Genomic DNA, 72,089 nt, shown 5'->3' on the forward strand with positions numbered 1-72,089 from the left:
CATTCTATGCAAATTAGTCAACAGCCACAACAGTAAGGCTTCAAGGCTATGAACACTGCATGTGATTAAAAAATGAGTGAGCTGGGATATAACCAGGATGTTAAGTACCCAGGAAGACCAGCAGCTCCATTCATGTACCCAAGTACTTTATCTTACAGCAGGGTTGAGGAGACTTCCAGGAACGTGTAGAGGAAGTAGGCTGGAGTTTTGTGAAATAACAGCAATCTTTCCAGTCCAAGTGTCCATAAAGTCTCCAGGGTCGATTGGACCCAGGGCCTCCCACATGTGAAGGGAGTAGTCTACCACCTTAGGCTGTGGATACTATCTGCAAATGATTCGTTGGGACATGGGTGTTAGCTGGACCAATGTAGTGCCAGTGCCAAATCTGGCACACAAGCTAAATTGTCTCAGTTACAACACTGCCACACACCAGTCAGGAGACCTCTGGTGATTCCAGGAAAAGGGAGCCATTTATGCACAGCCATCTTTCTGGACCCCAGAGAAAGCAGTGTGGGGTGTTGCCAGGCAGTTTGGGGAAGATCAAAGTCCCAGGGTGTAGCATCTCTCCACTGGTAATCTGAGTCATGGGAACTTTGGGGGAATGTCTGATTGGGGCTGGATGAGACAGCCAGGCCCCCATTTGCCACCCCTCTGGCCTGTATTCCTTCACCAGATTTGGCAGGCCATGAGGGACTGCTGCAGAGCCGGCTGGGGCCTCACCCAGATTCCCACAGACTAAATGGACAGGCTGCCCCCCAGCCTTTTGAAGCATGTGTCTCGAGTGAAGCAGAAGGCATCTGTGACACCCTAGGAGATACCTCTTAGCATACAGGCCCATATCTTTCGCTCTTGTGGTACGAGCCAGCTATTGCTCCTCACAGAGGAGCTATTGCCTTCTTCAGACACCTAGGGCCATGCAACCTCCTGGCTTTGCCCTCGATACTGTTGTAATCTTTTCCAAGGAGATACAGTGCATGGACTCTACAGTGAGATCCTTTTCCTGCTGCTGGGGAATGAACCCTGGTGGGTGCTGTTGAGCCAGAAGGGATCACAGCCACGAGACCCTCTCACTATCCACATCCTGCTCAGACGCTTATCCTTGGCTGACACTGAACCCAGAGCCTCACACTCGGTGGACTTTAGTCTCTTGTAGCCTGGGCACTTCAGTCAGGTTTCCTGCATGCTAGAGCAGCTAAGCTGGCTCCGCCACTTCCGCTGCAAGGTGGCCCCGTGGATAAGGGTGCATGACAACCGCAGTGTGATCCCAGGACTCACACTGGGAGGAGAGAACCAGCTCTAGCAACTTGTCTTCTGACCTCAATACAAGACTGCAGAACATGCACATTAATACATGTACTAAAGGAGTAATTTAAAAAACAAAACTCTAGGAGCTTGCAACAGGCTTCAGTGGTTAAAGGCATGTACTGTTCTTACAGGGGACTGGAGTTCAGTTCCCAGCACCCACAGGGCAGCTAACAGCAATCTCCAACTGCAGTTCCTGGGAATCTGATGCCCCCTCCTGGCCTCCTCAAGTACTGCAGATGGTATCTAGACATACCCGGCAGGCTAACACTCATGCCCCTAACAAAGCAAAGTTGGTACAACAATCTAGGGAGCCAGGGCAGGGCTAAGTGAAGGAGACCTTTAGTTGGCTGCTTAGCCTTTTCAATTACCTAACTTGGCATTCAAATGAAAAACCCTTCAAGATAACTAGACCATAAAATGCTCATCAGCCTGGCAGCAGTGTTGCACTTGGGAGGCACAGGCAGGCGGATTTCTGAGTTCAAGGCCAGCCTGGTCTACAGAGTGAGTTCCAGGACAGCCATGGCTACACAGGGAAACCCTGTCTCAAAAAAAAAAAAAAATTAAAAACCTTATCAAACTATGTATGCACATGCCATTTATTAGACCAGTTGCATCAAGACTATTTTTTTACTTATGGATACTTGCTAAGCCAAGCTACAACCTGAGTTGTGACAAAAGTGCTTCAGTATCCCGGTATCCTGACTATCCAGAGTACCCAGGTACCACAGTGACAGTTCTATTAGCATCCTAGGTTGGTGGCTTCAGGTCATGTGCATCCAGTTGCATCTGGCACCTCCCCACCTCCATTCACAGCCAATCCTTCTGCGTGACAGTCATGCCACCAGCACCCTGCTGCCAGACTCCCTAGCCACAGATGGGGAGCTGCTTGTCCTCATGGGCACTCAGCACGGTGCAGACACTTCCTCAGCACACCACCACCTGAACACCACCTTACCCTGGAGGGAAGGCCAGGCTGTTCCGTTTGCTTCTTTTCAGCCAACACCGCAGTAAGCGGTGTGCCCCACTGGTACCAGAGCCTCCTTCCAGGAACAGAGCGCCACGCCCCTCCAGACATCATCACGTTCCCCTCCTCCAAGAGGCCAAGCACCCATCGAGAGCACTGAAGCACTCAGCATACCTCCTGACAGATCCTGAACCACGCTGACTATCCCTGGAGGCTGAGTGCAGTCCCAGGACATGCTAACCAGCAAGCCATCTGAATAATTCCAGTTTACTTTCAATTTCATTCTAAATTGTTTTAATGAAGTAAAGCAAATCATTTAGAGAAAGAAATGTTTAATTTTAAATTCTGATTTATGCATAAAACTTATCACAGTTAAATTTAGTACAAACTATGAAAACATTAACACCAAGGTTTCAACAGAAATCTATTAAGATTCCCTTAGAAAATTACTTAAAGGAAACAGCTAGTCAGTTACTGCTCTGAGGTTAATACATGAAAGAAAATTTCACACATTTTACTGAAATTTTCAGTAAATAAGTTTAGCCATAATACTTGAAAAATTAAAAACTTCAAAAGCTGTGCGTGGCTCTAAAGCAATGACAACCTGCAATGAAAATCCTAGACCAGAACTTCTTCATCTACAGAACAATCCTAGCTTTAAAAGGCTGGCTGAATTTGCAAACCTTCAGAATACCAACTGTGAACTGAGTAGCTGTATTGTAACTGAGCTTAAATTAACTCGGAGACAGCAAACACACTGCCAAGGCCCCACTGCAGAGAATGTGGAGGTAAAACATTGAGCCAGAACTATCACCTTAAAAAAATATCCGATCACTCTTATATTAAAACATGAAAGGAATCAAAGACAGACAGTACTCAAGTTCTACACAGGCCTCTGGGTAGTTCAATGCTGTTTATTGAGGAGTGAGGGAGACTACTGCCAGGACATGCCAACGACACTTCACATTCAAGGGCCTGGAGTGGGAGGGACAGCCGCCATCCACACCCAGTCACGGCATGAGCCTTCTTGGAGAGAACCAGAGTGACATCAGGTGACAGCCCTGTGCTTCTGGTTTGTCAGCAGCTGTGGGCAGCTGGCTGGCTGGTACAGGCTGCTCTCTACCGCCCCAGACTCTCTCCACTTCAAGAATAAACACTAAGTTGTCCCCAGTCTGTGTAACGCCTATCTATGTGGATGAACTGATCTGAAAGCTGATTTCTTACATTTCTGCAGGTCTACCGAGGAAAAGGAATCATTTCCCCTTCCTTTCCCTTCACATGGGTCAGACACAGCAATAGAAAAATACTCTGCAGTGCTACCATAGGGCTCACAGGGACCTCCTCTGTGGGTCTGGTGAGATCCACAGCGGCTTGCTGTGCACACAGGGCGGCTCTTCCTGTGCATGGCTCCAGAGGAACGGCCTACACACAACACTACTCTCTCTTTTGCTCAAAAACAAAACAAAGAAACCTAAACAAAAGGGTAAACGTTTATTTGGAGTTAGTCTTCTGACAGGTGGTATTAAGGCCCTTCAGGCAGAGTTCAGGAGCTCCTGTACGGCTGCCTGCTGCTCTGGACTGAGCTGTGCTATGCATTCAGTCCACAGTCCTCCAGAAGTCTAGGGGGAAAATGCAAACAATCAGTCATAGTGATCCCTTCAAGCACAAGTATGTAAACACTGTAGCAATGATCAAACAAACCCTCTATACTTTAATTTGATTACTATAAAACCAATAAATCTGATCATTTCTACAAAGTTCATTCCTCTACCTCAATAACTAGTGCAGCAGCTGGTACCTTAAAGCAGCCTAAATACCACCCTCGTGACAGAGAGTGAGTCACCTGCAACTGCTCTGTTCTGACATCATTAAACTGCATCTTTTTTCCTTCTGATATTCTGAAATTAACGATCATATGCTAGATACTCACTGAAAATTTTGTTAATCGCCCGTTTTGAAGCTTGCTAATATAAAGATGAAATTTCTGCAGCTCACTAAATGTTAATTCTTAATGTGGATCAAGGGCAATAGAACCCAAACCAAATACCTAGGCTATTTTATCTGTCCTCCTCCAGTTCAACCAAACCAGCTTACCTGTACTTGGCGAACTACATTGGCCAGGCGTTTGGCACAGGGGTCTTCGTGTTTAATGGCCTCATGCATTTCTCCTTCTGCAATTATACTGAATATTTTCGGAAGATTGGTATTGTTTGGGCCAAGAACAATTGGGTGATTACTGAAAAGAACAGAGAAAACCAAACACCTTTATAAATAAAATCTGTGATAACAATCACTCATTACCATACTTCCTTGTGTTCTTTAGTACACCCCTTTTATATGTTCATTAACAGCAATGTTAACCGGGCAGTGGTGGTGCACGCCTTTAATCCCAGCACTTGGGAGGCAGAGGCAGGTGGATTTCTGAGTTAGAGGTCAGCCTGGTCTACAGAGTGAGTTCCAGGACAGCCAGGGCTACACAGAGAAACCCTGTCTCAAAAAACCATTTTAAAAAAAAAGAAGAGCAAATGTCCTTTTGGCTCAGTTAAGAAGAAAGCCAGCTGGTTTTGCTTAGTAGGCCTGTAGTTTCTTCTTATGTTACTCAGGAAACACAGACTGGCTCATTTCTCAGAATTTTAAAGGCCCGAACAAAAGAAATAAGGGCTTTGTGTTAATCTGCACTGTGTCAAAAACAAAACAAACAACAATTCTCAAGACAGTGTTGTCTCAAGTCTGTAAACTCTTGCAAGTACGAGGCTGGAGGAGGGGGAGGGGCAGGGGCATGCGGAGTGCCAAGTTTGGCCAGCACGGGCAACTTACCGAGACCCTGCTGACAGGGAAAAGGGGGCCCCAACCACAGGAGACCCACCAGGACACAAGACAATAAGGTACAACAGTACCAAGAATAAGGTTTGATAGACTAGATGGTCTCAGAAGAGTAAACTAGGGGCTAAACTTTAGGCAGGCTTAATGGAAATACACTCACAAAGTGAATCTGAGTAGAAGTCAGGGACACAGGTCCCTTCCAAGGAGAGATCAAATAGCCTAGGACTGCTGCTTTAGATGTAGGCAAGGACAGTGTAGTCGGAGGCTGGCTATCATGTTCTCCAGAACTGTGGGTCACATACACAGTATTTATGAGCCTGAACCACACAGGCACGAAAGAATATGCTACCCTGAAACCAAAGCCCCAAATTCAGGAATTCTACTAGATATATGAATGAACAAACTAAACACAGTAACAGTGAAAGAGCCAAGGTTAAAGCCACAGATGGAGGGCTGTGGAGTAAGGACACCAAGGGAGCGCTTCCATCATAGTAGTAGTTTCGAAGGCAGCTTAAATCCCAAGGACTAAAAACTCAGTGATACACACACAAGGCCAGGTCACAATGGCTGCCTGGTTAGACAGGATCTTCCTGTGCTGGCAAAGATACTCTTAAACTTACCCTGAGTTTCAGTATGCCTTACCATACCTCACAAGACTGACCAGATCCACAGCAAAAGTAGTGGGCAACTGGATAGTTGAGGGAAACTACCATAAAACAATATTTGCTAACATAGTTCCACAGAGAACAACTTCAGGTTACATCTTTATCCAACGGTTAAAGCTCGAAAGGGCTTACAGGCTACAGGTCAGGGGGGCCACCCCCCCACACGTGCGTGGGCACGTGCAGACACCCACACCCACACGCAGGTTTCTACCTTTCAATCAGGTCACACAGGTAACTGAAGGTCTGGACAGCTTCCTCCTTATCTTCATGCAGGGGGAGCCAGGACAGCCAGTGTGGCAGCACCTCCTCCACATTGACGCAGTCGGGCTTGAACTTCATGATCTTTCCCACGGCTGAGATGCAGTTCTCTGTGGCGTTGACATTTTCTTTGGTCTTAGAATCTGCAGACTGAATGACTCTTACAAGCAGCGGGAGTGCTTCTAAAATAAACAAATAAACATGGGTCAGCTAAACTTCTCACTGAAGATGAACATGAACAGTTCCCTCTCTGGTCCGGTCACTGATTACTCAAGTGTCACTGTCCCAGGAGCTGCACCTGAGGGCGGCACACAGGGCACTCGCTGCAGCCTGCGCTTACTGCCTGCTTGGTCTCCTCCCTAGACAGGCTGGCGCAGGCCCAGATGCCACTCCACCTTCATCTCCATCTATGAGAACAAGCACAATACAGCTTGTGCTGTAGATGGGGAAGGGGGTGGGGGGATAAAATTAAAAAGGAAGTATAAAACACAAAATAGGGCTGGGTGAGAAGACTTGGGCAGAGATGGACCGGAACGTTTCCTGGTGTGGTGAGGCCTGGAAGAGGCCGCCTGGGACACAAGGCACAGGCAGAACGAGCACACGCACCTGTACAGAAAGGGCGGTAGTTGTCTCCACCATACTGCGCCATGACGCCGAGGCCATACGCTGCAGCTTGCCTGACTTCTGGGCTGTTGTCACACACATACTGGAGCATTGGCCGTAAGAAATATTCTGCATACTTAAATGAAGCTGGACTACAGTGTTCTATGATGTCATCGAAGATGCACAATCCCCACTGTCTGTCTGGCCATGGTCTATGTGGACACTATAAAATGAGATTCCCTTAAGTATTGAACACTGGTACATAAAAATGTAAACAATTCATTATGGACCATCTGCTTAAGGAATGCACCAAACACAGGCAATGAAAACATAATAACCACACATCTTAAAGCAACAACACTGGAAGGAATACATATTTATGTAACTTCATAGTAATGGACTTGTGATCTGTTTCTGTATCCCGCACACTGCACGAGGAACTGTCAGGGCAGCAATGTGCATACATTTACTTTGTGAGGAGCTGACCAAGTGCAGACCACGGGGCCTGCAGTCCCTACTACCCAGGAGGCAAGAAAACTGCCCCGAACTAAGACTGGTGGCAAAGGGCTGAAGTCCCAGCTACTTCTTAGGATGAAGAAAAAGGATTGAGTTCCACAGCAACCTAGGCAATTTAGCAAGGCTGCATCTCAGAATAGAAGAAAAAGAGGTGAGAGGGAGGGGCAGGAGAAAGCGGGGCTTCCTGACAGCCAGCCCCACAACAAACTGTTTGCCTAGAACATGCAACATCTTTGGTTCTCCACAACTGTAGCTGTTAATGTACAGGAAGCTGTGTATATGCGGGAGCAGAGGTGTGATAAACCTATGTGTGTTTACTTTGTTAACCTTAAACTGTCCCAAATATTTAAAAACCAACCAGAGGGGCTTATTTACCAAAGGCCGCACTACAGACTGCCCAGCAAGGGTCACTCTGTTCCAATGTACTGAGAGGATATAGACAATATACAAGGCCATGCATAATTAAAAGTGTACAGTGGGACTGGAGAGATGGCACCTGCCTCTGCCTCTCAAGTGCTGGGATGAAGAGAGATGGCTCAGTGGTTAAAAGCACTGACTGCTCTTCTAGAGGCCCTGAGTCGAATTCCCAGCAATCACATGGTGGCTCATGACCATCTGTAGTGGGACCTGGTGCTCTCTTCTGGTGTGTCTGAAGACAGCTACAGTGTACCCACATACATGAAATAAATCTTTGAAAACCCCAAGTCGTAGGGGAGCCCATTTAACCTAGCCCCAAGTGTGAGACATTCCATGATGTGATGTGAGGACGCCAGCCTAACTGTTCAAATAGCTTTGAGGAGATTAACACTTACAATCAGGTTGACAATTAATGGGAGCAGCTGTTCAAACCACGGCAACACCTTTTCTTTGTAGCTACTGAATATTGAGTGTAAAATATCTGACACTTTAGTCAGTATATAAACATCATTATCATCCTAAAAGAGAAACAACACAACCCCATGAGTTAAAAAGTATCTTGAGTCTTGAGTAGTAACATCTGTAACAGTCTATTGAGAACCCGGAAGTTGAAGTAAACCCACAGTAAATCACAGAGGTCCCACAGTAGAGCTGTGCTTATTGTAGCTGCCTCGGACAGTCCAGCACAGAGGCAGTACAGTGTAAATGCTGGCTCACCCATGGTCAAATGTTTGCACACTCGGGTGGATAGGATGACAGAGAATTGAGGCAGCTGCAGTTGAGTCTGGTGTTGTGGGTGGCTTGTGACCTCAACCACTTGGGAGGGGGGTGAAGAGTATCCCAAGTTCAGGTCCAGTCTGGGCAAACACACTGACAAACTGAGATAAAAATCTTACTTTCCAAATGAAGAGTGCTAGGGATATTAGCCCAGGGTAGGAAGAATGCGTGCCTACAACATACAAAGAAGCCTTAGGGTCAACTGCCAACAGTCACTCTGGACAACTAACTAAATTCATGTACCGCCACCATTGGGAGTGGGAACTACCACTCAACGCCAACGATGCTTATCAGACAACCTATGGCATCTGCTGGGTTCACGTACTACCAAAATAGAAATACTGAAACCCAAAGACCAGTCCATTTCAAAAGATGTATTCTATAAATGCCAGATTCTTCTCCAAGCTGACTGATTACATCCAACTAGGGAAGGTAAGCAAGGGCCACGGAAGTGGCCTGCTGAAGGGACCACTTACCTCATCTTGTAGTGACTCTTCGACCTGTTCGTCATAGTCTTCATCTTGTCTTTTAACTAAAACATACCCAAATTAATGTTTTTCAATGATCAGGCAGGCAAAAGACCAAAGACTTTGTTCAGAAGTAAAAGAACAGTGAAGCTCACCTTGCCGCAACTCTTGATTTTTGAAATGTTCCTCAAGCTTCGCCTTCAGAATACCCCCCAGTTCCTCGAAGTGTTCATTGTTGAGGCACCCGTCTCCCATTACTTCAATGCACTGAGTGAGAAGAAAACACCAAGGTTTGAGGAAAACAATCAACTCATTACTCCTGTGTACACAGGTAGCTTGTGTCTGAGGAGCAACTTTCCAGAGGTTTTAAACAAAACTGTTCTCTTGGGGTTATGTGTCAAGCTGCAGATTCAAAGCCAGGACATTAACCAACTTCTACCACACCCACCTAGCTTTGATAGCAAAGTAAGAGGAAAAGGGTGAGTAGGAAGATGTAGGAATTACCTGGAGGGTTTAGACATAAGCAGTACAATGTCTGCAGTTAGGATCATAGTTCTAAGACAGGCTATCACGGCAGAGGCAAGAGAGTGTCAGACTTTCTTCTGAGATCCTAGGCCTGCACACTGGCTTCATGCAATCGAAGCTAGAGCTTTTCAATAAATCTATTAACTATGTACCTAACTCCTTCTACCTGTAACAATCCTTACAGTGTAACCTTTTCTCAAAAGGTTATTTCTCAACCAACAAACATAATGATAAAACCAACATTTCAAAACAAAAATTGCAACATTTTCAGAAAGTGATTTGTTACAATACACTGAAAAGTCCTATAACTCCCTGCCCCAATTTATTCAGCAGAGAACTAAGCTTATCAAGTCTTATGAAGCGGTAGGGAAATATTCAGAGAAAACATTCACCTTTGCAAAGGAGTGCATTATTTCCGAGAGGACGTCTGAGTCAGGCTCTGTGCCAATAGCCTTGATGAGAGCGTCACACATGAAGTGCCACATCTGTGTAAGGTACTCGGGACCCCGGACTCTTGCACACTCCAGCAGAAGAGGCATGGACTCTGCTGCTGCCACTCGGACCCGTTTTACCATTAAGGAAATGCAACATCAAGGAAGCTCCTTAGCGCCCCAGCGTTCCACCCACCTGCTGAGCAACATGCCCTGCTTACTTAAGGTGAGAGCTGTATTAAATACAAAGCAGGTGTCAAACCAGGAAAGGCATCCTGCCCTGCCCTGCCCACATCGCAGGAGCACATCTGCAAGAATGAAGGACCTCACACTGCTTCTGTAGGGAGAATGGAAGCTGCAGCTCTAAGGAAGCTACTGAGAACCCTAGGTAGGACTTGCTGGCTTCCAATGAGGACTCAGTGGCTCCTCCATACCTATTACCATTTGTAACATAAAAACGCTTGGATAACTTCCTAAATAGTTATTAGAGGCTAAAGGTTAGAGAGATAGCTCAGCTGTTAAAAGTATTTGTTGCTTTTGCAGAGCACAGGGGTTCAGTTCCCCTGAATCCACATGATGATTTTTAACAATCCCTAACTCTTGTCCAAGGGGATCTGATGTCTTCATCTGATCTCCATGGTAACATGTCTATGTACACATGCAGTCATTCACATAGAACACTCAAAGTAAAAACTTAAAATCTAAAAAACTAAGGTAAAGTTCTAGGGCCTGGCTTGGTGGGTAAGAGCTTCCAGAGCACCCACATTTCATTCCCAGCGCCCACACGGTGAATCACAACCATCTCTAATTCTAGCACCAGGGGCTCTGAGGACTTCTGGCCTGCTCTGGATAGTGGACACAGATGCAGATTTATGTGCTGTGCCTGCATTCCTAATAAAAGGCAGTGCTACTTCCTCCTCCAGGAGTACCACGTGACAGAACCTGAGGAAACCATGAGGGTTGGGTTGGTTCATTAAAATGAATATGCATGCAGTATGGGTACAAAGGCACCAATAGTATAGCTGTGCCTATCAGGGACTTGATCAAACACTTTTGAGATTTACTGAGATGGTCCCTAGTGGTGTGTTACCCACATTCACACTATAGGAGCCTTATAGAAAGTAAGCCCTATCAGAGTAAATCCAGCAAGCACTGTGGACATTTGTTCATAAAATCTCAGGCTTCACAATTCTTAGTAAGGTCACAGAGAGCCAACTACAGCTCTCCTTACTACGGTTAACATTCTCCTTTTCACACCTCTGGTGTAAGGTGAAAGAAATGAAGGCCCACATAGACAAGCACACGAAGCACTGGTGATGTGTGCTCCAGGTAACTGCAGACTACAGTTTTATTACACCTAGACGGTGCTTATGTTCAGCTGTTGAAGGATATCATCATGGAAATAAAATTTCAGCAGCGGGACCATCAGTTTGACAACCTGTTCAGTGTATTCCACAAAACCTTCCTTTAATTCCTTAGCATAGCAAACCTGCATGAAAAGAAATTAAGGTCCAAGTTATAGCGTTCAACAGATCAACACTGATTCTCAGTCCATGTCTGTCTTACACAGACTAGTTAGCTTTTAATACAAGCATGTTTCTGTTCATTTCTTCAAAATGTCACTGTATAGACTTGCCTGGAATCCTTTACCCCCACAGCCTATCCCCAAACCCTCTGGTGGTGATGGCCTGAGAGCCAGCGTGGGTTGTGTGGATTGTGTGACAGTGGAAGAGTCAACCCATCACTAAAAGTTGTCCTTTGACTTGACTGTGTGCCACGGAGCTTTGTGTGCATCTGCAGTCCCACACATAGAAACATAAGCAAAGGAGAAAACCCAGCAGTACAAAGGTCTAACGTACTTTCATGGAGTTATTAAACAGTCTTATGAACCAACTAAATACCTATCATGGGAGGGTGTGAACAAAGGTTGGAAATCACAGAAACATACCAACATCTGGCAAGCCGTTGACTTTTCTTCCAGTCCAGCAGTTTTAATACCAAAACTCTGCTGATCTCCAAGGTTCACAAATTCCCAACCGTCATCATCACTCATGTTCTCCATGTCCTGGGCTATAGTAACCAGAGAAAGACAAACATGAAGGGAAGGGAAGGGAGGGGAGGGGAGGGGAGAGCAGAGCTGCCGCGTGCTAGGGAAGGCACTTACTGTCCAGAAGGGCCACTTCAGGCTTAATTGAAGCAGTCTTCATCAGCGGCCCCATAACCACGGGAAGGTACTGCTGGAATTCTTTCCCAAGGATCTTGCACATCCTGGCCCATGCTGAGATCATGTAGGAAATCTAAGGAACATTCCAAACAAGCCGTAAGGCAATGGGTAACAGAGACAGGTAAAGTCACTCTTGACATGTTCATGAATTTCACAATGTCATACATTCCAAATGTTCCCAACAGAGCTGGCAGGTGAGGCTGTCCTACTTTCCCCCCTATGATGCAATTACTATTTCTTCTGTCTCCGCACCTGTACCTCTTAACAAAAAGTGAAGGCCACCTTTTATGCATCAGTATTTTTGGAGGAAGAGCACATCCTGCCTGGCACAGCATCCACAAATATCACTAAACCCCCACTCAGTGTCCTATCAGCACACAGGGCGACAGGTTTACCGTGGCACCTTCATGCTGTCTTCTGGTTGCTACTTCCCTCCTGGGGTCTGCAATTCATTTGCTCAAAACCTTCTACCAATGAGTGTGTTTCCATTGCTTCTGCAATTTGCAGAACAACAATTCCATAGCTGAGGAAAATCCTGCTTAGCACACATACCCTATTTTCACTACCCACTTATATATTGACGGACAGCTAAGCTTATTTTTTTTGTGAATAGGGACCTGAATGCTTGAATTAACCATGGTAGGATATGGAGTCCTATGGGTATTTTCCCTGGAAGAGCATAGGTAGGCCATACAGCAGACTGAAGCACTAGTTTTAGTTTTAGTGGCTGTCTGTCTCCCTCTGCTTTTTTACAAGGTCTCACAGTACAGCCCTGGCTGACCTGGAACCCTTTATATAAACTAGCCTGGCCTCTGATTCCCAAATACTGGGGTTTAAAGGTGTTGATCACCTTTATAAAGGTGACCTTTATATAGACCAGCCTGCCCTGCCTCCCAAGTGCTGGGGTCAGTGTCAGACATGGGTGACCGTGCTGGACTTCAGTCTTTTAAGAAGCATCCAAACTGATTTGCATAGTTGTTGCAACATTTAACATTCCCCAAGGTGGTGAATTAAAGGCTCCTCATTTCCTATATCCTCAAAGTTAACATAGTCCAGCATGCTGCTGTTTTTTTTTTTCATAAGAGCCATTCTGCCTGGGGACAACATGATATATCAAAGTAGTTTTTAATTGTGAACAAAGTCCTTTCATTGCACAATGCTCTGTGTCTATTTTCTACATACCAAGCATTCTTCATTTGCCAATATAAAGAAAGCTGACACTGTGGTCCTTCCCACTTTCCTTACAGCTTATGGTCCCCAACCTTCCTGCTCTTAGCTATTTGCATTCTGGCCTTTTACCTGTCTACATAAGGATAAGTGGGTAATTATTGTAAAGAAAAAAAAAAAGAACCCAAGGAAGATATTCTGCCTCTGCACAATGGTACTTCCCTATTTAGCTCTGAGAAATAAGTCATAGAAAGCATATGAAGGGTGATGGGTTCATTCCTAACTATTCAGTGCCTTTGAGACCAGGATAAACACCAGCACTGCCACTGTGGTATTGTATATACCCACCAAGAAATACATCAGGAAGGCCTTACAAAGGAGAAGACTTAGGGAGTCAACCATTCATGTTCACTCACAGATGCTCTTTCTGCGGTAACAGAACTCACGGAAGCAGCTGTGGGTGAGTGGGCGCACACACACACACACACACACACACACACACACACACACACACACACACACACACACTGAGACTTCTTTTGACAAGGGGTACAAGTCAATGACAAAGTGCCAAGAAATACCCAACAAACATACTCTACACTTGAGAAAGAAACATCTGTAAGTAATTCAGCACAAGGAGCATAAATCTACAGCACAACTCTGAATACCTGTGCTTCAGAAAGCAAGCAGGACCAAGTACAGACAGCCCACAAAGGCAGCAAACCCAAGAGCAGAGAAGCAGAACAGCTAACAAACAGTTGAGACACCCAGTTCCAGAACAGCTCATGCAAATGTCTTTTTAACCAGAGGTTATATTAAGAGCATCTCAAGAAAGCTGTCACTCATTTTAAAATTAACATCTGGGTTGGAGATATGTCCCAGGGGTTAAGAGCACTTGCTGTTCTTGGAAGAAGACTTGGGTTCAACTCCTAGCACTCACATGGTTGCTCACAACCATTTATAGGCGCGCACACACACACACACTGCACACACATGCATGCAGGTGAAACAAGAATCAACCCACCAACCAACCAATCAGCCAGCCACCCCTGCAGCAAACTGCTTACCTGAGGGTCATCATCTTCCATATCATTGAAGTCTGTCTGTGTCTTCAACAATAGCTGCATCACATCTGAAGCATCCTGCATGAACTAGAGAACATGCAGAAAAATCCATCCATCTTATTAATGCATATACCATCAGAGATGTTCTTATGCTTGGTACCCCCACTGGCAAAACAAGAATACCAAAGCCAGCCTGCATCCAGGGCCAGCACCGAGGCTCAGCATGTAAAGGAACATGAGCATTTATTTAATCATCTGAGACACGTCCTCAGGGTTCACATGGAAGAGACCACTGACTCCTGAAGTTGTTACCTGACCCTTGCATGCATGCCATGACGCTCACATGCATGCCGTGACGCTCGCTGCAGCAGTACTTCCCACCCTCCCAATAAAGAAATGTTAAAACATTTTAAAATCTGCATATTGCCTTTGGATCAGTCATACAGATTAATTTTTTCTGTATTATATAACTAACACAATACTATAAAACATACTTGAAATTTAAGGCAAAAAAGAGGCACGGAATTTCTAATGGCATTAAAAACTAGTTTATATGTAATTTTAATTATAAATAAAGGAAGAAAATTTTAGATTGCTTCATGAAAGTTCAGTATATAAAAATTTTATTTGATTTCTATTTGACTGGAGATTTGACAATCTCCACTGCAATCAATGAAGCAGCGTTCCAAAGTTAGTTTAAAGCCATATATGAATATGAAACACACACAACCATATATGCATGTACTCACATACTAGATACACACAATTTTTGGTTAGGCTCAGTGCCCTTAGGAAGCAATCCACAAGAAAATAAGCAATTATATGGGTCAGACAGTGGTGGCCCTCGCCTTTAAGGCCAGTGCTTAAGGCCTGACTAAGTGTTGTCACTGACGTAGGCTGAGCCCACAAACAGGGAGCCAGGTGGTAGTGGCATGACACATTTTTAATCCCTCGACTTGGAGGCAGAGGCAGGAGGGTATTTCAATTCATGGTCAGCCTGGTCTACAAGAGGTCCAGAACAATCAGAGCTATACAGAAAAGCTGTCTTCAAAATCAAAGTGAGGGCTGGAGAGATGGCTCAGTGGATAAGAGCACTGACTGCTCTTCCAAAGATCCTGAGTTCAAATCCCAGCAACCACATGGTGGCTCACAACCATCTGAATAAGATCTGATGCCCTCTTCTGTGTGTCTGAAGACAGCAACAGTGTACTCATATACATAAAATCTTAAAAAACAAAACAACAACAAAAAAAAAAACCAGAAAAGAAACCAAGAAACCAGACCAAGAATCCTTAATATCAACAATGAAAAAATGTAGGGAATAATGTATTTCTATTTAAGTAGAGTATGTGAGGGGAAGGTTAAGAAAAACAAAAAACACAGGCAGTGGTGGCACACGCCTTTAATAAAGGCAGAATGATTTCTGAGGCCATCATGGGCTGTGTGTATATGGGCTGTGTGTGTGTGGGCAGAGAGACAGAGAAAGAGAGAGAGAAGGAAGGAAGGAAGGAAGGAAGGAAGGAAGGAAGGAAGAAGGAAGAAAACCACAAAAGGCCCTCAGCATTCAGAGAACCATTGTCTACACAAAACCACAACCTCCCCCAGTTGCCCTGAGGCCCTGGAGCCAAGCCCCGAGAGCTGGAGAGCTGCAGTGTCCCACTTACCTTCTCCTTCCCGACAGCCAGCCCGATGAGGCTGATGCACTCGATTGTCTTCCCTCTCAGCAGTCTCAGCTCCTTCTGGACTGCGTTCTCAACAATGTGCTTCAGGGACGGCATAAACAAGTCATAGTAGGGGACAAATTTTTCTTCTGCAGTATCTGCAACTGATGCAATGGATGTCACAACTTGTTCCAAAACTAACTTGGTGCCTTTCTGAATCAGCTGAAGGGAAGACATGAAAGCCATCATTTCAGTAACTGGACCCCTCCCAAATTCTTGGCTTTTTCTGAACAAATACTGACTGTGCCCACCCTCCAGGAATCAGAAGCAGAGTTCCACTCTATCTCAGAGCACAGTTAATAAAACACAATCTGGACTCAGTTTCTTTGTAAACATAAAAAAAAAAGCTCATCTTTAGCTCACTTTGTCACTGAGAAAAATCCCTTCTGGGACTCATTCCACCACTCCCCACTTGGAGACAGCAGCTCAGATTATACCCCGGGTGGCTGTGTGTCCAAGGCTGACTCCTGATCCTCATCTTACGGGTGAGGCGCCTCACCTGGCTCCTTGCCTTTCTGAACTCTCCCTGAACACCCAGCCATGTTGGATCCTTGCAAAGCCATGTTGGATCTATTTACTATGACTGTATAGACAGCCTGCTCACCTTCAATGACTTCATCTTATTTCCACCCCCATGTTGTCTCTGTATCGGACCCTCAATGCCTGGCCAGGCCTTTGCTATGGCTTCTGGGGAATCTTTTGCATCTCATGGCCCTGCTCTCTAACCAGACACCAGTGTCACTGTCTATACCAGGGACAGGAACGGAGTTCTAATGTGTGGAGGTGTGACACAGTTATGTTGGCTTAGTCCAATAGACACTTTTGTCTTTGAGATGGGGTCAAGGCTGGCTATGAACAAACGGGCTTTCCTTGCTTCAGTCCTCAAGGGCTGGCTAGACAAGCCAGCGTTTCCACAGCAGGCTCTTTAGCATGCACCTCATCGTCAGAGAGTGATCGGTTCTCAATCTCCACTGTCTCTCAGCTGCCTGTGTTCAGATGCTGCTGCAGTCACTCAGCCGCCCTGTGGTTGACACTGCATCTATCACCAGATATGGCCACTGTGGTGGCAAACTCCTATAATCCCAGAAATTAGGAGGTGGGCATACCAGGAATTGAAGGGCATTGTTGGCTACAAAAACAAACTTGAAGCCATCCTGAACTTAATGATTCACTGACTCAAAACTGAACAAAATCCTAAGTAAAGGAAAAGGCCATTGTTTTCACCGTTCCTGTCACTCTGGCTAGTCGCCCCCTCACTCCCTTTTTTGTACCCAATTCAATCCACAAATGGATTTTCACTTTGGGCTGTCTTTCCTAACTTTAGAACAGGCCAGAACTACACATGGAGGTGAGCCTGGAGTGTTCACCTCCTACCTTTAGTTTTCTGTCCCACAGACAGCGCGCATCAGGACTACTGTCGGCCCAACGAGTCCAGAGGCTCTGAGACCCGCACTTACCTCCTGGAGCTTGAGGACCATAATGGAATGCAGGTGGTTCACCAGGTTCTCCAGGTAGGGAACAAGCAGTGCCTTGGGACAGTCCTCAGTGAAGTTGATGAGCGCGGCCGCCGCGTGGGCCTGCACCCGCTGGTTGCCTTGGTCCTCCATGGTCTGCAGCAAGGAGGCAATCACCTGGAAAATTCAACCAAGTGCTTTGAGACCTGTATCTTCCCTCCTTTGAAGTGTGCAGGTAACTGAGGACTTGTTACATACCTTCTCATGAAATTTCTTTTGAAAACCAGGTGCAAAATCTGTAGCCATCTGACCCACGGCGTTGCAGGCTGCATACCGGACTCTTGGATGCTGCAACACGTTACTTTGTATTAATAATGGCAACAAACTGCATAAGAAACTTAATTATAAAATATTTATTGGTACTTACAGGATCCTGGAGGAAAAGCAAGACAAAATTTACAATCTCATTTAGAATTCCTTCCATCTGCTGGTGGCACCCTTCGCCAATGGCAGATAAGGCCATTAGTCCTGCATGCCGGTATTTCCAATCAGCTGTGAAAAAGAATCACACACAAAAGAATAGTAATCAGATGCTCAATCTCATATTAATTGTAGAAGAAACGTAACAACAACAACAAAAAACTTGGAAAACAACATGAAAATGTTTCCCTACAGTTGTATCATCCTGAATGAGCCCAGGCCTGTCCTACAGTGGAGACTACGCTGGGCTGGGGTCAGCAGCACCGATACAACACCACACTTCCCATGTGACTTTGATCTAACTCTGATCTTCCCTACTCTCAGACACAGTCTTGCAGGAGTCCGTCCAGCTGTGGTTGAGCCTGCCATCTCCCCTCATGCATTCCGTAATGCCGGATGACAGGCAGAACTATGCCCTGCCTCACTGCAGTCATGTCCTGGCCTACTCTTCCAAAGATGAAGTCTTTTCTGGATTGGGTCTCTAGCTTGCTCAATGGCTGAGTGCTTACTTACCCACCACACACAGGCCTTGGGTTCCATGTCAGGGGCCAATAAACAAAAATGTACAACAAAACAAATGTTCCCATAAGAGTCACTGTAAGCAACAAATGCCAGGACTTTTGGTGCCACAAACAGTTTCCTTGTTAGACTGACTCACTGCTGCCTTTGGGGAAAAGCCATTGAGAAAAATGTTCTTTTTCCAAACATTTTTATTTGGGTAAAACTCATCTGTATTCTCGCACTAATAATAGCTAGTTGCTTTTTGGTTAATAGAACATTACTTCAGCACTGTTTCTTTAGTGGTATCTATATATTTGTTTACTGGGTTCATTAAATAAGAATGCAGCTGTTTGTCCTGGCACACGGCATCAACCCCAAAATCCCAGGAGCAGAGGCAGGAAGATTAAGGATTTAACTAGCCAGTCTTAGCTCCCCAAAGCTACACATATCACTAAAACACAAATAAGGGCCAACAAGAGGGCTCACCAGGTAGTAAGTGGTCTGCTTCCAGCCCGACCTGAGTTTGGTCCCTGTGCCTATGTGTGCTGAGGTATGCATACATTCATCAACACATAATCACCCTAATTAACTAAGTAATGTAATTCAATTAAAAACAAACAAGCATGCTGTGTAGTGGTGGCGCACACCTGTAATCCCAGCACTCTGAGAGGCAGAGGCAAGTGGATTTCTGAGTTCGAGGCCAGCCGGGTCTACAGAGTGAGTTCCAGGACAGCCAGGGCTATACAGAGAAACCCCGTCTCAAAAAAAAAAAAACCAAATCCAAAACAACAACAACAACAACAACCCCCCCCCCAAAAAAAAACCCCACAAACAAGCAAACATCCAAGTATTTAGAAATGGAGGACAGGGAAAATGTATACCCAAGTAGCATGCAATCTATCTGTCCAGATCATTTCTTCCCAACCTTTTTCTGGTGTGTGTCTGGAGGACTTCCAGGGTTCTACATATGCTAAGCAAGTACTCTGCTCCTGAGCTACATCCGATCCCTTTTGAAACATTCCTGGTGTCCAAGAACCCCAAAGTCCTTTCTCAAAGGGTTTTGACTATGTCAAAATTATTTTTACAATATTCTTTCACTTTACCTTTGAACAACAGAATACAACATTCCAGATACTATGATGTGTGAAATTCTAAGACCAGAGAGATGTGCTGAAGAACATGAGAACTCACCTAACATATTTAAAAATATTACAAAATACAGTAATTCTTACAATTCTCCTTTTTGCTTTGAATAACAGTTATCCCTCACAATAATAGTATCTCTCTCCAGGCCTGGTGGTATATCCTCTAATCCCAGCACCCAGTAGGCAGAGGCATATGGATCACTCTAAATTCAAAGTCAGCTAACCTGGTCTACTTGCAAGTTCCAGGCTAGCCAAGGGTACACAATATGATCCAAATTCAGCTAGGCAATGGTAGCACACACCTTTAATCCCAGCACTTGGGAGACAGAGGCAGGTGGATTTCTGAGTTCCAGGCCAGCCTGACCTACACTGTGAGTTCCATTATAGCCAGGGCTACATAGAGAAAGCCTATCTCAAAAAAACCAAAAAGACCCAAATTCAAACAAATGCGGTTATTTCTGTGAATATATAATGAATGTGACTATTACACTCAGTTTCCATACTCTTGTAATATTCTCTGGGTTTCACGTTTTCAAAATAGAAACAAAATGTTGGAGGCAGTATCTAAGTCTAGGGTCGGGGTGGTGGCACACTCCTATCAACCTAGCTTATAGGAGGCAGAGCAAGTTAGATCTCTGAGATCCAGGCTAGCCAGGGTTACGCAATGAAACCTCAGAGGCCTGACTGGGTCAAAGATGCCTGATAACCTGAGTTTGAATGAATTCCTACAGGTGTCCACAGACCCATGTGTACGCTGTCTGCATGCACACACACATGCACACAAAGAGCTTAACAGGATGACACCACTAAGCAAGTTCTCCACACCTCACTTGTCTCTCTTTCCACCTTAAGACCCCCAGGTCACTCGCAAAGACTAGGGGCATATGTGTGCTTAGCATATGGAGACCTAAAATATAATTCTAAATCCTAAACAAAACCAATCAAGAATCCTGTACCAGCATCCCAGGCCTCCCTCCCCTGTGTGGTTCTTATGGTCTGCCTCTCAGGTGCACAGACTTCTACATAAGACAAGCCACGATTTCCAAAGCAGAGTGCTCTTCAGAACCCTGACAATGTTCGGTGGAGAATCATCAAATGCCATGCAGCTGTCAGAAGAGGGACAAGGTATCTTATGGTGATAAGACTAAAAACAAAAGCTATGTTGTGTGTAGTCACAAAACTGTGGGCCTGTGCAAGGTCTGAGAAAGCTCCAACCAACTTTTAACAGCAAACTCCTTTATATGAAAAACTTGGAATTTACACACATCTGTATTTTAAATTCTAAAAATGATCATCCTTATCAACCTTTTAAGTAGAAAACAAGCTAAAATCAAGCACGGGTAACAATAATAATGGGATTAATTTTTCCTCTTTTATCCCCATCTTTAAACTAACTGTTCATCCCTTCATTTATTAGGAGGCAGGGTCTCATGCAATCTGATCTTCGTCTCTATTCCCAAGTGACAGCCAGCCTGGCATTACAGCTGTGTTCCTCCAAGACTGGCTTCAGAGTTCCTGGCCTGCTACAGCAAAAAAAACTGTCCTTAGCCAAACCAACCAACAACAAAAAGTCTCCTTTTTGTATGGATACTAATTCTAGAGGGGGAAAAAGAATAATATCTTCAGCATTGAGGTAAAACTAACTCATTGAGATGGGGTCTTGCTATATATTTAATTTGGCCTTGAACTTACAAATCTCAGTGCTGGGACTACAGGGATGTGTAACCATGCCTGGCTCCTGAAAAGGCATTCTTTAGCTTTAGACTGAATAGAGTTTCGTCATAAGAATTAGGTTAAGCATTCTAGAAACAAGCAGATTAACTTTAAACAGGCTAAACATTTGTCAGAGCTTAAGCTTAAGAAGGGCACACCCACTGCTGGACCGTACAGGTAGCTTACCGTTTTGAAGCATTTGCATAATGTGTTCCTTAATCATGGGCAGAACGAGCTTCCCACCAAGTCCACAGGCCATCCGGTCTAATGCACTCTCACCAGCAACGGCATTGCTAAACACACAAGGAAATTAGGATAAGCAAAAAGGATATAGAGCAAATATTTGAGAAAAATTAAAGAAAATTTGAGAAAATATTGAGAAAAAAGAATTCAGTCTTTTATGTTAATTATGAGTTTAAAAACCAGGTAGAGAAGGTTGTTCTTGCACACCAGGCAAGCATTCCACTAGATCTACACTCTAACCTGGCACACAGAACCTCTAATCACAGTCTACCAGGTTGTTTTTGTCCTGCTATCTGCATCTTATTTTTCAAGAATTATCTCTCATCCTAGAAATCCATTCAATTCACAACTGAAACAGAAGCTCAGAGCCAGCAGGATCCCCACTACTGTGAGCTCATCTGTTCCTAAGATGTCATAGGATGTCTCCAGGCTGGGTATCAGTTAACAGACCAGATCAAGTACACACTGTCTTAATTCTTAAAGAAAATCCCAGACTAACAAACATTTTGCTGTCATGGGTATTTTTCCTGATGTACTTAATAAATGTTTTAAGAACATTAAGTGCAAATTTTCTTAACACTAATTATACATGAAAAATACAGTATTACCTATGTGATACAGAAATGCATCTAACAGAAAGCCAAACTTTAACTTGAGTTTAGAGATACAACTTGGTAAGGAGAGCCAGGTCTCAGAGCCTACAGTCTCAGCCCCCCTCTATCACTACTAGGCTTCTTAGCCTAACCAGGTTTGTAGGAGATTACCTATCGAAATCATCATCTTCTAGCTCGTCAGCATTGGCCCAGTCCTCGTCTTCTTCTAGGTCAACCATCATTGCCAACATCTGAGGAACTGAAGTCAAGAAGGAATTTATTTTATCAACATGTTTTGGTTTTGTTTGTTTTTTGTTTTTCCAAGACAGGGTTTCTCTGTGTAGCCCTGGCTGTCCTGGAACTCATTCCATAGACCAGGCAGGCCTTGAACTCAGAAATCGCCTTCCTCTGCCTCCCAAGTGCTGGGATTAAAGGCATGTACCACCAAGCTATGTTTTGTTTTTCATAAAAAACAAATAAACAACCCTCAAGAATTTTATGTGAGATTTTTTTGTCTTCAAAGGAATACATTTCCAGCCAGCCAGCCACAAAGGTTCTTATGTGCAAGCAAGCATGCTCACTTCAGAATGCTCATGATGGACTGGTAAGATAGGGCAGCAGCGACTTTTTTCTTAGAACCTCCATAATGTGGGAGGGGAGAAGTGCCTGCGAGCCTGTCGTCCAGGTAAGCCTTTCCTAGGAGGACTTGAAAAGGCAAGACAAAGCACCAGCAGCTCCATTGTGGGACCTGAGTGCCTGTGGATGCTGGGAGGTTTTGAGTTCTGTAAATTAGACCCCATAAAGAACATGGGAACAACTGCCTGCATGTCCTAAATCTGCTTCTTCCTCAGCACCTTCAAACCTCTTAGCCACACATACTTAACCATTGCTTGTCATTATTGAGAGTTGCCCATGCTGAGCCAGAATCCTGTCTTACAAATCTCTCTAGATAACAAAGCTTTGAGCTACATATAGGAATTATCCTTCTTTCTTTTTTTAAAATGTAATTTTATTTTTTTTATTTTCTATATTCTTTGTTTACATTCCAAATGCTTTCCCCTTCCGTCCTCCCCATATGTCTCTTAAGCCCTCTTCTCTCCACCTATTCCCCCAATCACCCCCTCCCATTTCTCTCTCCTGGTACTCCCCCCCTACAATGCTGGATCAAGCCATTCTAGGACCAGGGCTCTCTCCTTCCTACTTCATGGGAATCATTTGATATGCTAATTGTGTCTTGAGTATTCAGAGCTTCTGGGGTAATTAATATCTACTTATCAATGATTGCATTCCATGTATGTTCTTTTGTGATTGGGTTACCTCACTTAGGATATTTTCCAGTTCCAATCATTTGCCTAAAAATTTCATGAAATGTGGTTGCTGGGAATTGAACTCAGGACCTCTAGAAAAGCAGTCGGTGCTCTTAACCACTGAGCCATCTCTCCAGCCCATTATCCTTCTTTCTTAAGCTTATGGTTTAGTTGTTGCTGAGACAGGTCTAATGTAGCCCAGGTTGTCCTAAAATATACCTTGCCAGTTTGAACCTTCTCTTTTGGCAGATGGTTGATCAAAAAAAAAATTATTAGTAGTATTTGCAATTGTAGCAGTGTCTAGCTCTGGCTTGTAACCAAGTCTTAAAAATGCTTTCCTATTAAATTTCACTTATAAAACCTATATGTATTTACTTGGATCTTTAATCAACCCCAAATTATTATTTTTTAACATATCTGTGGTTGGAGTTTTTCTTCTGGTCAATACGTCAGGTCACTGACCTCACAGGTTGGCTTTGCTTTCCCTGAGAGCCATCTGCCCTGACTCCTTAACTCTGCCACCTTCCTCGTTCCTATCCCTACATGATACACCCTGCACCCTGGCCAGGGATTGGGGGTGGGCTCCATGGTCCTCATGTGACCCGCTCTGACCACGTAGGGCAGTGGTCACAGGAGCTGCAGGCCAGGTCTATGTGAGCTGCTCCCACAGTCTGACTGCCATGGTGCTAGGCTGTGTGCTGAGAACTATTCTTTACTTCTGTTGGTCTCTGAATGGTCTGACTGGGTCTTATCTGCTTACCTGATATTTCTAACTAATTTTAGTGTTCTTATCATTAATAACCTTATGAAACTCTTAGATCAAGTAAGTAACAAGCAGTTTTCTTTGCTTCCAATAGTCAGCACGTTACTGCATGCTTTGTCTGGAATCGACAGACATACTAACAGTGGAGACCCTTCCCTTGTTCCTGCCCTTAAAAGTTTTAAGTTCATCCCTCACTGTAGAAACTACAGAATGTCTGCTGTGCATTACTTTCTAAATACAGCTCAGACACCTATTAGCTCATGAAGGGACAGGTTGGTCCCTAAGCTAAAGTGTGTCCACAGCACACCAGTGACATGGGCCTCGTGAGCACACACAGCCCTCCTGTAGGGAGAGCAGGGTGGAGTACGCTGTGGGTTGGCCTGCACTGGGGAGCTGCAGTCATTCTGTTTACTGTCAGGTACCTATCCTGTCTGATACCAGCTTTAAGAGATCCGCAAAGTCCTAAAAGCACATATACAATACTGGGTTCAAACATTCACCTAACTCAACGCATACTCATATTCTGAATAAGCTGAGAAACCACACAAATTCTAGCAAATGTATTCAACAATTCTGCCCCATCACAAGTCTTTGCAGAGTTAACTTACTAGTCTGTGCGATGATATTGGTGTGCTTTCTTAACATAGCAGCTGCGGTCTCTGACAGTGTCACAATCACTTCAAGGGCAAGTTGGCGCTGCATATTATTGAGGTTAGTGTCTCCGCACAACTACAAAGACAAATTGGTATACATTCAGTAGTTCAGACTACCGAGCAGTGTTCAGATGAGCAGAACACTGACCGAGGGAGGGAGTTAACTTGCCTTTAGACTTAACTGTAGAGTTGCTTCTAAGTGAGGGCGCAAATACTTTGGAACAGTATCCGCAATCTCAACAAGGGATTTTAGGACTGAATCATCATTCTGGTAGCATGAGTCATTGACAGCCTACAAATGAAAAACAAAACACAATGTGCTCAAGACTCACCTTGTGGTGCAATGCCTCATTCCTCAGAAACACTAAACACTTGCCCAATGTTAAGAAAACACCTTTCCCTTTGAGGAACGCACGCACGCACGCACGCACGCACGCGCTAACTCTAACCCTCCTCCCCCCCAATACACTTAGGCCTAAGCACTGGGAAAGGCAAGCCTAAACCACAATGAAGCAGCATCCTAACTGTAAGAATGGCTTAATCACAACAAGCCACTCGTTAGGGCCTGTTGAGAATACATGTTAGTTTAGCCACTAAGTATTTCTAAAAATGGGAAATCACATGATCTGAGCCTAGAAAATGACGACTTATTTTTAGCTTTAGTTGTATCACAGGTTGAACCAATTAGAATAGAGTGGGAAACTGTGTATATAGTGACTATACCCACACATTTATGAATCAAGGTCCACTGTGTTAATTCTGGTTGGCTGGAGCTCACCATGTATACAAGGTTGGCTTTAAAACTAAGAGATCTAACTGCTTTTGCCTCCATGTGCTAATGACTTATATAGCATCTGTCTCCTGTTAGGTATCAGGAGCAGCACAATCAAGGACATCAAGTATACATGGTCATATACATATTTAACACCATTTTACCATAAAGGACTGTGGTATGAGCACAGTGTACTGCACTCTCTTCCACACGTGTGGACTTTGTATGTTTACAGCGTACTGCACATACACACATGTGGACTTTGGTATGAGCACAGTGTACTGTACAACTTGTACAATATACGGATTTCCTAACTATTATTTTTTTTAAAAGGATTTATTTATTTATTATATGTAAATACACTGTAGTTTATCTTCAGACACTCCAGAAGAGGGAGTCAGGTCTCATTACCTGATGGTTGCTGAAATTTGAACTCAGGACCTTTAGAAGAGCAGTCAGTGCTCTTAACCACTGAGCCATCTATCTCTCTAGCCCCCTAACTATTATTTTAAGGGCTAAGAAAGCCTACTAGGGTTGAGGAACAGCCCAGCTGGTGTTTGCCCAGTATGCAGGAAGCCCTTAGTCCATTCTCAACAGGCCATAAACCTGATGTAAAGTCCAGGACTTAGGAGGTAGACTCAGGATGCTCAGAAGTTCAAAGCTGGCCTTGGCTACTTAGCAGCTATAGGGATACACAGGCTACCTTTGATCTTCCCTCAAAAAGAAAAACCATAACAAATCCTAAAGAACAATCAACCAAAAAACTCAACCAAAAGCTGTCTTTTAATAGCACTCAGAAGGGCTGTGAGTTTGAGGTGAAGCTAGGCTATAAGACCCTATCTCAGCCAAGGAGTGGGGTTACGGTGGGTATAGGGGGATGGGAAGGCAGATCTTTTGAGTTCCAGGATAGCCTGGTCTACAGAGTGAACTCCAGGTCAATCCAAGAAATCCTTTCTCTGGAAAACAGAACACAACAACAACAAAGCAAAATAGACCATGTCTCAAAAAATAAAACAAAACAAAGCAAAAAAACAGAACAAAAAAGCAAAAACAAAAACAAAACTTTAAGGGGTCCAGAGAAATGGCTCAGGAGGTAAAGGCACGGGCAGCCAGGCTGCGGTCTGAGCTTGATCCCCGTGACTCAGAATGGATTTCCCATTTGTCTTCTGAGTTCACATTAGGAACCCTTGCAAGGACATGCTCAATGGGCACACATCTGTGCTCACTGACTAAATCTACAACTGATGAAAAGAAATGCAATCCCCTGGAAACCAGCATGAAGGAGTGCTATCTATCCAGAGGTGTGTCTTACCTGTAAGAATCCAGGCAGCAAGTCTGCGAAGTGTTTGAACAGAGCAACGTTATGCTCATTGGCAAGGATGAAGGCAGCTGTAGCCCTGGCCGACAGTGTCCTGATCTGCAAGGGAGGCAGGAGGGTCACACGTGAGAAGGTTTTGGCAGACTCAGTGAATCCAGCATTTATATTTTAGGGCATAAAAGTAAAAAGGGGGGCTATCAGGATGGTTAAGAGGGTAACAGTGCGCCGGGTATGGTAGCCCATGCCTGTAATCCCAGCACTTGGGAGGCAGAGGCAGGCAGATTTCTGAGTTCGAGGCCAGCCTGGTCTACAGAGTGAGTTCCAGGACAGCCAGGGCTACACAGAGAAACCCTGTCTCAAAAAACTAAAAACCAAAACCAAACAAACAAAAAAGAGGCTAACAGTGCTTGTAGCACACACTTGGTTCCCAGTACCCACACAAAGCAGGAGAGGATCAATGCCTGAACGATGCTCTCTACTTGTGTTCATGGACATGCCAACACTCACCTCCACAGAAACAAGTAAAACCCGGAAACAGAAAGCAAAAACTGCCCTTTACTCCAGGTAACTCAGGTCACAGGCTAGCCCTGAATGAGGTTGGTGGTAATAGGAGAAGTGAAAGGTTTTACCGAAGGATGTTCCTGATCTTGCATACACTGAACTAACATCCGTTTGATGACGTCCAAATAGTGCTGTTGTTGGTTCCCAAAAATTCCAGGAAAATTCCTAGGAAATGATTCAGAAGACCCGTCTTTAAAAGCTATACCATCTTTCCAAGTTCTGGACTTAAACCTGATTAAACAGTATTCATCAGTCCTTAAATCGCACCAACCACGAGTTCTAAGTGGGCGAATTAGAAGTAGGCAGTGGAACTGCACACTGAGGGCAGCAGGCCCCAGCTTCTCTTTCACTGCTCTCAACTAGAAGACAAACTAATGTCTTGACAAGAAAAGCAACACCTGAGGTCTGCTCTGACCACTTGTGTCTGGTCTTGGTGACCCAGGACATTCAAGTTGCTCTTCAGTGCATTTGGAAAACAACTAAATGAAACACTTTTACTGAACTACAGCAGTAATGTGTCTAACACCTATCACATACTGCTTACGAGAGGTAAAGTTCACAGAGAAGTTTGTTAAAATATTTAAAACCACAGAAGATCCAAAAACATCTTTTACAGGGCTCCTATTTTCAAAATATCACCAAAGTGGTTTTTCTAAAGTTACACTTGGTCCTGTGTGAAAACATTTCAGAACTGTCAAAGACGCCTAAGAAAATTGCCAAGTGAGAAAAGAACAGCTGTTTCTTCTTCCAGACTTCTTTCCAATACAAAGACAAAACTTAAATTATTATAACTCTCAGAGCTGCAAGGCTAAAACAATCAACTAAAATGTTTTAGATGTTAGTGACATTAAAGTTTTCAAAATATTAAAACAGATTATATACCAAAATATGTGAAGGGCAGCTTCCCGGAGTCCCATGTTTTGTGAGCTGACTGAATCAAAGAGGAACTTTAAACCTTCAGGCCACTGGTTGTTGCCGTCCTCATCTACAAATACAAAATCCAGACATGAAGCGTGCAGCTCAAACTTCATAAATTTATGTGACTCACAATGCACACCAGTGCAGACACCACCCATGCTATTAACATCCCATTAAAACAATCTAAGCATAAGCACAGCACTGTAAGGACAACTGCATTTACAGGGTAGTGAAGGCAGACAGTCCTGCTGCTCACCCTCAGACTGTAGAAATGGAAGGGAGTACTTCCATTTACTTAACTATTTGGTCACAAGACACCCACAACCCACACCTTCTCTCTCCCCCACATTAAGGCAGAACCAAAGTTGAAATCAAATTATTACTTTCAAACTGGAGAAAACATCAGGAATCCCTGGAACCAGAGATGTCATTATTGTTGTTATAATGATGATGATGATGATGATGATATCATAATAACAGCTACCTACCCTGGCCTGGCCATCTGTTAGAGCAGTCATGTGGCCAGTATACACTGTGCTATGTAAGTGTGATAAGGAGCCATCTGTGTTTATTTAACAAGACTGAAAAATACAAAATTTAAGGCAGATCTGTTGGTGCAGGACAGGAAAATGACGACTTCAAGGCCGCCTTAGGGACAGTAGTCAAGTGGTTTTGCCTGGCACGTGTGAGGCTTTACATTTAATTTTCAGTAGTACAAAAGGAAAAAAAGAAAAACTTAGCAAAGAAGCCCATGTATAGCCCTAGCCCTTGTGTGGCTGAAGGAGGACTGCCCTGAGCCTTAGGCAGAGGAGACTTACTGCTCAAGGTCACAGTAACTAAGAGTCTGTTTGTCTTCTTCCTTCCCCTTTCTCTTTCTTTTCCACCATTATCTTTCTTCTTAAAAAGCTGAACACACAGTAGCCAGGCAGTGGTGGCACATGCCTGTAATCCCAGCACTCTGGGAGGCAGAGGCAGGTGGATTTCTGAATTTGAGGCCAGTCTGGTCTACAGAGTGAGTTCCAGGACAGCCAGGGCTATACAGAGAAACCCTGTCTTGAAAAAAACCAAATCCAAAAATCTAACCCCCCCTCCCCTCCCCCCAACAAACCCAAAAAACAAACAAACAATTGAACACTAAAAGATAGAACCAAATTCCTACTTCTAACTTTATTTGTGGTTCAGGCACTGAATCCTAAGTCCTGGGCCTACTCATCAACTACTCCATCATTGATCCACACACCTACCAACAGGCCCTTATGCTGTCCAAACTTAAGGATAATCACAAGGGGTTAAGACAAAAACAACAAACAAAACAATGCAACTACCCACTAACCCAAAACAAACACACACCCTGACACACCATTTACAAATTTCCCAGGGGGCTTTAGATTGTAGCCCAATGCTAGGTACAAGATTGTGTCCCAAAGAGAAAGAGAAAAAAGATTCTTAAAATATCCCTGTAATAAGTAATACCTGCCTGCACCCCAGCACCGGGATGTGGAGGCAGTTAGCAAGTTCAGAGGGAGCTGTGCAGGAGACCCTGAATCAAGACAAAAATGTCTACAAGGGCACTTTGAATAGCAATGGCCAAAATTTTAGAATTGCATTCCATAATTTTGGCTCTACATTTTGATAGAATACACAGTTTGTCGATATCTATAAATATTATAAACCATTCTAATTTAAAAAACCAGGCGCATAAAAGCTGGGTATGCTGACTCTCTCATTTGCTGTCCCAGCACTCTAGCAGCTGCGGCGGGACTGAGGAGAGTTAGACACCAATGTGGCCTATAACAGAGTCACCACAAAACGTGAAAGGAGAGACAAGGACCAGGTGCATTAGTACACAGCACAAAGGAGGACAGGGCAGGCAACTAGGACTAATCAGGACCATGTCTCAAAGAATTCCCAAACTAACGAACAGCAACTATGGAGCCCTACTGTGCACACACCTATTAAATTCCTGGCCAATTCTGCAGCAATATCACAAATTTTTTTCCTCATGCTGGATTGTGTTTCCATCTGAATGATCATTAGCAATTCACTCTTGATGGCAGTCTGGACATCTGATGGGAGAGCTGGATAGACTTCATCAAATGCAGAGGACAAAAGACGTCTTAGGAGAACAGCCGCCATTTGTCTAGCCTATAAATAGATAACACTGTTATTAAGCTCATGTCTTACTAGAGAAAAGATTTCCAACTCTATGCCATTGATGGGTTTCACTGTCCTATTTTTATAACTCATTTCAAATCACCTTTCAGTTTTTAAAAATAATTAACTCTTTCTGGTCACAATAATCTATTTAGCAAGCACAGGCGAGAAACACCTGAAAATTCACATTGATACTTCTGGGGACTGTGGATCCCTTGCCTGTCTGGCTCTGCCTTCCCTACCTCCCCTTCTGTTCAGTTTGGATTGTTCTTGTCATTAACTGCCCTTCCTCATTAGGCTCTTTGGTAAAATGCTATTAAATCCCTTTATGATTCTTTATTGTGAACAAAGCCCGCAAGTTCCCAGTAGCTATAAAATATCGATGTATCTCAATGTGTACATTCTTTTTTTTTTTTTCTTCAAGACAGGGTTTTCTCTGTGTAGCCCTGGCTGTCCTGGAACTCACTCTGTAGACCAGGTTGGCTTCGAACTCAGAAATCCATATGCCTCTGCCTCCCAAGTGCTGGGATTAAAAGGCACATGCCACCACTGCCCAGCTAAAGTGCACATTCTTAGATCCACATATTAAAATCTGTGGAGCCTGGTGGTGCTGGTGGTGCACGCCTCTAATCCCAGCAGTCAGAAGGCAGAGGCAGGTTGATTTCTGAGTTCCAGGCCACCTTGATCTACAGAGTGAGTTCTAGGACAGCAAGAGCTACACAGCGAAATCCTGTCTCAAAAATAAAACCAACAAGCACCTGTGGAATATATTTATGATAACATCTATGTATCAGTCCTTGGGATAGTCAGGAAGTTGAAGGGAGTGCCAGTCAGGATGTAGAGGCTCCTTCACAGCTAATCCCTGAGCCAAATCAAGATTTACACAGAACTTAACATGGCTTCAATCTGTGACTGGCTTCACTGTATTAGGTAGCTTCCTTCTCTCAAGCAAAGCAGCCAGCTAGTTCTTATTGTTAATCACCCTGTGATCTTCACACCATTCTGAATTACAATGTGTGGAAGGACCAGCTAGTAGCCGTTGTAGATTGCTTTCTTCTTTCCCATCAAACATCACAAGCAAATGCTCGACTGTTGGCAGAGTACCTATGACCTTGCTCTGTATGCAAGGTGTGTAAGCAGGGTTTCTAGATCTCAGCATCAACACTTCCCAAGGTAAGAGATATTCAATACTGTAAGGACATTGCTTTACGGTATCAAACAATAAAATTAGGTAATAAACACACAAAAAAAGCAAACTATAAAAGCTATTTTTACCACAGAGGAATTACATTAACATTCCAGTAAATCTGAATCTTGTACAGTAGATAATTCACTAAAAATCCTAACTCCCTGGCTAGGCAGATCAGGAGACTCACAATTACAGGTGGCCTGGGCTATAATGTGAGAATGTGAGACCATCTTTTTAAAAATGAAGGTGGACTGGGGAGAAGGCTCAGTTAGCAAAGTGCTTGTATAAGCTATGTATAATAACATGCTTATAATCCGTTGTAGGATTATAACATGCTTATAGTAGCCATTGTACATTGCTTTCTTCTTTCCCATCAAACATCACAAGCAAATGCTGGAAAACCAGACCAGGAGAAATCCTGGGGCTTGCTGAGTAGCCAGTCTGGCCAATGCAGAGTTCCAGGTTCAGTGAGAGATCCTATCTCAAAAGATAAAGGGGGAGGAGGATTGTGGAGGTCTGCATCTCCCTCTGGCTTCCAAATACGTGTTCACACATACAGGAATATGTACATAGCTAAAAATCAAGACTCTGGGATACAGCTTCCTTTTGGGGCACCTTTCCTTTTGTGCTTAAATACTCACTATAATAGTCCTTCTAAAACTATATATAAAAATATGGGTGTGGATTAAACACATCTTTAATCCTAGGACTCTGGAGGCAGAGGCAGGTGGATCTCTGTGACTATGAGGCTAGCTTGATCTACAAAGTAAGTTCTAGGACATCTAGGGCCACACAGAGAAGTATTTTATAAATTTATTTTCAAAATATTTGGTTAACAATAAAATGCTATTGAGGGGCTGGAGATGGCTCAGCACCTGCCATTCTTTTATTTTTTTTTAAGACCTACGTATTTATTGTATGTAAGAACACTGTAGCTGTTTGTCTTCAGACACCCCAGAAGAGGGCGTCAGATCTTGTTATGGATGGTTGTAAGCCACCATGTAGTTGCTGGGATTTGAACTCAGGACCTTCAGAAGAGCAGTCAGTGCTCCTAACCACTGAGCCATTTCTCCAGCCCAAGCATCTGCCATTATTGAGGAAGACCTGGTTACATTACCAGGACCCACATGTTGGTTTAGAGCATTCACAGGCACTTATCTGGTAAATATACATATATACAAAACACTTATGCACATAAAATAAGTAAATCTAATTTTCTCCCCAAATGCTTTGTGAATTGAACAAATTCACAAAGAACCCAATTTTTATAGTTAGAAATTTATGTTATGTGTACAATGCCAAACACATCGAAACTGGCAGGAAAATTGTGAATTTCCAGGTCAGCCTGGGGTATACTAACCCCCATCTCTAAACTAACTAAATAAGATCTTTACAAAAAGTAAAGATATACAAAGTTACTAATTTTTAACTATCCTAAGAACATGTCATAATTCTGATATTTAGTAATGAATCATTAAAATTCTTATTAGCACTGAGCGTCACCCAGCTCCGCAGTTTACTCATGCCATGAGAGTTAGTGCAAGCGTTAAAGAATCACCTCCTCAGCAGCTGTTGTGTTTCTGATGGCTTGTAAGAGGAATGTGATCTTGGACCGGCCTGGGATATTCTCATAGGTTTCCTGCATGAGACAACGAAAAGTTGGGAGAAAATGTTAGAAAAATCCAATGAACAAATCAGTCACGACATAAGGACCAGAATGCAGTAAGTCAGCACTGATGTTAGCAGTTTCTTTTGGGATGTGAAGTGTTCTGCTCCAGACAGGTAAGGAAAGAGTTCTCGGGTTTGCATACTTTCAAAACTTATGTCCTCTGGCTAACAATAAATAATCTCAAATGCAGGGCTAGGAAGATGATTCAGTAGTTAAGAGCATTACTGCTCTTGCTCTAGGTTTGGTTATCACCATGGACACTGTGGCTCCCAGAAGAGGAGCTGCATGTGACCTACTATCTTCTAGTCTCCATGGACATCCATATTTTTTATGCTGCGTTTTTCTACCTCTCAAATGATTGGAGTCCTGAGAAAGCAACTGATCAAACAAAAAACAAAAACAAACCCCCAAAGTTGAATCTGGATCTATTAAGAAAGGTTTTGTGGGTCAAAAAGAATGCTTTCTCTTCTCTCCTTACTTAGTATCATAGCAAATGTGTTAGCAATAGGAAGGTAGATGACATCAGTCAAAAGCAAGCTGTGTGGTGTTCCCCTGTGGAAGACCACACCAACTGGTTGTTCAGTGCCAAACACTCAGCCCTAAAATCATACATATATGTAACATACAGACTGAGCAGGCTACATTTAGCAACATATATGCACATTCATAATGCATACAATAATAGTTTCTTTTAAAGCCCTAAATTTGAAGGAGAGTGGGGAGAGGTACATGGGAGGGTTTACAGGGAAGAAAGATAAGGGAGAAATGTAATTATATTAAAATCTCAAAAACAACAAAAAAGCAAATTGATAGAACAAATCCCAAACAAGGCAACTTATGCTGAAAAGAATTCCTGTGCAAGAAGCCCAGCAATGGACTTCATTCCCTCGACCGAGTTAGGCACATCTGTAGTATTTCACCTGGAAAAGCTCTTACTAAATTAAATCATCTCTTTCTACCTGTCTAGAGTAGATAATAGTTTCTTAGCAGTCTAAGTTTGAAGACCTTACTTGCTGTCACTGGATTTTCAAAAATGACAGAAAACAAAGGCTCCTTAGAACCTGTCCCGGTATCTCCTTTATGCCACTAAATGTGCATCACAGCATCTATCTGAGACACTGGCAGAGAACAAGGAGAGCAAGTTTATCTCTTGAATCAGTTAAAATGAAAGACAACAGTGACAATCTGGGCTTCCAAGGCAACCAAACTATTCTTCAAATGTCTCTGGTACCATGGGTGGCTAGCAAACTCATGAGTTCTATTTATATAAGGCCACACAGGTTTTAAACTCCTTAAACAGCTTAATCGGAGGAAAACCAGGGTTTTGGGAGGGAAGGTGAACCTCAGGCCCATAGTCCAACAGGAACATAAAACTCGTGCTAAAAACTGTGCCCAATGGTGTCAGAGCTGAGATGCGGAACTAACTTTATTAAAATAAAGACATAAATTTATATAAAAGATAGGCTGATTACAAAATGGATATGCAGTGGGCAGTAGTGGTGCACGCCTGTAATCCAGCACTTGGGAGGCAGAGGCAGGCGGATTTCTGAATTTGAGGCCAACTTGGTCTCCAGAGTGAGTTCCAGGACAGCCAGGGCTACAGAGAAACTCTGTCTCGGAAAAAAAAAATCAATCAACCAACCAACCAACCAAATAAAAAACAGCAAAGAAAGAATAATCCTGTTACAGAACTGTAACAATGTAATAACTCTCTCTTAATTCCCTGTACCCAGCAGGGTCAGACCCACTGGAGTTATGAACCTTTAACCTTTTCATTCTTGAAAAACTCAACATAATTTCTGATTGCTATCCTTGTCCAGGTGAGGCCATTGGTGTCACCAAGTGAGTTCTTTCAAAGTGAGAATAAATAATGTACGCCGAACATTCATCATGGTTCCAGGATGAATGGGAAATTCAGTCTGAATGGCATGGAGCTCCTGAAGAGGGACTCTCATCTGTATATTCAATGGTGGGAAACGTTGTACTTCATTCACTCCAGGGGAATAGGCAAGGATGAAGGCACACAGCAACACAGCTTCCAGTCCAGCCTATCTTTTTCTTAGCCTAGGCAGACTACATTCTACAAATGCAGACTGCATGATTCCACTGTACACAATCAATGCCTGCCAGGATATGCCTCCCTCTGCCTGCCCACAAAGGAGAAAGGTTCCCTTCTCACTCACTCGAGTTTTATGACAATTCCTTGCGTGATAAAATGCCAAAGAGGGAAGAAGGAACTTCTACTTTATAAATATCTTGGTTCCCTAATCAAGTATATTTTCCAATGTTATCCTTCTTCAATACAATTCCCATCAGTGAGGAATACTACATGCTGGGCAGTGGTGGCGCACGCCTTTAATCCCAGCACTTGGGAGGCAGAGACAGGATTTCTGAGTTTGAGGCCAGCCTGGCCTACAGAGTGAGTTCCAGGACAGCCAGGGCTACGCAGAGAAACCCTGTCTCAAAAAACAAAACAAGTCAGGCGGTGGTTTTGCACGCCTTTAATCCCAGCACTTGGGAGGCAAAGGCAGGCAGATTTCTGAGTTCAAGACCAGCCTGGTCTACAGAGTGAGTTCCAGGACACCCAGGGCTATACAGAGAAAGCCTGTCTCCAAAAACAAAACAAACAAACAAACAAAAAAACCAAACCAAACCAAAACAAAAACAAAAACAAAAAAAGAAAGAAAATTTAAAGTCTTTCAATCACTTCAACAAAATGTAACAATGTGAGTTCACTGTTTGATTCCTTACATGAGAGTAAAAGTAACCTTAGTCTAGAATCTGGTATTGATTTGTCAACTTGAGTATTTTTATTTTGGCTGAGTAAATTACAAATACATTCTCAGAGTACATGCCAATTTTGCAGCTTCAGTAAAGTATTTTCATATTTGTTTCATCAGACTTAGTATTTCATTTTGTTTAGATTATAAATTTCCCCAGGCAAAAGAGGGGCATTGAGAGTTTTTGAACAGTCTTTTTTTTTGTGCTTTTCTAGAAAGTTTTATTTACAACTTGCCATATGGTATCACGGACCACCCTCACCCTGAACTTACTCTCTCGTCAAACTAATAAAATTCTGTGTCACAGTACTTAATTTCTATGTAAGTATGTTCTCAGGATATATTAAGGAAAAATGTAGTATCTAAATATTTTCACTAGGAATAGAGACCAAGAGTACTAACAAGTACTTATTTCCGACTGTTCTTTATGAGAAAATGTGCTGAATGCTACTAACTATCCCTAAAGTGATGTAAGAGACAAAAGATTTACAACAGACACCAAACTGGAATTCAAGCTGAACCAGACACTGGTATTTAGTTCAATAGAAGAGAGATTCCCCACCAGGCTTGACAATAGACTTAAGCAAGTGGAGGGAAGGGGGAGAATTAAACTAGCTTACTAATTACAAAGCAGTTCTGCTCTGCAACACATGGAAATTTCTATTATAGGGGATTATGAACTTGCTTTGGTTTAAAAAAATTACCTCGAGTTTGCAGAAAGCTTCAAAATGTTTAGGCATCATCATATCCCAAGTGGAAACTGTTACAAGTACTACATGCATACTTTTAAATACATATACTATCTTTAAAATAAACCTTGCAACGCCTGCCCAGGGAAGTGTACACATACTTCAATGTTCAGTACTCCTTGAACACACTAGAAGCATCAATTACTCATTCATAGGGAGATGCTGGTATAAATAAAGCACCTTTACCTTTATCTATACAATGTAAGGTCTTCTGGGTTACAATGTGAAATGAACTGAGGGAAAATTCAATTTACAGAATTATATATACTATATATCCACTCGGGTAACATGATGTATACATGAATGCTTTTAAAGATACATTTTCAAGGAAGACTCATGAAATAAACGTGAAGAATGGGTTAAGGATTATACTGTTTGAATTTCATGTTATACATTGTATATTACTTGAATAAGGCAGGCCAGGGAGCTAGGCTAGGGGTCTGCCACAGGTTTGAGGGCCTGTGTAAACTAGAGCCAAAACTTGTTATCTTCCCTCCCCCCAAAATTAATTTTAACAGTACCATTTAAAAAAAAAAAGATAGTTTAAAAGCACCATTTCACACAGAAGTTAAGTTCCCAACTTACTTACTAAACTAAGTGTGGCCAGAATATCCTTCCTACTTAAAACGAAATTAGCATCTGTGTTTAAGACAGCTCTCAATTTAGGTCGGTAAGTACAAGACATGTCAACTTCACTAGCTATATGTAAAATGCAACTTTGCTATGTAAGTAAAGGTATCAACACATCTTCAGGGTCTCCTAAAAAACTTCAGACACATGGGTCGCAAGAAGCTCCATGGATCAACTTTCCTAGAAATTACCTCACAAAAATCTGAGCCTCAACACTAACAATGTATCATCCGTCTTCTATTGAGCTAATATAATAGCATTATTGCAAATGGGCTTACAAGTGCATTTGAAATGGAACTCTTGAACTAAGACAGGTTGAGAACGATCTGGGTTATATGAAAAAGATGGCACTGGCCCAGTTAGCCAGTCACAGTTCCCAGTATATCCCATTTATAAGCCCTAATCTCAAGAGACCAAACAGAATTTGAAGGAAGAGCAGAGCGAGGTGGTCAGCAGGAACCCCTCAAAGGCAACTTCACGCGATCTCGAAGGGGCCGGCATGTGCAGTTCCTTTTAGAAAGCAGAAAAGGGGCTCGAGGGGAGGACGCCGTAAGGCAGCGACAGGCAAGACACACGTTTCCCCAAGCTGGGATGGGGAAGGGAGCGGCAGGGGTGGGGGAAGCGGGACCGGTCAGGAGCTGCCGGGGTCTGGCCGCCCGGGAGGGCTGGTGGGCCACGCGGAACGAACGGGGCTGGGGTGTAGGGCCCGCGGGCGGGGCAGCGCGTCAGGCGCTGTGGCACGTGTGCGCGGGTCGGCGGCGAGGCAACCGGCGCTGCCGCTGCACGGGCCGGAAGGGCCGGGGCCGGGCGGGAGGCGCTCACGTGGGCTGCGGGGCCGCGGTCCGCCGGCCGGGCCGACCTGCGCCGCTCGGCCGGCCGACGAGCGCCCAGAGCCAGCGGGCCGGCTGGGGAGGGAAAGGATCGGTGCGCCGGGGCCGCGGGGCCGCCGATTCGCTTACCTCCGCCTGTTTCCGGACCACATTGTCGGGGCTGAGCAGGTTTCCCAAGAGCAGGTAGAACTGTTGCTGCTCCGCCGCGGCCGCCGCCATTGCGCTAGGCGTGAGAGAGAGAAGGAGGGAGCTATGAAGCGCGCTGGCGGGCCGGCGGGAGGATTGGGGGCGGGCCCAGCGCGGCGACCGGCACCAGCGGCGGCGCGGGGATAAGGGGCCGGGCGGGAAGGGCGGGGCCGAGGGGGGGCCAAGGGAGGACGGGGCGGGGCCTCGCGCCCTCTCACCCCGCCGCGGCCATCGGCGCCGGTGTCCTATTGGCTCGCGGCGCGAGGGGCGTGTCCGAGGCCGCCCCCTCGAGGGCCGCGGCGATTGGTCACGCACCCTGCGGTGTCGTCACTCCTGCGCGCGCCGGGAGGCGGGGCTGGCGGGTGTGTGGCGGCCAGAGGGCCGCTGTAGGAAGAGGTTGGAATTCGCTGGGCGCGGGTTGGGAGGAGCCGACCCGCCTGGGCAGCCTCGAGGGGCGTGAGGCCGAGTCTGGAGGAGGGGCCAGCTCCTAAGCGCGGGAGATTTCGGCGCCGCAGGCTGGCTGGAGTTCCCTGCCCGACTCGTGGTCGCGCCTTAGGGCTTTGGGGCTCCGGGACCCCCCATCCCAATCTCCCCAGCAGCGATCATACACACACCCGCCTCTGCAGACCCCTCCGTCTGTCTGGCCCTGTGGTGTCGTACCGTCCCCCTCAGCCTGTGACTCAGGCGGCCCCTACCCTCCGCGGTCCTATGACTCATGTCCCGGGACTGTCCCGGAAGAGGGGTTGCTCATCTGGGACTCTTCCCCGCTGATCGAAGCACACATGCTCCCACCCCGGGAACTTCTACCAGTCCTGGTGTTTGGAGTTTCTTTGCTCTCTAAGGATGGGAGAGGTTATGAGCCACTCCCTAACGTGGTTGATCTTAATGATAGTTGACGCTTGCCTGCAACCAGGGGTCCAGAGGCTGCTTCCCTCTCCCTCCCCCACCTCTGAACTCCAATGACTAAACACCAGCTTTGGTCTATTTTTCTATCTGCTGCCTAAGCAAGAGAGAGCAGAGCTCAAATCGAAACACTTTGAGAATCGTTTCCTATTCAGGATCATGTCTAAGGTCCACAGACACAAATGCTCATATCAAAAGGAAAATCGTATTTCTAATAAATTAAGAAATGAAAAAAATACTTCCAAACTAATGTATGAAATGGTCTGACATTGAAAAAACAAAATGTGGCCCGAGAGTGAATTTTCCTCAGCTGGAAATTAATTCTACAAAATAAATATGCTGGCCTCCCAAAAATGAAGAAGGCAATCAGGGTTGCAGCTACACCTATAGAGGGGAAACCTTTCTCCATAATTAAGATTCTGTTGTAAGCCGGGCATGGTGGCGCATGCCTGTAATCCCAGCACTTGGGAGGCAGAGGCAGGCGGATTTCTGAGTTCAAGGACAGCCTGGCCTACAGAGTGAGTTCCAGGACACCCAGGACTACACAGAGAAACCTTGTTTCAAAAAACAAAAAACAAACAAACAAACAAACAAAAAGATTCTGTTGTAAGAATCTTGGCTGGCTCTCAACTTCCAAGTTTATTCCAGCTCCTTAGCCCAGACTCTGTTGAAAACCTAAATTGACAATGACAGCAGGTGAAAGGGATATGTCCCGTGTCAAAAGAACTCTACTACTTCATAAGTAATAAGTTTCCACAGCCTGAGGCAGGTAGTTACAGCTCAGCAACTCATGGGATTTATCTTGAAGTCTTTCATTTCTTGTTGGCAATTGTGGGTTTTGAAAGTCTTAATTACTTTCTCTTGGATGATTTTAAAGGTTGGTTTTACATCATCCATAGTCAGGTCATGCAAAATCTGGCCAGAAGCCCTGGGATCACTTGCAATTGTGAGAACCAGCCAGGATTTCTACAGTGGCATTTAGTTGATTTTTGGAGAAAGTCACCCCCTCTAATTTTAGCTGCCACACTGGCAGGGTTCTTTCTCTACAGGAGGCCAACATAACTACTGTGTAGAACTGGGTTCCTACCTTGAATGCATTCTTTGGCCACGTTTGCTTTCTTTTCTTTGAGATCAGACCATTTCATACATTAATTTGGAGTCGATTTTTTTATTTTGATGTGTGTGTGTGTGAGAGAGAGAGAGAGAGAGACAGAGAGACAGAGAGAGAGAGAGAGAGAATAGGACATGAATTCTTTAGAGTTCTTAAAATTTGGGGAACTACATACTAATTTTTAATTAACTAGGAAACAGTGAAATAAGACAAATATATATATAATATATATATATAGGGTTATAGCTAAAACTAAAGATTTCTCCACAGATCAGATTCTGTTATAAAATTCTTGGATGGCTCTCAGCTCCGAGTTTATCCCAGTGCCTTTGCCCAGACTCTGTTGAGAACCAAATCTATACATTGCATATGTGCAGGATTTAGAGATGTAGATCAGTGGTAGGGTGTTTGCCTAGCATGCATGAGGTCCAGTGCTTAGCAGCACTGCCTAAAGGAAGCCTGAAGATTCGTGCAGTAAGCACAGCCCTCAGGATATAGAAGCAGGGTGATCAAGAGTTCAAGATCGCTGAGCGGTGGTGGCGCACGCCTTTAATCCCAGCATTTGGGAGGCAGAGGCAGGTGGATTTCTGAGTTCGAGGACAGCCTGGTCTACAGAGTGAGTTCCAGGATAGCCAGGGCTAAACAGAGAAACACTGTCTCGGAAAAACAAAACAAAACAAAAAGATGAGAGCATCCTGGGCTACATGAGCCTTTGACTAAAACAAACATTTACTTATCATAAGTTTGTGCATCAAGAGCTCTCTGGGAGTAGTAGTTGTTTCATTAGTTTCTGTTTACTTTGGTTGTTGAGTGGGTCTCACTGTCTACCTCTGACTGGGTTTGAAATCACAGAGCCTCTCCTGCTTCTGCTTCCCAAATGCTAGGATTAAAGGTGTATGCCTATTGATGACTCAATGTGTCTAGTTCAAAAGGAGATGTGCTTTTAGTCTAAAAATGTAAACTGCGCATAGAATTAATAATTAATAGAATTAATAATGGGACATTAACATTTTATATCGATAACATGTAGAAATAGTATATTAGGTTAAAGTCTATTAATGAAATTTACTAACTATATTATTATATATATCGATCATTTTTAGCTGTTTCTCTTATTTAAATATGGCTAGTTAGAAACTTAAAAAATAACATCTAAAAAGCATGTATTTTACTTGTATTGGATCGTGCTTTGCTAAAGAATAAAATAAGTGGCTAAACTAAACTATGTACTTGGTCATTTAAATTAGGTATTGACTTAAAGGGATAAATCAGTTACCGTACAGTGTTTTCTGTCGCTCCCAGTGTTTTGACTTGATTCTCAGGGATTTGGAGACATGGCACAGCACTTTCTGAGCGGTGTTCCTTGCTTAGGAATGTCCTTTCCCTGCTGGCTTGACATCAATAGAATTGAAGACCTTTAGAAAACAATCAAGTCAAATCTGATCTTGTAGACTAAATATGTACAGCCAAGCCTGGCAGCCAGTGGCTCTAACCCTTAGTCCCAGAACTCAGGGTCACCTGAGTGTGATCCCCAAGACTCACATTAGAAAAAGAACTGAGTCCCCCCAAGTTATCCTTTGACTTCTCTACACACTTGCTGTACACACACACACACACACACACACACACACACACTTTACGGTTTGTTTTTTTTTTTCAAATCAAGTATTGGTCAAGAGCTAAAGAAAAATATAATTTTCTGGAGGATGACTGTTTTTATTTAAATGTGGCAAATGGCTTTAAATACTGCTGTCCCCTTTGCTGAATTTTAAGCATGAAATAAAAATACACTTAGCAGAAGGATTTCATTTTTAAGATTAATGTTTTTACTTAGAACACAAATATGTTGAATATAAAAGAATGGAAAAAAACACATCATATAAACAGTTTCCAAAAGAAGGCTGATGGACTGTACTATTGTCACCCAAGCGGAGTCCAGAACCAAACGTGTCTTTAGAGTTTAGTGAGATGGCAGCTGAAGCTGGAGCAGTCTCAGGTCAACTGGAGTTGGTCTCAAATAAACTCAATTCTTGTGAAGGCAGAAGGAGACTACCTTCCCACAAAACTGTCCTCTGAGCTGTGTGTGTGTGTGTGTGTGTGTGTGTGCGCGCGCGCGCGCGCACACACGTGTGTCAGCACTTATACCCACAGTCATACATCACATACATTTTCTTTTAATCTTTTTTTGTTTTGTTTTTTGAGTTTTGTTTTTGTTTTTTTTTTTGAGACAGGATTTCTCTGTATAGCCGTGGCTGTCCTGGAACTCAGACCAGGCTGGCCTTGAACTTAGAAATCCGCCTGCCTCTGCCTCCCAAGTTCTGGGATTAAAGGCGTGTGCCACCACCGCCCAGCCACATACATTTTTTTTTTCCACAACAACATGTCATTAGAGATGGGATAGTTCTGTTACAGAAGGGTCAACCCAATCAGAGTTAAAGATTTTTAGTATGTTAATTTCCTTACGTGTAAAAGAAATTCAAGCTACACATATCTACATGGATTGGGTAAGAGAGTATGCGTGTGGCTGCGTATGTGCCGTATGGGGTGTGAAGTTAGAGGACAGGGAGTTGGCTCTCCCCTTCCTTCCACCATGTGGGTCTCAGGGATCAAACTCAGATTGTGTGACTGAGTTTACTGGCTGATCTTGCCGGCCCAGACATAGAAGTTTTAAACACGTGAATCTAAAAATGCCCCAAATAAGGCTTGCCCCACCTAAGGAATGAAACAGCTCAGTGAGAACAGTGTGAGAAGTTGGTTCCCACTTCCAGCAACTGATAGGATAGACAGAAGACAGAAGGGAGCTATGACATGCTATAAATCCAGTGTCCCTACTGGGTTTGCATAGGACACCACCCACTAACTGCTGTGAGTACACATTTTCCTCAGTGCATATACAGCATGATCCAGGATGGATCCTTTTTTTTTTTTTAAAGTTTGTAATCATAAAAAACTTGACCGTCATAGATTTGAGATTAGATTTAAGGACTACAAGAAAACTGAGAACTTGACATGTATGTAGAGATTAAACAGTACAACTTTCAGTGGCAGTCACTTTAAAGGATAACTCACAAGAGAAGTTAGAAAACACCAGAGAATGATAAAACTATCAGACAGCAACACTTACAGAGCGCCACGATAGTGGGCTCATAAGGGCGATCAGAGCTGTACTTACATAAGACGCAAGATGCCGGGTGGAAGGGTTTCCTCCAGTAATCCCAGCACATAGGAGGCCAGAGTGTCCTGCTGCCATCCCCAAGTGCTGAAATAACAGCCTTGGACCCTCATGTCTAGCTCCTGATTTTTTGACAAAGGTCCTGTGGTTTGTTTGTTTTCAATGTGGCTACTTTGTGGTACCCAGTTGTTTGGTCAAATACAAGGCTAGATACTGCTGAGAAGAGATTTGAAGAATGTGATCTAAGGTTTGTAATTAATCAACTTAGGAAAACAGACTACCCTCCATGAGATGTGTTCATTTTTCATAACTGAGACTCTAGTAAGAACCGCTCAGATATTTTGGAGCAAGAAACAATTCCATCCCAAGGAAATCCTGGTGCCCTTTCAGATTTCAAGCTCACACTGTGAGCTGGTAGCTAGCAGGACTTGCAAGAGTCCTCAGAGATCTTGACCCTGCTAGTACCTATGGTGCTAAGAGCTAATTCTTTTCTTTTATTAAAGATTTATTTATTTATTATGTGTAAGTACACTGTAGCTGTCTTCAGACACTCTAGAAGAGGGCATCGGATCTCATTACGGATGGTTGTGAGTCACTACGTGGTTGCTGAGATTTGGACTCAGGACCTTTGAAAAAGCAGTCAGTGCTCTTAACCGCTGAGCTATCTCCCCACCCCCAAGAGCTAATTCTTTACAGTAAATATTTTGCACTCTGCCTGGTGGCACTAGGCTGGAGGTAGGGAAGGGCATATCCGTGTGAGTTCAAGGCCAGTTTGGTCCTTCAGTCTGTTGTATATAACTATGTACAAGGCTAGCCTGCGAAACTGTGTAACTAGACTGGCCTTGGACTCACCTTGTAGTGGAGGATAATCTCAAACTGATCTAAATTCTGGGATTACAGACTTGTTTCAGCTGGATGGGTTGTATATGGTGCTGAGGGATTGAAGCTGGACTTCCTGATGCCTTCAGCCAGCAGAATGACAACCCTGGTCTCTCAGTGCTTACCACCACCAGGAGAGTGAAGAGAGAACCCATAGATTGGGAGGAAACTTGTGCAAGCCGCTTATCCTTTAGGAACTTGAATTCAAAACATATGTGTAAAGAAGTCTTACACTCAACAAGAAAACAGCCCAATCAAGATGAGAGCAAAGTATTCGAATAGAACAACACACACATGGGAAAAGTTCAACAGCGTGAACCGTTACAGATGTGCCCAGGAAGACCTCCAGGTACCATTTTGTCCAGAGTCCCTGCTTTAGTTAAAATGGCAGTCACAAGCATTGCTGAGGATGTGGAGGAATTGAAACCCTCATCCCAGAATCCCCCAGGCTCAGATTCCCCGTGCTTTGCTGATGGAGCACATGGGACAGAGCCTTAGGACAGTGGCAGAGGAAAGACTGTCAACTAGAGATGGAGGAATCCCAGTGTGGCACAAGTAGACAGCAAGGTAGTACTTGGGAAGAAATAGACTACAGATACATTCGACATTCCATGGATGAGCTTTAAGATCCTCTTACAAAGCACTTCAGACACAAATGCTCAAGAACAAAATGCCCAGAATGAAAAACAATCCGTTTAAATAAACGAGTGTTTGCCCCATGCCTGGGGGTGGGGCGGAGGGAGAAGAGGCGAGGGAGTATGTGACTGCTGATGCTTAGGTAGCTTTTGGGGGGGCGGAGAGGGTCCCATAGTTTTAATCATCTACTCATCAAACCCCATAGTCACCAGGGAAGACTGAACCTCAACCAAGGAGCTGCCGAGATCAGGTTAGCCTGTAGGCAAGTCTGGGGTGTTTTCTTGACTGTTGATTGGTGTGGGAGAGAGATCCCAGTCACTGCAGGAGGGTTGTATAAGAAAGCTAGTTGACAGCCAGGCAGTGGTGGCCCATGTCATAAGCGGCACAAACCTTGCACAGTGAAGATGAATTATCTATTGTAGATAGGAGGAAAGTGTGAGGCCAGACCGGAGTAAGCGAGGTGGGTGGGGGAGGCCTGGAGGGACAGAAGGCCATCGCCGGAGCATTGTCCCAGGTTAGTGAGACTCGCTGTAAGGAAAAGGGGAACCCCTGGGAGATTAATAGACTATATCTTAGAAGGAAAGTGTGAGGGACTAGGGAGGCACTACACTGGGAGAGTTCTCGCCTAGTGTGTGATAGTTGTAATTTCAGGCCTTGGGAGGTAGAAAACAAGAGGCTCTGAAGCTCTTTGTCATCTTCAGCTACACACCAAGTTAGGCCAGGGTGCCATACATGGGCTTCTCTCTCAAAAGGCCAAAACAAAACCAGAGGTAGTTCTAATGATGCCCCGTAGAAATAGGACGGAAAGTGAGAGTGTTGGGGGCTCTAGGGGTCATTGCCAGAAGGCAAGGAAAGTAATGGTTCACTCCATCAGGTGGCATCAACAGCAGTGTTCACAATGGTCACATTAGCCAAGCTTTGTTTGTGTTTTAGAATCTCAGTTGAGCATGGCAGCTCACATCTGTGATCTCAACACTCAAAGGCAGAGAGGCAGGGGGATCTCTGTGAGTTCCCCGGCTGCCTAGTGTGGTCAACAGAAAATTCTAGGAGTACAAAGAGACCACGTCTCAAGAAATAAAGATAATAAATCTGGACAAAAATCATTGTGTGTGTGTGTGTGTGAAATCTGAAATATAATTTAAGGATTCTCTATTAAAAAAAAAAATTAAATAAAAGCCAGGCAGTGGTGGCGCTTGTAATCCCAGCACTTGGAAGGCAGAGGCAGGTGGATTTCTGAGTTCAAGGCCAGCCAGGTCTACAGAGTGAGTTCCAGGACAGCTAGGACTACACAGAGAAACCCTGACTAGAAAAAAACTAAACAAAAAAACCAAACAAACAAAAAAGAAAAAAGCAAAAAACAACAAACAAAACACCAAAACAAGCAAATAAACAAATTAAAAAATAAATTTAAAAAATTCCACTAAATGCAAAATGTACTGGAGGGCCCAGAACCCCAGGTCCTGAGCAGGGAAGCAGCCCTGAACTTTAAGCCTCATAGGGCTGCAAGGCGAATCTTCCTCTAAGTCTGGGGTCTGGGGTCTGAGCTACTGGTGATGTCATTAACCAAGGAGGACATGACCCAAATTCAGCGTCTTTGTTGATTTCACCTCCCCGCTTCCCTTTTTGTTTTTGTTTTTGCTTTGTTTTTAGAGACTGGGACTTATGCAGTGTGATTTGACCTTGAATTCCCTCTTTAAACATTTTTATTGTGTGTGTGTTGTGTGCTTGCACATGAGTATGTGCATGTGGAGGCCAGAGGATGACATCCAGTGTCTGCCTCTCTGTTTGCCCAAGATAAGATCTCCTCCTGATCCAGAGCAGAAACTTGCTGGCTCACCTGACCAGCAAGCTCTCAGGTGGGGGTGGGGTGGGGGCGGGTGGGGTGGGGATGGGGGGGAAGGAGAACTGGCATCTCAGTCTCTGCCATTTGCATTAGACTCACAGTCACATCTAGTCTTTTACGTGTGTGTGCGTGGGGGTCTTTTATCATTTGCACATCCTGGCCTCCAGTTCTTTATGAACCTGAGGATGACCTTGAACTCTTGATTCTTCTGCCTCCACCTCCCAGGCACTGGGATTATTGGCCTGAGCCCCCAAGCCTGGATCTTTCTGCTGATTTCCCATTGCACTTTCACCACTCACGGGTCTCACCTGCCCTTATCTGTGTTTTGGGAGGCTTGGGCCAGTTCCCTGGGGTGTCAGTCTTCCTGCCTCCTGCCTGCGAGGATTACCAAGTCAACTACCTTTAATATTTAGGAATCCGCGAATATAAATGTAACTTTGATTCACCTGTAGTAATTGTCATCTTGGAGGCTTACTGCCTCCTTCTGCCAATCTAGGCCTAGTCCTGGAAGCTTCTAGCGTCCGTACAATCTAACCTTGGCCTAGAATGTGTTCAGCCTGTGAGACTTAAGGCTGAACACACCCACCCTTTCTGGTTCTTTCTGAACTCTGGCAGGCTTGTTCAACTCAGCTGTTCTGGCTCAAAAGTCCTCTCTTAGGTACTGATTCAATCTGGCTTCTCCCAGTTTCTCTTGAGTTGTTCTGCTTGGCCTCATACTAACTGTCAAATTGTTCTGGTCTTCTGGCTCCTTCTCATTCTCTGGCGCATTCTGTCTTCACAAGGTGGTCGAGCTTGGGCAGCAAGCACCCTCACCCACCGCCGAGCCGTCTCCCTGGCCCCAGTCTCCTTTAACTCTGTGCTCTCTCAACATCTAATCCGTGTCACCCCCTTCCTAGAGATCAAAGTAGGACTGAAAATACTCCAAACCCTGAGTTTTAATTCAAGTGTAGCCCTAGCTGTCCTGGAACTCACTCTGTAGACCAGGCTGGCCTTGAACTCAGAAATCGGCCTGCCTTGGCCTCCCCAGTGCTGGGATTACAGGCGTGTGCCACCATGCCCAGCTTTTGTTTTATTTTTTGAGACAGGGTTTCTCTGTGCGGCCCTGGCTGTCCTGGAACTCACTCTGTAGACCAGGTTGGCCTTGAACTCAGAAATCTGCCTGCTTCTGCCTCCCGAGTGCTGGGATTAAAGGCGGGCACCACTTTGTTTTGTTCTTGCTTACAGTTTTGTTTGATTGTTCAGAAAGATAATGGTCCCGACCCCTCTGAAGAATGTCTATAGTACACAGGCAAATGCTGTGTTTTCACGTCTTTGTTTTTTGGGTTTTGGGGGTTTTTTGGATTTGTTTTTTTCGAGACAGGGTTTTTCTGTGTAGCCCTAGCTGTCCTGGAACTCACTCTGTAGACCAGGCTGGCCTCAAACTCAGAAATCCCGCCTGCCTCTGCCTCCCAGAGTGCTGGTATTACAGACGTGCGCCACCACCGCCCAGCCTGTTTTCAGGTCTTATGCCTCCTGCAATCAGGTGGAAGGAGAACTATGGGGCTACAATGAGGACATGCTGGAGAGCACTCGGGGGAAACAGGCAGACAGTGAAAACTGCTCTTAAACTCCAGTGGGTGCACAGGAGAACTGCGTGTTCGTGTGTGTGTGTGTGTGTGTGTGTGTGTGTGTGTGTGCGCGCGCGCGCGTGCATGTGTGCATGTTTGTGCGTGCATGTGTACACATGTGTGTGCATGTTTGTGCATGTGCGACTGGGTGCACATACCACAGCACAGGTGTGGAGGTCAGAGGTGAAGCAGAGCATGATGAACACTTTGTGTACAAAGCCCTCCTCCAGCCTTTATAGCTCTGAAGACTTTCTCCTCCATGATGGAATGACTACATGAATAGGGCTTCAGGGTCAGAGCCCCCTGGCTCTGTCCCACTTTTACCACTAGCCGGCTGTGATCTGGGTCCCACTTTTACCACTAGTCAGCTGTGATCTGTCTTTTGAGAGGGTTGGGCCAGCTTCCTGGGTTGGGCCTGCCTCCTGCAGGTGAGGATTACCAAGTCAGCTCTCCATTGTGTTGTAACAGTGTCCCCAGAGCAGCCAGCAGTTTAGGGTTCCTTGTCCTGGAGCTTAGGGATTTGTGCTCCCAAGGTTTAGGGACACCTTGAGAGTTTAGGGACACCTCTTCTCTATCATCTGCTGTCATCTGTGGTAACTGCTAACAAGAAAATGGATGGCAGCTGTTTTTATCTGCCCAGTACTTGTTATCTGTCTTTATGTGTGCTCTAAATGCTAGGAAAGCCAAAGGTAGAGGGTGACATGGGCACTGGACAGTGTGGGGAGCAGAACACATTCCTGAAGAGTAGCACACATATCTATCTATCTATCTATCTATCTATCTATCTATCTATCTATCTATCACTTATATAATCTTTATTTATCACTTAAATAATCTTTATCTCATAATATAATCTATTTTATATTATCTATCTATTACTTATATCATATATCACTTATCTAATTATTATCTATCACTTATATAATCTATCACTCACATAATCTATCACTTATATAATCTATCCATCTATCACATAACTATCTCTCTACCTATCACTTATATAATCTATCTATCATCACTTACATCATCTATCACGGCCGAGCAGTGGTGGCGCACGCCTGTAATCCCAGCACTCAGGGAGGCAGAGGCAGGCGGATTTCTGAGTTCGAGGCCAGCCTGGTCTACAGAGTGAGTTCCAGGACAGCCAGGGCTACACAGAGAAACCCTGTCTTGAAAAACCAAAATCCAAAAAACAAAAAACAAACAAACAAACATCATCTATCACTTATATCATCTAGCTATCACTTACATAATCTACCTATCACTTATATTATCTATCACTTATATAATCTAATTATTTTCGAGGCAGAGTTTCATGTGGGCTGCTCTTGGAGGGAGAAGAGGCTTTTCTGAGACAAGGTCTTGCTGTCCATCCCCGACTGGTTTGGAACTCAAAGACCAGTTTGGCTTTGAACCCAGAGCAGCTTCGACCTGTGCTTCCTTAATCCTGAGGTCACAGGCATGAGCTGCCACATCTGACTTTTTGGTCCTCATACAATGCTGAGGATTGAACTCAGGGCTTCATGCATGCTAGACTAGGGCTGTACAGACTGAGCCCCACTCCCAGCCCCTCTTACTTTCCGTTTTAGGGTTTACACCTGTGTTGCAGTGGTCTCACCTCTCTGGAGCTGACACAATGCTCCAATCCAAAGCTCCTCTCAGGGCCGCCCACCACCCACACTCATGCGGTGATGGAACTGTTTAGGAAGCCCCACAGATAGGACCTTGGCCCATCTCTCATCATTTTCTTTGCAAGGTGAGGACACTCAGTTCTCTAAGGAGCAGAGTGGCTGAATAGGCAGTTTATCAAGTAAACCCTGTTTTGGTTACTGAGTGATCAAATAGGTTTCCCCACAAAGAAGGTGAACTATTTCCCTCTCATTTACTCGCCTCGTAGTCTCTGAAAGCTAAGATGAACACTCACTGCTGAAAGGACACGGCCTTAATATCCAGGAGCCCTAAGTGTGGGCTCCAGAGCCTGCCTTTGTTTGTTTGTTTGTTTCTTTGTTTGTTTCTTTGTTTGTTTCTTTGTTTGTTTCTTTGTTTCTTTCTTTCTTTCTTTCTTTCTTTCTTTCTTTCTTTCTTTCTTTCTTTCTTTCTTTCTTTTTATGGTTTTTTTGAGACAGGGTTTCTCTGTGTAGCCCTGGCTGTCCTGGAACTCACTCTGTAGACCAGGCTGGCCTCAAACTCAGAAATCCGCCTGTCTCTGCCTCCCAGAGAGCTGGGATTACAGGCGTGTGCCACCACGCCCGGCTCCAGGCCTTTAAACAGGTGGCCAGCGGTCCTTGCTGTAGGAATGGGGACAAACCGTTCTAGTGGATTGGACTCAAATGACTTGAATAGGAGGTGAAGAAGTCAAGAAATGAACATCAGAGTTATAAAGGAAAACAAAGTCTTTCTGTCAACCAGGGCGGGAAGCCAGATGGATCTGGGAATAACTTACTTGGGTGAGGCAAAGATCCTGGTCAGGAACAGTGGCTGTGCTCACACATGGGCCCTGGTAAGGTTTCTCCCCGGAACCACCTGAGTGAGATAGAAAACCGTCTCTGACTGTTCTAGGAGGGCGACAGGCTGTGGGGTCATGCGACCAGTTCTACTTTAAGCAGCTCTGATCAGGTTCACAGAGACAGTGTAGTGGGCTAAAGGCGGCTGCTGTGGTTGTCCCGTGGTTTCCGCCGGCTTTCTTCCCCTGGTCTTCCCTCCAACAGATGCTGCATTTCCAACCCCCCGGGAGTGGGAGTGCTGAAGGGGGCCCCCAGATCTTAACCAGAAGTGCCTTCCCTTCTGTAAGCTCTTAGGTTTTCTCTGTCCAAGGGGAGCATGAGGGCTACTTACAGTAGTCAAGGCTGTTCTCAGCCCTGTGCTTCAGTCATAGGATGGCACTAACCCCACAGTTCTGACCTCACAGCTCAGAGGGGTCGCCATGGAGACACTAGATTGCAATTGTGACCTCCTTCATGTGAGCAGTGTGCCACAGGCAGCCGTTTTGAGTCTGCCCATCCCTCAGCCGTGGGGTGTGGGGGGGCCCAACTGTAGAATAGGATGTTCTGTAGAATAGGAAGCGCACCTGAGTCACAGAGGGAAAGGAAGCTGCTGGCCCCGGAGAGCAAACCGCAGAGTCAAGGGCCAGTGGGGCGGAACACAGATCGGCCACTAACTTCATCTTTGAACCACCCGCCTAGTCTCTTCACCTGTGGCTTCCAGCTCTCATTACTCAGTGCCAAGCAAAACCAGTCTCACAAATAAACACATATAAATTTATGTGGCAGCAACAGGAGGTTCCATATTAAATCAGGTTCTGACATTCGGGTTGGTAATAAAATTCTTACAGGACATATGCGCATCATCTCTTCTACATTTTCCTCAGTGCCCACTTGGCTGCCTTACCGTTACTCTGTATTAACTCTGAATTAAACAACATATTGTCAGTTTTAAAACCGTTTGAGGAGGCTTGTCCAGAATCCTCTCTGTGCGCTGTTTTTTTCCTGGTAAAGGAGACTGAAGCACACACCCTCCGAAAGGGCCTCTTTAGAGAGCGCCTCTGTGCCCACGCCCTGCTCCCTCTTCCTTTGGAACTTATCATAGTATTGGGGTTCCTAGGTAGGTGTCCTGAGGGCATTTTCCCTCAAGGATCCTACAGGGAGGGAGTTTAAAACCAGGTTTTCTGTTTTCAGAGAGGTGGTGTCACGTAACTAGGGCTGGCCTTGAACTCTGTGTAACAGAGATGATTGGGGACTTCCAGTCTTTCAACCTTCACCTCAAAAGTGCTGAAACTACAGGCTTGTGCGACCTCACCCGGCTTCAAACTAGATGTTTTGAAATGTATGGAGAACATCTTTTAGGAGCAAGATTCTCAGAAGCCCCTCCTGCCTCTGTGAAGGGTTGCTTGGTTTTGGCCGGTGGAGTTTGGCTGAGTCCTGATCATCCCAGCCTACACCTTGACTAAGGAGAGGAGTGTGCACCAGCACTTCCTCAGCAGGCACAGGAGTTGGGGGGGTTGTCAGCAGCCAGTGTGGTGGGTAAAGGCAGCCTAGAATGTCTGGGTTAGAGAAGCCTGTGGAGGGTGCCTTGAACTGTGGCCTGTTGTGCCCGTCACTAACCCCATTTTAATCCCAAGCTGTGAGTATGTCTTACATATGCATGTATGTGTGAGCACATTTATGTGCGGTGTCCATTGTCTTCCCCTGTCACTCTCCTCTGACCATTTGAGACAAGGTCCGTGCAGTGGTTTGAGACACACACCCCTAAGCTCGGGCATTTGAATATCTGGTCCCCCTGGATTTCCACTGTTGACGGTGTTTGGGTGGGCCTGGAGGGCATAGTGAATTAGTCTGATGCTGCTTGTCTTCTGACGCTAATGGTGGTTCCTCAAGAGGTGGTCGCCCCAGACAGGCTGACCACCACATACTCACTCACGCGATGGCAAGTGAACCTCTGCTTTTTTTAACTGGTCAATAAAAGACTAGAGCCTGTGATTGGGCAGCAGAGGGGAAAGGCTGACCCTGACCGGAGGCTTGAGATGGGGTAGCAAGTAGAGAGGGAGAGTGAGGAAGGAGGCTGGTGTGGAGCAAGCCACCACGGACCAGAAGCTCATGGCCAGGAGAAACAGCAAGGAGCAAGTGGCCTTATAGCAGGGAATAAGTTAGTATCGTCCTAAATCCGCCCAATCTAGGCCTATGGATCACCATAACACCATCAATAGCTGAAATCCAGTGGGACCAAGTATTCAGATGCCGGAGATTAGGGGGTGTGTCTTACTTAAAATATCTGGACTATGTGTCTTTTATTAGGATTGTAAAACCCAGTGACCGGAGGAGTGGAGGCCTTTCCCAGTTCACTCTCTCTGCTTCCTGCTTGTGGTTCAAGACGCGTGCCCCCAGCTTGCTATTCTAGCCGGCTGTGCCCACCTCGGCCTCATCAGCACGGACTCTAACCAACAGCAGAGCCCGAGTAAGCCCTCCCTCCCGTAGGCCGCCCTGGTTATGGCGCTCCCCGCCCATCTGCCCGACTCTGCCCGACCCCACCCCACCCCACAGAAGTGCACAGCCATCCCTGCCTTCCCGTGTTAGGTGATTAGGATCCAAACTAAGGACCTATGCTTCTGCGGCAGGCGCTCCACTGGCTGATACATCTTGCCCCTACTAATCACTTTTGGCCTACCTTTTCGAATTAGCATTAGGTTTGGATCCATCCAGCCATTCATGTTGACGTCACAAAATTTCTTTCAGTGCTCCCACTCAGGGTGGTGGATAAGACATGTGGGTTCTTGTTAATAAACAGAGACCTTAACCCTTATCCTGTGAGGTCATATGGGATCCAAGGTACCAATTACTCAGCTTTAGTGGTTTGAATAAGAATGGAGGAGCTGGGAGCTGCAGAGATGGCTCAGTGGGTAAGAGTGTTCTTCTGAAGGTCCTGAGTTCAAATCCCAGCAACCACAGGGTGGTTCACAGCCTTCCATAATGAGATCTAATGCCCTCTTCTGGGGTGTCTGAAGACAGCTACAGTGTACTTACATGTAATAAATAAATAAATCTAAAAGAAAAGCCCACACAAATAAATAAGCATCTAAAACAACAACAACAACAACAACAAAAAGCTAATTAAAACAAAAACAAAAAAGAATGAAGGAGCCAGGACTGGTGGCACACATCTTTAATCCCAGCACTCAGGAGGCAGAGGCAAGCAGACAGCTACAGTGTAGTCATATACATAAAATAAATGAATAAAGAAATCTTAAAAAAAAAAAAAGAATAAAAGAATGGCTCCTTGGTCCTCAGCTGGTGGAACTATTTGAGAAGATGATTAGGAGAGGGAGAGGGCCTGTGGAGGAGGTGTGTCTCTGGGTTGGGCTTTGAAGTTTCAGAAGCCCATGCCAGGTCCAGTCTTACTCTCTCTGTCTAGACCTTACAGTAACTCAGGCAAGGGTCTTCAGCGGCCCCTGAAGCAGCCTGCATCTTCCCCTCCTCGAGGACGTCGGCAGCACATCCACCCACGGGCATGCACGTGGTACTCCGATCATCTCGGACTCGCGGACCTCGGAGTTACAGCTACCCACTCAGGTGCCGGATCGTCTTAGATTCCCAGACGTCGGCGTTTACAGCTACCCACGCGCGCATGGGTACCCACTTGCTCCCCTCCTGCCATGTCTGGCTTTACTTTTGGGAATGTTGGCCTGTGAATTTAAAAAATAACTCAAAAATAGTTGTGACATGTTTACATTTAAATGAAGTGACATAATAGCTCATTACGGAGCTAAAGGGAGAGGCCACGGAGCCAAGCTCTCTCCACCCTGTACCCTTCCTGAGCGGGCCACTGTGGAGAGCCTGCCCGGGGCTCTTTGGCTGCATGGCTTCTTAGCGCCTCGCAGATTGGTGAAGCCACTCAGCTAGTGTTACCACCGCCTTATGTAATTCACGCAGAAGCTGACTCTGCTCTTAGTTTTCTTAGTTTAGAATAGTATATATTCTTTTAAAAAAAAAACATTTAAAAAAAAAGACTAATTCACACAGAAGCTGACTCTGCTCTTAGTTTTCTTAGTTTAGAATAGTATATATTCTTTTTTTAAAAAACATTTTTAAAAAAAGACGTATTTATTTATTATATGTAAGTACACTGTAGCTGTCTTCAGACACACCAGAAGAGAGCGTCAGATCTCATTACAGATGGTTGTGAGCCACCATGTGGTTGCCAGGATTTGAACTCAGGACCTTCAGAAGAACAGTCATTGCTCTTAACCACCGAGCCATCACTACAGCTGAAATGTATATATTCCTGGAGACTCTCATACAAATACACCATGCTCTTATTTGCTCTTGAGACATCTTCCCACAGCGTAAACTGTCTGTCCTGCACGCAGCATTTAACCCTGCCCGAGTTTCCCAAGTGATTATAGGATTGACCCTCCACACTTGGCTGGGATTCATTTATTTATTCCCAGCAGCAGTTCTAAATGCCACAGGTCATAAAGCTTCCGCTTGCGCTTCCCCTTGCGGCTTGTGACAGTGACATGGAGAGCAGAGGACCTGCCTGAAGTGACAGTCATCATTTTTTTCACAGTCCTTTGATTCAAATATCCATGTCTTTGGGGAGTGGGGGACCTTTTATAGCATTATGTCCTTGACTTCCATGTGTGTAGGGCTGGAGAGGTGGTTCTCTCGTTAAAGTGCCTGCCCTGCAAGCACAAGGACCCGAGTTCAATCTCCAGCATCTCCAGGAAAAAAGAAAGAGCTGGGTGTGGAGACACGTGCTTACACTCCCAATGCTTAGGGGAGCAAAGGCAGAGAGATCCCCGAGCCTCTCTGGACAGCTTTGTGTGTGTGTGTGAATTCCAGTCCAGTGGGAGTCATTCTGTCTCAAAGATAGAAGGCGAAGAGTTCCTGAGGACACTTGGAGTTGTCTTCTGTCTTCCACAGGCACACACATGCCCCACTCCACACATACACTGTACTGGCTGGTTTTGTGTGTCAACTTGACACAAGCTGGAGTTATCACAGAGAAAGGAGCTTCAGTTGGGGAAGTGCCCCCATGAGATCCAGCTGTGGGGGCATTTTCTTAATTAGTGACCAAGGTGGGAGGGCCCCTTGTGGGTGGGGCCATCCCTGGGCTGGTAGCCTTGGGTTCTATAAGCGAGCAGGTTGAGCAAGCCAGGGGAAGCAAGCCAGTAAGGAACATCCCTCCATGGCCTCTGCAACAGCTCCTGCTTCCTGACCTGCTTGAGTTCCAGTCCTGACTTCCTTTAGCGATGAACAGCTGTGTGGAAGTGTAAGCTGAATAAACCCTTTCCTCCCCAGCTTGCTTCTTGGTCATGATGTTTGTGCAGGACTAGAAACCCTGACTAAGACATACACCTACACACCATTGAACTTCTAGTAGAGAAGCAGAGAAGCCCTTTTAAAGCATTGATTTATTGACCCAGTGGGGACCAGGGCTTCTAGTTCATACCATTAGCACTCATGTAGTTCATTTAGTGGAGGCCAGATCTGAAGCAGCCAGAGATTAATAATTTAATCTGCCACCTAACTTTTCAAAAAAGTCTTGTGGGCAAAGATCTGAACAGAGAGTCCTCTAAAGAACATGTGCAATTCCCCGCTAAGTGGATGGGAGGTGGCGAGCGTGAGTCACCAGGGAAGTGCAAATCTAAGCCATACTGAGACGCTACCTCACACCCACCAAAATGTCTGCAGTGTGGAAAGTTAGAATCCACTCACATTGTTGGGATGTAAAGAAGTGCTGTGGCAGTATGGAAAATAATTCAGGAGTTAGGCTTAAGTTAATCAAAGGGGGCTGGAGAAGTGGCTCAGCAGTTAAGAGCACTGACTGCTCTTCCGAAGGTCCTGAGTTCAAATCCCAGCAACCACATGGTGGCTCACAACCATCTGTAATGAGGTCTGACTCCCTCTTCTGGTGTGTCTGAAGACAGCTACAGTGTACTTATATATGTAAAATAAATAAATCTTAAATAAACAAACAAAAAATAAAATTAAAAAAGAAGTTAAAGGCAAACAAGATGATTTCTCATATACATCTATGTCTATATGTCTGTATCTATATGTCTATGTCTATATGTATGTATCTATATGTCTATGTCTATATGTCTGTGTCTATGTCTATATGTCTGTATGTATATGTCTATGTCTATATGTCTGTATCTATATGTCTATGTCTATATGTCTATGTCTATATATGTTTATGTATATATGTGAAACCATCTATATATGGTTTCACTCTATAGCCTCAGATTCACTGTGTGGCCCAGTCTAGTCTCAAACTCGGCTGATGTAGAGATCATCTTTCCTCTGCTCTCAGACTGTTGGGATCTTAGATACGAGGCACTATACCCATCTAAAAAGTAACAGTTTCTGATCCATGCTATAATGCCGGGTTAACTTTAGAAACATTGTGTCAGGGGACAGAAGCAACCACAAAAGGCCTACCTGAGTCTATTTACACAAAATATCCAGAAATGGCAAGGCTATAGAGAGCAGGCAGATTGCAGATGTGTAGAGTTAGGGGAGGGTGGGAGACTGGACGCAGAACAAGTTTTCTTAAATAGATGACCATGTAGCACGAATGCTCCTGCCATTCCACAACTGTGCACACTAAGAGCCATGGAGTGGTGAGCTTTAAACTGTATGACACATGCTTATGTCTCAAGAAAGAAAGAAGGAACTTAATAACCACTCTTCTCTTGAAGGCATGAGGTTAGTTTCTGTTTCCAATAGCACAAGCACATGGGCACACCCACAAAGCAGAACGAGAGAGAGAGAGAGAGAGAGAGAGAGAGAGAGAGAGAGAGAGAGAGAGAGAGAGAGAGAGAAGAAACTTGTCTCAAATCATAATCCTCCCGGCTCCTGAAGGGCACAGTAATTAAGTCAGCCTTTGGTGCAGCTGTCCTGCTGCCATTTTTCTTGGGATCATGGTCTTGGGCTGTGTGATGGTTTAAACAAACAAACAAACAAGCAAACAAGCAAATGGCCCTTATGTGCTCTTCTTGTTTAAATTTGAATACTTGGTCCCCAGTTGGCGGGACTGTTAGGAAAGGAATAGCTGTGGCCTTGTTGGGGGAAGGAATGTATGACACTTGGATTCGGCTTTGAGGTTTCAAAAGCTTGCACCATTCCCAGGCGGTGCCCTCTGTTTCTCTGCCTTATGCTCATGGATCAGGATGTAACACGTTGTTAAAGCTGTTGCTTTAGCGCCACGCCTGCCTGCTGCTGCGCTCTCTGCCATGACGGTCATAGGTAAACCCACTGAAGACTGTAGGCGCCATTAAGTGTTTCCTTCTATAAGTCGCCCACATAAGTGCTGGGAACCGGGTCCTCTGCAGCAAGTGCTGCTGACTGTTGAGCCATTTTTCCAGCCCCAAGGCAGTCAAGGTTTGTACATCAGTGAACACAGTCTCAGGCAGGTACTGCAGTGGTTAAGAATGGGAAGATGCCTCTGAGGTTGGAGAAGTCACATGATTCCTTCGTATAACATGGGCATCACATAGCATTGCCAACCTCTAAGATGTGTCCCTGTGGATTGATTAAATAGTTATTTGTAATGCAAAAAAAAATGAAAAAAATTTAAGGTCATCCTCAGCTACATACCCAGCCTTGGCTACATGAGACCATGCCTTCAAAGAAAGGAAGAAAGAAGACAAAAAAAAAAAACAAAAAAAAACAAAAACAAAAAAAAAACAAAACAGCAACAACACCAACAAACCCACTAATAATGTCCACAACCCTGTAATTTAATTTTTTTGCTTCTTGAGTCAATTCCCCTTGTCTTATCCCTTTAGATATAATAGATGTGGCAAAATGATATTTAAACATGAAAAATTTTAATGAAGTCATAATTAATGTGAAGGAAGTTGGGGACATTGCCAACTTGACGGTATTTAGAATGACCTAGGAGACCCAGCTTTGGGTATATAAGTAAGGATTAACCAGAAAGATTAAGCCCAGGAGGAAGTGCCCCCTCAGAATGCGGAGACACATCCCTACGGGCTGGGCTCTGGACTTGATGAAAAGACAAGGGAGCATTTCTCTCTCCACTTGCAGACCAGAAACGTGCCTTGAGCAGCTGCCTCATGCTACACCTTCCAGCTGTGAGCAAAAGCAAGCTCTTCCTTGCTCAACTTGCTTTGGCTACAGTAACAAGAAAATTAACTAACTGAAAACATTTTCGAAACCAATAAAATGTTTTCCTTTCAAGTTTGGCATTATAGAGACTGGAGAGACGGCTCTGCAGTAGGAGCACTTACTGTTCTTGCAGAGGTCCCAGGATCCACTCAAGGTAGCTCAGAACCGTCTGCAACCGCAGCTAGAGAATCGGAAACCCACCTCTGTCCCCCATGGACAGCAGGCACGCATTGGTGCACACACAATCACGTCTAGGCAAACACTCATACAAGTTAAAGTAAAAATAAATGTTAAACAACAACAACAACAAACACCCATTGAACACACTTTAATTGACGTTTACTTCTGCGTGGATTCCTTGGTTCAACTGTGTTACCGTTCTGCTCGGATCCCAGAAACCAGAGGTCAAGGGAAGCGTGTTTAATCTGCCCCATACAACACCTCAGTTTCCCTGGCAATGCCATGAACCTGCTGTTTACCCAGTAAGGGCTGAGGCTATTTGTTGCCCTGGTAACAGAGGAGGCTAAACTGATGAAAGGAAAGAGGGCCTGAAAACGTTGAGGGTCAGACCGAACTCCCCGAGAACAGCAACACTGCTGCCTCAGAGCTTCTTGAGCAACGAGTGATGCCCACGGCTGCAGCGACACAAAGAACACGCTCGAGGCTCAGAGAACTGAAGTGCGGGTGGGAACCTTGACGCCTCTGCCGCGGTGGATGAAAGCGGGCAGCCGACTGCTTCCCTGCCTGCTCCCCTCCTTGGCCGAGCGTGGTATGGAAATTCTTCATCTGGGACTTTGTCCAGAGTCTGACGTCATTCCTCAAGAGGATCTGCCTTATTATCACTTACAGTTGATGGTGTTTTTTTGTTTTTTTCTTTTCATTAAAAATGCTTTTGGGTGGCGCATGCCTGTAATCCCAGCACTCTGGGAGGCAGAGGCAGAAGGATTTCTGAGTTCGAGGCCAGCCTGGTCTACAGAGTGAGTTCCAGGATAGCCAGGGCTACATAGAGAAACCCTGTCTCGAAAAAACCAAATCCAAAAAAATAAAACAAACAAAAAATGCTTTTGGGGAGTGACGGAGCACATCTTCAGTCCCAGCACTCAGAAGGCAGAGGCAGGAGGATTTCTGAGTTTGAGGCCATCCTGGTCTACAGTGAGTTCCAGGACAGCGGGGGCTACCCAGAGAAACCTTGCCTCAAAAGAAACAACAAACAAACAAACAAAACTTCTTTATATTACATTTTATTTTATTTATTTTTATGTGCGTGTGTGCGTGTGTGCGTGTGTGCGTGCGTATGTTCCAGACAGGGCTTTTCTCTGTAGCCCTGGCTGTCCTGGAACTTGCACTGTAGTCCAGGCTGGCCTCAGACTTAGAGATCCTCCTGCCCCTGCCTCCTGAGTGCTGGGACCAAAGGCATCACGCCCAGCTGAAAATGGAACATTTTTTAAAAAGATTTATTTATTAAATGTAAATACACCGTAGCTGTCTTCAGACACACCAGAAGAGGGAGTCAGATCTCGTTACAGATGGTTGTGAGCCACCATGTGGTTGCTGGGATTTGTACTCAGGACCTTTGGAAGAGCAGTCGGTGCTCTTAACTGCTGAGCCATCTCTCCAGCCCCTGGAACAGGTTTTTTTTTTTTTTTTTTTTTTTTTTTTTTTTTTTTTTTACTTGTTTATCTTGTTAATTGTTTCTATGCATAGGTATTTCTATATTATTAAAAGGTTTTCTAGAAAAATGACTATGTTGGTGCTTTTCCTTGTTACACACACAACCTAAAATTAACCACCTTTCTTTCCCGTTGTTTTTTTAAAATATTTCATTAATTCCTTGAGAACTTCATGCATTCCCACAGTGTCTTTTGATCATGTGCTCTATCCTCTGTCCTCCCCTTTCTGTCCTCCCTCCTCCACTCTCCCTCCTCCCTCCTCCCCCTCCGTCCTCCCTCTTGTTTTTTGTTCTGGTTATGGAACCTAGAACCTTGCACATGATAGACTCTCTACCCCTGAGCTGTACCTTCCCCCTTCATCTTTTCTTTAGAGAAAGGGTGTCGTGATTGTTTCTTGGCCTGTATATATGAAAAAGAAAGGGTCCTATCAAAGTCCACAGATCAGGCCTTGGCCGGGCACTGCCTACCTAGCTCAGGATTTGAACTCAAGGCCTTCCTGTTTCACCTCCCAAGTGGTTGAAATCCAAGGCCTGTGCCACCAGCCTGGCAGGATTTACCATCCTAACTCGTGTTAAGGGCATTGAGTATGTGTGTCATTGGCTAGAGCTAGGATTTCCAGTGGAACTGGAAAGTCCTGGTTTTGGCAAGCCTGGTTGGTCAGTAAGGTCTCAAGATCTATCCGCCTGTGCGTAGAGCCCAGCGCTGAGGCCACAGGCCGGGATTAAGGGTGTGCACTAACTTTTTTTAAAAACATTTTTTAACTATATTTGACTTCTCTTGTGCACTTTGCAAAGTTTCAAAGAAAACAGTTAGCTTCAGTCCAGACACAGGACTGTCTGTCAGAGCCAACTCTGAACTCATCTCAAGAATGATCAGAGTTTGGCAATGGGAGGTCAGCATGCATACTATCAAAGGTCACGAGCAGGAGCAGGGGTTTTCCCTTTGCGAATGACTCTCACCCACTGTCCAGCCTCCCTGCTGACCCCTGACAGCAAGGCTCACACAGGCCTTGGGCTAGAGGTGACTCCTGACAGACACTGGGTATTAGTGCTGGTGACTCTGATGAGTCAGTTCTGAGTTCAAGTATTAAGGACATGCTCTTTTGGAGATACTTTACAGAAATCTTAAAACGTGTTAGTTGTATTTAACATGCAAGGATGCCCGTTCTGCGCATGCCTGCACCATCCCCGACAGCTCTGGCTCTGAGGTGCATTTCTCAGGCTCTGTCTGCTCACCGAGAGGAAGGCAGAATGAAGAGGCTCCCAGCACATCCTGCCTGAGCTTAGCATCCATGGAGAGGTGGCTCAAGGGCATGGGCTGGTTGCTGTCCTCTTCTAGGAAGGCCCGTTGTTCCCTGAAGGACAGATGCACACATGTCCTCTGTCCCTGTCTTCCCCCCTGAGGCTTGGCCTGCCTTGCAGGACCATTAGGTTCCTGCACTGTGGCAGCAGGGCTGGGTTCCAGGGCATAGGCTGTTTTCTTTATTGCTGAGGGCTCTTCATTTGCAGGCTGGGAGCAGCCCTGCCTACCCGCTGATAGTCTTTTTCCTTTTAAACCTAGATCTGATTTTTACTTCCACAACACTCTCACATATGGTGTCCTTTATTAATTTTACGAATTTCAGGAAGAAACACACATACTAGCGATTCTGTGCAGATTGATGTAAAAGAAATGATCTTGTATAAAAACATCTCGCAGCCAGAGCAAGCATGATGGGGGGAATCTGTGTTAGATGGAGACAGATTAATTCATTTTTAAAGACAGTAAAAACCATATTTTTTTACGAATATAATGAAATATCTGCATTTAAGATACCGCAATATAGGGCTGAAGAAATGGCTCAGTGGTTAAAAGCTCTGGCTGCTCTTCCAGAGGACTCAGGTTCAATTCCCCAGCTCCCACACGGCAGCTCACAATCATCTGTAACTCCAGTTCCAGGGGACCTAATGCCCCTTTAGGACTTTGCAGGCATCAGGCACTCAGGGTGTACTGACATACATGCAGGCAAGCACTTATACACATTAAAAAAAAAGATGGTGCAATATTAGCAGGGTTCCCTGGTCTTCCTTCTAGAAATGGCCCCAAGCAGGAGTGCACAGCAAACACATCTCTGAGCTTCAATAATTGAGGGGCGAGTCTAGTGCAGAGCGGCCGCTCACAGGGAGCCGTCAAGGGCAGTGCTGACAAGCGGGAACTGGGGCCTCCGTGGAGCTCTGAGAGCAAATTTCTCACATGTCAGCAGAGCAAAACCAGCCGTTCCTGATTCAGAACAAAGGGAACACAGAGAACCACTGTGTTCTCTCGAAGCAATTTGCAGTGAGGAGGAGCTGGGGAGAGAAATGCATTTTATGCATCACCAAGTTACAGATCTGAAGTAAGTGTGTGTGTGTGTGTGTGTGTGTGTGTGTAGGTAAACACTATAACAAATAATAAAAACAAACAACTAAAAAAAGGCCAGAGTTTACTAACAGGAGACACAGTTTCTAAGGATTTAACCGTGAACCAGACCCCCTGGAAATCTCCCACAATGTCTCTACAGTTACATAATATGTAAGGAACCGAAGGGCTGGGGCTGGTAGAGTCTCAGTGGTAGAGCCCTTGCTTGCCTAGCATGTGTGAGACCCTAGATTTAACATCTAGGCCTGGAAAGAATGAGGGGTGGGGGAGAAGAACAAAGAGACGGAGGTTCTGAAGAGAACAAAGGTTCAACAGTAAGCAGCTATAAAATTACTAATTTAAAGCTCCTTAGATAAAATGCATTATAATAAATAATCCTGAGGAATGAGGAAAGGTAGATGGAGAAAATCCTCATCAGAAAAAAATGGTACTCCTATTTAGCATGGTTGTGCCTTAACCCTAACCCTCACTCAGCATTCAGGGGCTGAGGCAGGAGGATGACTCAGAGTTCAAGTTTCAGACTAGCCAAGTCTTTACAGCAAGAGTCTGTCATAAACTAACAAATGAAGATACCATAAAGCTAATGGCAAGTTGTCCATATCGTTGAAAGCTCTAAAAGGACTAAACAGAACACTGGGTCAGTAAAGTGCCCGCCTGCCAAGGGAGCACGGGGACTGGAGTTCTGGTCCCCAGCACCTGCATAAAAATCCGTGCAGCAGGACTCTCAGCCTCAATACTAGAGAATCTGGGGAGCGGGGGAGATGGTGCTCTGGAGCCTCTTGGACAGTCGGCCCCTCCCTAGAGGACTGACTGTAAGCCAAATAAACCCTTTCCTCCCAGTGCTGTTTTTGGTCAGTGTTTTATATAACAACAGAGAAGCCAGCTAGGAAGAGCTGTCCCCATTGTCTATATGATTATTGCATATCATACAATTCCACTGTATAGATATGCAATTATTTTTTCCTCTCATGTTGATGGGCACTAGAAAAATTTCAAGTTTTTTAAAGAGTATTATGGTGGTGCACTGGAGAGGTGGCTCAGGGGTCAAGAGCATTGGCTGCTCTTCCAAAAGACCAGGGTTCAATTCCCAGCATCCACATAGTAGCTCAAAAGTGTCTATAGTTCCGGCTCAAGGGGATCTGACAGCCTCACACAGATAAACATGCAGGCAAAGCACAACTACACATAAAAAAAGGTTTTAAAAAAGGGAGAAGGGGCTGGCTGAAGAGATGGCTCAGTGGTTAAGAGCACCGACTGCTCTTCTAGAGGTCCTGAGTTCAATTCTCAGCAACCACATGGTGGCTCACAACCATCTGTAATGAGATTTGGATGTCCTCTTCTGGTGTGTCTGAAGAGAGGGAAGTGTACTCACATATATAAATAAATAAATCTTTGAGAGAGAAAGAAAGAAAGGATACCTTGGTCATTCCTTTTTTTTTTTTAAAAGATTTATTCTATATTATGTATACACATATAAACACATCATACACACACACACACACTGTAGCTATCTTCAGACACAGCAGAAGGCATCAGATCCCATTACAGATGGTTGTGAGCCACCATGTGGTTGCTGGGACTTGAACTCAGGACCTCTAGAAGAACAGTCGGTGCTCTTAACTGCTGAGCCATCTCTCCAGCCCAGCCTTGATCATTCTTACATGTCCTTTTGTAGATATGTTTCTGTTGGGAAAATTTCTAGAAGCAGCAAATAATGAGACTCGTACCCACTTTGAAGTTCTAGACAGAAGTCCTTAAATTCTGACCAGTCAGGGTAAGAGTGAGTGGCACTGTTTATAAGCTGAGAAACGTCACTCCATCAAGGTTAGAATGGCTTTTTTTTAGATGAGCTTGGTGGCACAGGCCTGTAATCCCAGCTATTCAGAAGGCTGAGGCAGAAGGACCACAAAGTTCAAGGCCAGACTGGGCTATACAGTGAGATCCAGAGCAGCCTGGGCAACTTAATGAGACCTTGTCTCAAAATCAAAAGTAAAAAGAGGACTGAGAACATAGGCCAAAGGTGGGGCACTTTGCCTGACATGTGTAAGACCCTGGTTTTAGTGCCCAGCACTGCAAGAAAAAATAATGACCACGAAAGAGTGTGCCTAACAGGTACCCAGCGGCCCAGTGTTAGCGTTCACCACTGTCACTTAGGGTCAGATGACCTGGCACCAATGCCTTAACTCACCACATAACCCGTTTCACATACGGAACAGGAGGTTTATCTATGTATTTATTTATTGGTTTTTTCAAGGCAGGGTTTCTCTGTGTAGTCCTGGCTGTCCTGGAACTCACTCTGTAGACCAGGCCAGCCTTGAACTCAGTGCTGGGATTAAAGGTGTGCACCACCACTGCCCGACTGAACAGGAGGTTTAAAAGTCACACTGACTTCATGAGGTTTTCCCAAGCGGAGCAGAACAATGCATGGCAGGCCTCCCTCGTTGCTTAACACATACAGGGGCTAAAAATATCAGTTGTTAAAATGGCCAGATGCATCATCACACAACTAGAGCCCCACAAATGCAGCATTTGCATGCCATCTCCCAGGGCAGAAGCTTCATCCTAACTCAAGAACAGGATTCGAACTCAGGTCTGCCTTGAACGGGTCAGCTCTGACCCACAGATGGCTTGTTTTTGTCTTTGGCGTTTTCTGATATTTCAGATGTTTTCTGATGATATAAAAAATAAATAAGTAAAGAGGATCCATAGGAAAGCTGAAAACCAGAAAAGAAAGCGGCACAAGACAAGGTCTCAGAGAAACTGAACTGTGGTTTTGCTTTTGTATCGTTAAATTTTTAGGTAGAGTCTCCTCACTGTGTAACCTCATTCTATAAGGTCTGGAACTTGCTGTGTAGGCCACATTGTTCAGATCCTTCTGTGTGTTCATCCCCAGGTACTGTGGTTGCAGGCACGGGTTGCAGGGCCTGAGTTCAAATTTGAAAGATGGATTTGAATGCCTGGCTGTTTAGGTGGGTGCTAGGGATTTGAACTCAGCTCATTCTTGCTGAGTAAGCTCTTCTACCCACTGATCCATCTTCCTCAGGGAAGACTTTTCTTTTTTAAAAATGCTTTATATGGAGTCTGCTTACCTGTTTTCCTTTCCTTTTTTTCTTTTCTTTTTTTTTTTTTTTTTAGGGATGTTGGGGATAAAAGTTAAACAAATAGAGAACTGTTCTACCTCTGCGTTCCATCCTCAGCCTGGCATTTTGTGACAAGGTCTTACTTACATATGCAGTCCACACGGGCCTTGAACCGCTGACCTTTCTGCCAATGGGATGCTGCGAATGTGGGCATGCTCACCACCCTAGCAACAAAAGGGTAAACGTGCAGGTAGAGCAAAGACATACTTTGAAGGCTCAAAGCATTGTGGGAACTGGAAACAGCAGGAGTGACCCTGCATATGGAGCAGCCGGGTGTGTGTGTGTCCTGTGCATTGCAGAGAAAACCCGTCTGGGAGGATTGTTCAATGGGAATGAGTCCCGCCCTTTGGTGGAAAGACTTGAGTCACTCTGATGACCTGGCAGGAAAGGGACAGGGGAACACATTCCCTTGTTGGAGAACCCTGCTATTAAGGTCTCAGTCCGCCATGTCTAGATGGCTCTCCGAGCACAAAATGGAGGACTCCCTTTCTCGGTGGGGCTTCCGTTTCTCTGCTGGACCTTGTTTGGAGAGTGTTTCTGAGCACAGATGCCTGACTTCATTTGGAGGATGAAGTCCATGACTCAGCAGTTTCTTTCTCTCTCTCTCTCTCTCTCTCTCTCTCTCTCTCTCTCTCCTGCTCGTATGATAATTAGGTACTGTGTTATGACCTATCAACCTTTACCACACATAATCCCCAAAGCCCTTATGTACTGTACCCTTGGGATCATAAAGGTGAACTGGCTCACAGAAGCTGGCTCCCACAAGTCCTTCCATCATATGCATGGCCGTCCAAACCCTCGTGGACCCTGGTGGCCAATGACCCCCCTCCCCCAGGAAAGGGAGACCCACATTCCTTCACCTCCCTCTGTCAGTCTCTCTGTCTCTGAGTTGTAAAGGAGCTAGGGCTGGGGTAAGGACCGTAGACCACCATGCTTCTCTGGGTGGTTGACAATGGGGTGGGACAATACAATACACCCACTGGTAGACATGGAAAGAGACTTGGAGGTTCAGCGACTTCCCAAGGCCATAGGTGCTTGGGATTTAAAGCTAGGATTAGGTCAGTGTTTTTGTGGTGTTGGGGTAGGACTCGGGACCTTATGTAGGCAAGGCAACCATTCTACCACTATCACCAGCCCAGCCTGGTGATTCTTAGTCCTGGTTGAACATAACTTTAAACAATACTGATGTTGGAGTTCCCTATTCTAAGATCTGCCTATCTAACTAGATTGTAAAGCAGTTGTTTGGAAATATGGTTTGTTTGCTCCCTGTGGTGGTTTGAATAATAATGGTGCCCCCCCCCCCCCCCGGGGCTGGTGAGATGGCTCAGTGGTTAAGAGCACTGACTGCTCTTCCAGGGGTCCTGAGTTCAAATCCCAGCAACCACATGGTGGCTCACAACCATTTGTAATGGGATCCGATGGGCTCTTCTGGTGTGTCTAAAGATAGCTACAGTGTATTCATATCCATAAAATAAATAAAATATTAACAAAAAAAAAAAAGAATGGTCCCCAAAGGCTCATGTATTTGAATGATTAGTCACCAGGGAGTGATACTGCTTTGAAAGGATCAGAAGAATTAGAGGCGTGGCCTTATTGGAGTAGACCATGGCCTTGATGGAGAAAGTCTGTCACTGGGGGTGGGCTTCAAGGTTTTAAAAGCCCATGGCAGGCCCTGTCTGTCTGTCTGTCTGTCTGTCTCTGCCTTCAGATCAGAATGTAGCTCTCAAGTACTGCTCCAGTACCTGCCTGTTGCCACCAAGCACCCTGCCATGATGATCACGGACCAAGCCTCTGAAACTGTAAGCAAGTCCCCAGTTAAATATTTTCTTCTATGAGAACTGCTTTGGTAACGGTGCCTCTTCACAGCAATAGAACAGTGACTAAAGCACTCGCCAATACCCATGCTGAATTTATTACAACGCAAGCTGTCAGGGGGCTTATAGCTGGCGACAGAGCAGATCTGAGTGCCACAGGGGCAACCCCAGGGCTCCTCTCTGAGTTCTTAGTCTTGTTATTAAAGATCTTAAAACAGACTCAGGAGGAAACTCACAGACGGTTTTATCAGAGTGTGGGAAATAAAAACAGTGCAGACAGACCGTAAAGCCTTTTGAGCTAGGCTCACACCGGTCAGCATGGGAGGTTAGCAAGCAGCCTGCCACACAACGAAAGGGGGAGGGGCGGCTTCAGAGAAAGAAAAAGAAAGCTCAACGTTCCCTGAGAACATATTCTTGGGCTCTGGCCAGCATCCGAAAAAAGATAGCACCATCCCTGAAGCAGACAGAGCCTCTCTTGTGGAGGGAACACCTTGTCCATGAAGCACCCTCCCTAGCTTAGGAAGTGGAATCAACTCAGATGTCAGGCGGTGTGTTAGAGAAGGCTCCCAGTCCTGAGGAATGTCACACACTTGCTGTTACTGGGGGGCTGGGAGGGGGACCTGAAAACCTAAAACAGGCCCTTTAGCTTGGCTTACTGCTTTGGGGCCCACATAGCTGAGTGATGGTGTTAGTTTAAGCTCTGTCCTGGTCAGCACTTCTGACTCAGCGTTATACCTCGAGGCCTGATGGCTGACCAGTGGGTGACCGGAGCAGAACAAGGCTTGGGTCCTCCATCTTCATGTTGTGACTGTCTCCTCTGCTACTTTGACCTTTGGGTCAAACTCAACTCAGCTCTGCATAGACACATCAACCATCTGAGAAATGCTTTGTTTAGAGCTATCAACTGGGGTTATCTTGATTTTCTATGGCCTAGTCTTCCTCTCTTTTCTTCTTTAAGGCTAAATACACTCACCCGCCACAGCCATCACACCAGGCCATGAGAGGAGGTGACACCCAAGGTTCTGAAAGTGACACCTATTTCTGAAGCATCACAAACATTCCTGCCTGTTAGCTCATCTTTCCTCTCCTATGTCGCCATTTTTCCACCCCTGGGGAAAGGCGCTGGTCTGTGAGGCCAGCCCCCTCCTCTCCATCCTTCCTCACTGAATATAGACTCTTTCTATCCTAGCGGTAACCTCGACAATGGTTTTCCTGTGGCTGAGCTCCCCGTAGCAGCCTCCACAGACACTAAGCCTCTTAGCGCTTTAACCTTGGCCTTCCTATCTTCTGGAACCATTTAAAGCATCTCTGTTGTTTATAAGTTGTCCAGTCTAACTTTTTTTCTTTTTTTTGGTCATAGCACACTGAAGGAACTAAGAAAGGTGGTAAGGCAGATTCCTTCCTGGAAGCAGGACTGGGATGGCCATTTTAACCACTGCAGGAAGCCATTTGGGATCAGATTTTCCTCAGGGACTCTCACAGGGATCCAGGGAGGAGTTAGCTTTCTCAGTGTGGGCTGCTCTGTGACCTTGCATTTGCCTGACATTTTGATCAGACCCACCTGATGCTAGAGGGTCAGATAGTTTCCCAGGAAGAGCTACCCAGCAACAAAGGGCCTCAGGAAACAGCTTGTTTCCCCTCTCCATCTCTGTCTCTGCCTCTTTGAATGCCCCTTAACATCATATTCTCTGGCCTCCACCTTCTGGGTACCAGGATCGCAGGTGTCCCCGGACATGCCTGGCTTCTGATTTTCTGGTGCTGGAATTCTCACAGAATGTTGTGGGGGAGGAGAAGACATCTTTTCCCACACCAAGGAATGGGCAGGACTTAGAAAAAGGCAATTTACCTGTTGGCAGAAGAAAGAATTGAGAACTTTCTCATAGTTGAATATTGGCCAGTTTAAAAAGTCTCTTTGTCACAGAAGAGAGCAGGTAGCGCTGTCCTTTTCCTCCCTGAACTTTAAAACTGACCTTGGCTGAGACCTGAGGGCCTAAACTGTGGGACTGACGCGGAGCAGTTTCCACTGACAGTTCAAGTCCGCACAATGGCCTTCGGGAGCTGGAGGAAGTGTGGGCTCAGAGGCTGGAGCGAATTGTGAACCTTGATAAAACCCAAAAAGTTCCTATGGAGGGAGAACAGGAAGCGATCGATGTTCCCCTCCCCCCATCTCCTCCATGCCTCCAGCATCAGGAACCCCAGGCCCTCTCTGCACTGACAGAGTTCAATTTGTTTATTTCTTTCTTCTCTCAGCATCCACCAACGAGACTGATTCAATCTGGGCCTCCCAGCAGAAGGAAATCAATGACGAAAAAGCTTACATCTATATTTGGGCTCAGACTTTCCCTTTCTCAGTTTTTCTTTTCTTTCACACGAATCGATGGGATGAGTTTTGAGGACTGTGAATAGATTTCTTCACAGGAAGTGATGAAAGCGCTATCGACCGGAGCCCTGTGCTTTGCTGAAGTGGAGTGCAAGCACAGAGACCTGCTGAGTCAGGAGAGGCGCCCTGGCCCTGGGAAGGGAAAAACATTTCTATTTTCTCCTCAGGCCCAAAACAGAGATGGGATTTTATCCCTTCGAGGCCACGTTTCCTCACATGGTCCAAAAATGCAGAAGAACTCTCCTTTGGTTCCACTAAACTGTTACAGCACAGCAGAAGTTAACATAAAAAGCACCACTTTCAAAAAGGATTTACTTCTAGTTCATGTGTGTGAGTGTTTCGCCTGCATGTCTGTGTGTGCGCACGCGCACAGTTCCCACAGAGGCCAGAGAGAGCATCGGATCCCCGGAACTGGAGTTACTACTGGACAGGGTTGCTGGTAACCCCAGCCCTCTGGAAGAACAGCCAGTGCTCTTAACTGCTGAGCCACCTCCTCAGCCCCAGGACCATTTTCTTTTTAATTAAACTAATAATTAATATAGAATATTTTTCTCGTTTGTGTTAGTTTGGCACAAAGTGAGATTAATAAGTCTCATGATACCTAGCCCACATTAATTCCCCTCTATGCTAGCCACTTTGCTGAGTTTTGTAGATAGACTTTCAATTATTTAAAACGTCTTAATTTAATTAATTGACTAATTTGTTGTCTGCAAGGAACAAGTAGTGTGTGGTATAGTGCACCTTGGTCTTTTTGTTTGTTGTTTTTCGAGACAGGGCTTGTCTGTGCAGCCCTGACTGTCCTGGAACTTGCTCTGTAGACCAGGCTGGCCTTGGACTCAGAGATCCACCTGCCTCTGCCTCCCGAGTGCTGGGATGAAAAGCCTGAGCCACCACTCTCAGCTCAACCACAGGTCTTGATCCCAACCCTTGTCTGACACTGGGTCTTTTGTTCACTGATGGCTTATGGGCTCCTGGGGACTCTCCCGCCTCTCCCTCCCACATTTCGATGGGAACGTTAGTATTATGGATGTGTGCCGCTGCTTCTGGGGTCTGAACCCAGGGCTCACACTTACATAACTGATGCTGTAAGACCCCCAAAACCGAGGGTGCCCCAGCACCCCACACCCCGGAAGGCAACACCCAAATCACTCGCCAGAAACGGTCTCGGTGCAATAGCATGAGGATTTCTTTATTTCCAGAATTCTGGCTTCCATAGCCGTGCACCACGCAGGGTTAGAGGACTATGGACCTCGAGTGCCGAATTGTGACAGCTTTTATAAGTTTACAACAAAGCCCTCGAATCACAAACCAATCATTTCTTAGCATGGAGAGCCCGCGAAACGGGAGCCAATTGATTTCTATCCTTTCAATGCA

General features: G+C 45.1%; 1 protein-coding gene across 1 annotated transcript; it reads right to left on the reverse strand.

Moving 5' to 3' along the window:
• Positions 1-3,741: 3,741 nt before the first annotated feature.
• Positions 3,742-38,693, reverse strand: Ipo5 (importin 5). The gene is made up of 26 exons (XM_052190623.1): positions 38,479-38,693; positions 33,250-33,330; positions 30,301-30,493; positions 28,313-28,415; positions 27,499-27,595; positions 26,864-26,968; positions 24,949-25,071; positions 24,735-24,855; positions 22,228-22,315; positions 21,407-21,513; positions 17,809-17,933; positions 17,640-17,729; positions 17,385-17,558; positions 15,871-16,089; positions 14,210-14,293; positions 11,916-12,048; positions 11,700-11,821; positions 11,144-11,240; positions 9,713-9,885; positions 8,951-9,062; positions 8,805-8,860; positions 7,947-8,069; positions 6,622-6,841; positions 5,969-6,197; positions 4,364-4,505; positions 3,742-3,888 (listed from the first exon to the last, which is right to left on the reverse strand). The coding sequence occupies exons 1-26, from the start codon at positions 38,566-38,568 to the stop codon at positions 3,802-3,804; spliced, it is 3,294 nt and encodes a 1,097-aa protein (XP_052046583.1). The 5' UTR covers positions 38,569-38,693; the 3' UTR covers positions 3,742-3,801.
• Positions 38,694-72,089: the final 33,396 nt, after the last annotated feature.

This window comes from Apodemus sylvaticus, chromosome 8 (assembly GCF_947179515.1).
Source record: "Apodemus sylvaticus chromosome 8, mApoSyl1.1, whole genome shotgun sequence".
In the NCBI taxonomy this organism is placed as follows: domain Eukaryota; kingdom Metazoa; phylum Chordata; class Mammalia; order Rodentia; family Muridae; genus Apodemus; species Apodemus sylvaticus.

Excerpts from the sequence above, each read along its gene's own strand:
- Ipo5 (XM_052190623.1), bottom strand. The coding sequence starts at position 38,568 with ATGGCGGCGGCCGCGGCGGAGCAGCAACAGTTCTACCTGCTCTTGGGA. Across the intron at positions 17,559-17,639 it reads AAAAGAAATTTCATGAGAAG|GTGATTGCCTCCTTGCTGCA; the intron begins GTATGTAACAAG and ends TGAATTTTCCAG. Across the intron at positions 4,506-5,968 it reads CTGTGTGACCTGATTGAAAG|TAATCACCCAATTGTTCTTG; the intron begins GTAGAAACCTGC and ends TGTTCTTTTCAG.